Below are 72,089 nucleotides of genomic sequence, written 5' to 3' on the forward strand. Positions count from 1 at the left end.
GTATGATTTAACTCAGTCCAATTCTATGGGACATTACAAATTATCAGACAACAAAGAAGGGAGCTAAACTCTGAGTACCTAAGACACATTTACACTCTTAAAACTAGAATTACAAAAAAAAAGCAAAAACAAATCCTTGCCCTTAATAAGCTTGCATTCTAGTGGGCGAGACAACATATAGATAGATATAAACAAGATACATACAAAATGCTTGGGAGGTAACCTTTTTAGGTGTAATTTAATATTTAATTTTTTCCCAATTACATGTAAAAATGATTTTAACATTCTTTTTTAAAATTTTGAATTCCAAATTCTCTCCCTCTCTCCCCTTCCCCTGCATTGAGAAGAGAAGAAATTTGACGTAGGTTATACATGCATAGTCATGCGAAACATATTTCCACCTAAGTCATGCTGTAAACACAGACAAAAAAAAAAAGAAAAAGTATCTTCAGTCTGCATTCAAGCTCTGTCAGTTCTTTCTCTGGAGATGAACAGCACCTTTCATCATAACTCCAATAGAATTGTCTTGTATCATTGTATTGCTGAGAATAGCTAAGTTATTCATAGTAGATCATCATATAATATTGCTGTTACTGTGTACAGTGTTCTCCTGGTTCTGCTTATTTCACTTTGCATCAGTTCATGTAAGTCTTTCCAGGTTTTTCTGAGAGCATCCAAAAGTAATCTTAGAAGGGAACACAGAAACAACTTAGAAGAATGGGAAAGGTGGAATTTGTGCTGAGTCCTAGTGAAAGCCAAGGTTCTAAGTAGTGGAAGGGAGAAGTGAGAACAGTCCAGGCAAGGGGCAGTGCAACGGCAAGGAGATGAGTTGAAGTGCTGGTGTGTGAGGAACAGAAAATAAGCCAGTATGGCTGCGGGTAGAGTATAGAGAGGGGAATAATGAATAATACCAGAAAGATAAGCAGAGGCCAGATAGATAGTAAGAAGTTTTAAATGACAACTTGTAATTTAATACCAGAGATATTAGGGAGTCACTGGAGATTACTGAGTGGGGGAAGGTGATGTAGTCAGACCTGTACTTTAGGAAATTCTCTTTGGTAGCTATGTTCAGGATAGACTGTAGAGGGGAGGGAAGACTTAGAGCAAATGTAAAAATTACCTGCACTTGTGATTAGTACCAAAAACAAAACAATGAAACCTATTGGAGATTTTTAGACTTTGAGAACTTAGCTTAGCTTTGCTAGAGCTAGTTATAATTGAGTGGGATTTTATCCTGTGTCTCTGACATAGGAAAAAAAAATCCCTAATAGTTCTGAATGGCTTAACTATTTATCTGAATTTGCATAGGGGTCATTGCTTCCTGTATTTTTCCTTGAAAAATCTAGTTTCAAAATATGTTGCAACATTTTTTCCCCTACTATACCTGTAGTTTCATCAGTCTAAGGAGTTATCAGTCAGAATTTCCTTGCCAATAAGGATTAGCTCTTGTTCTGCTGATCAAGAGTACTGTTGTCTTAGCATCCTGGGGTACTGAGACTTGTTCAGTTACACAGCCATCATGTAGAAGAAGGAGGCTGTGAATGCCAACATTCTATCCACTAATCCAGTCTGCCTCTCAGGGCTGGACATAACATATCCTCAGTCTGAATTTCTGATCAGCTCTTGCAGGACAGACAGTGGAAAAGCATAGCATGACGGCAGACTCAGAAACAACGGTGGAATGGGATAGGGTGAGGGAAGGCAGTGTGTAGTGGAAGTGTCTGTGGGTTGGGAGGTAGTATGAGGAAGATTAAATAAGGATAGAAGAGAAAAGAAGATAGAAGAGAATAGGAAGAGGACAAAGAAAGAAGAGAAGGGGACCTAGGCTAGAAAAATAGAAAGGATGGCTGAATGAATATCTGCTCTGCTTGCCTTTGTAAAAAGTTTATGACAACTGGCTTCATTATGCTTGGATCAAATGGTTTGGAGCTGGATATAACTGAAAGATGCAATTGGGTCCTTTATTATTCCAAGTTATTTTTTCTTTCTCGGTGACCCATGAACCACCTGAGAACAAATACTAGCTATGCTAAATTTAAGTGTTACTTTCCTTCTTTCCTAAAAAATAGGTGGTGGTGGTGGTGGTTATTTAGGAAGGTTGGGGGAACTGAGGGTTTGGACCTGTGATTTCATAAGTTTAGGCAGCCCCTAGAATGGAATCTCCTTCCATTAAATGTACATCTACCACTCGCCAGTCATTAAGAATCTTTGAGATTGTCCGAGGCACTGAGAAATTCATAGAGTACTAGATTTAGAGCAGCAAGAGACCTCAGAGAAAATGTAATCCAACCCACTCATTTTACATGTGAGAAAACTGAGGCCTACAGAGGTTAAGTATCTTTTCCAACATCACGTGGTTAAGTGTAGCAAAGGCAGCTTTAAAATCTAGGTCCTCCGATTCCAGATCCAGCACTGCTTCCACCAAATCCTATTGCCTGGTTAGTTAAGTGGCCAGCCAGCTCATCATCACCACAGCTGTGTGTAGGAAAAATGTTATCTGGGAAACAAAAGAGCCCTCTCAAACCAAAAAGTTCTGAAATAGCCCTTTTACCCTTTATTAGTTACAAAATAGGCAATTCTCTCACTCCTTTTGTAAGGCAGGGCTGCTTGTGCAGTATTTAACTGAAGTGGCCATTATAGGGGACTGAAATGTTTCTATAGCCTCAGAGGTCTCAGATAACTTTATATCCACTTTCAGGGACCGTTTCTATAGTATGTTACTAACAAAGAATAGTTGAAAGTGGAGCCAGCAGCCGTCCCCTTCTCTCCACTCACATAGCCATCCATCCCCCTAGCTCAAGGCCTTGTCAACTCTCCACTGGACTATTGCAAAAGCCTTTTCATTAGTTTTCCTGCCTCAAGTGTCTCCCTGCTCAAATCCGTCATGCACTCAGCTGTCAAAGTGATCTTCCTAAGGCCTAGGTCTGGTCATGCCTTCCCTCCCCTCCTTATTCAGTAAACACTAGTTGATTCTATTACCTACAGGATAAAATTTGAACTTCTCTGTTTGGCAGTTTAAGCTCTTCAGTGAGCAACATGACCACTTCCTACCTTTTCATGCTTCTTCTATGCTCTACAATGCAGTTACAATGGTCCATGCCTGTGCCTCTGCACTGGCTGATCCATGTGCCTCGAATGCTCTCCTTCTTCCTTCTCTTAGTTTCTGTGGCTTCCTTTAAGACTCAACTCAAAAAAACTCAACGGAGAAGAAGAAGAAGAAGAAGAAGAGGAGGAGGAGGAGGAGGAAAGCAGCAAATTGTGTGTGTGTGTGTGTGTGTGTGTGTGTTTGTGTGTGTATGTGTGTGTGTATATGGTAACCCCAGGGCTTATCCTAGTGTCTAGTATAAAGCGATCACAAAAGAAATGCTAACTCCTGACAGAGATGATTTAATCTTGGTAGAGTTAGAAGTAAGAGGTGACTAGGACTTAGAGATTTTGTTTTTCTCATAGAAAAAAAAAAATCAAATTCCTTCTTAACGCAGCAAGACCATCAAGAAACACTTTACCAATCCTCCTGCTACAAGCTGATTTCACAAAACAAACAAAAAAAAAGCACATAATATCAAGAAAAAGAAAAAAACCCTCAAAGACCTCATGACTAGGAGACATTAACCAGACAAGAGATAGGTAAGTTAGAAAAAAAAAGTTGAATTACATAAAATATAAAAACATTTAAACATGCAAAATCAATACATATAGAATAATAAGAGACACCACGGAGTGAAAAAAAAATCTTTGTATCTCTTTGATAAAATCTGCAATCCAAAATCTATAGAAAGTTGACGCAAAAGTGCTGGACTATAGCCATCATCCAAGACATTAATGATGAAATAATACAAACTGTTTTCCAAGGATGAAGTACAATGTATAAACAGTCATATAAAAAGCTCTAAATCACTGATAAGAAAAATAAAAATTAAAGAATTCTATGGTTTCACCTTGCCCCATCAAATTGGCAAAGATGATAAAAGAAGGTGTCCTCTGTTAGAGGAATTGGGAGAAGATAGCACACTAAATCACTATTGATGAGGCTGTGATTTGGCCTAATCATTCTGGAAAAAAAATGTATAATTATGTAAGAAAACTAACTAAATTGTTGATAACCTTTGACTCCACAATCCCACTAATGGTCATATGCTCTGAAAAAGTCAATGACAGAAAGATTTATATACACCAAAATATTCCAAGCAAAATTTTTTTATTGTAGCAAAAAATGTGGCACATATATTTGACTTTAGATTAGGGAATGGCTGAACAAATTATATTGTGTGAATATTTGAAATACTGCATCATAAAAGAACAATAAATATGAGGACTTGAGAGAAATACGGACTTTTACAAATTGGTGATGCATGAAGAAAGCAGAGCCAAGAGAGCGATAACTACAATAATGTAAATGAAAACAATGCAAAAAAAAATCCAAACTACAAAAAAACAGAATTTGGTTCAAATGCAATGACCAATTAATTCCAAATGTAATGGGGCAATGGGATGGACAACAATAAAAAGCATTTATTAAGTGGTTACTATGTGCCAGGCATTGTGCTAAGATTTAAGGATAGAAAGAAAGGCAAAAGCCCAATCCCTGACCCCAAGGAGCTCCAGGGGAAAGGCCTCTTGAAGAAGTCCTTACTAATCTGTTCTGGTTAAGGTGCTGAGCCTAAGTCCTGACCTCTTCTTGTGGGCCCCTTAATAAAGGTTTTTTCCTCACCATATGCTTCTATGTCTTCCCTCGCTCTAAGGAACAATGGAGGGGGCAAAGAGCGTCAGTCCCTGAGCAGAAAGAGCCTCAAATTCAGTAGATTTTAAAGGAAGTGACCTAAAGCTCTCCTTCTTCTCCTATAAAGGTATGACTTAGGACCCCAGTAGCTCTCCCTTGGTGTTCATGTGAGGGAGGCTGGGAATGAAATCTTCTATCATTCTCTCATCTGGCAGCAATGACAGCAGCCGCACACAGTCTAAACAACCATATTTCCAGCCTAGACCAGACTGAGATTGGACCTCAAGTCTCTGGCTTCCTCTTCTGCTTGGTGCATCTTTCTTTTAGGACAGGTGACCAAACTGATAATGAGATGGGCATTTCAAGCCTTGCCAGAAATTGTGTGAGTTCAAGAGGTCAGGAGCTCCACTCTCGGTGCTGAGTACCCCATAGTAAGTGATCTCTGATAGCTTCTTAGAAGAGAAGATGACCTCCACTGCTAGGAAGATGAGCTCCAGAAAAGATAAGAAACTTGGTAGCTTGAAAAGCCATGGTGAAGATGAAAAGTCTGTTCAGCAGTCCCACGAAAGTGTTTTGTGTTTTGATGCTTCAAGTATCAATTTCCTAGGAGTATGTAAAAGGATTTAAAGGTTACTATTTCATGCTTTAAAACTCTTTCAATCTGCATTTATTGAGTCCTTTGTGTTTTAAGCATTTGTGATGGGGAAATAAATAGCTGTCCCATATATGATCTACTTTGTATATTAAGTAACTTTCTAGAAGAGACTCTATCAGTCCTTTTGGGGAGAGCCTAAACATGAGTGAAACCTAAGCTTTTAAGAAAATTTCCCCCCTGGACTCTAGGATAAGCATATAATGAAAGAGTCTGAGAAGAGACTGACTTTCTCTTTGCATCCAAGCTCCCAAAGTTCTGAACTCAATCTACAGGAGCTCAGACCTGGGGCCCCTTAGTGGTAAAGGGTACCTTGCCCCCAACTTCCTTGAGCTGAAGACCTTTACAAAGAGAGTTGGTTTAGGAACACTTGTGAGAAAGTATGGTATCTGGAATCCAAGGACCTAGATTCAAATCCCCACTCTATTACTTGCCGCTCATGTGACCCTGAAGAAGTCACTTGTCTTCATTTGGCTTCAGTTTGGACTAGATAACCTTGACGATCTCTTTCCACTTGAAGCCTATGATTGGCTGAAGAAAAAAATGTGTTACAATTGTTTGAAAAATCTTATTCCTACCCCCAAAGTTTCCGAACCAGTCAATGAGAGCCTTCTTTCCCCTCCCCCCTGCCAATCGAGGTTAAGTGACCTCTGTTAAGAAGCCCAGGGTCATATAGCTAGTAAGTGTCTGATGCTGGATTTGAACTGAGGTCCTCTTGACTCCAGGGTTGGTGCTCTACCCACTATACCACCTAGCCACCCTGATAGCCTTTTAAAGAATGGAAGAAATATACCCAGATTTTTTAAAAAGTAAAATTCAAAGAATTCCACATGAATATTACAACTTTAGTTTTTTGAGGGGAACAATTCCTTTTTTTTAATCCTCCATTTCCAGTTTTGGCATCTTCTTAGAGGGAATAAGTTAGAAGCAAGAAGACCCAAGACACCTGGGAGAAGATGAAACCCATGATTCTTCCACTTTTATTCTAGGATATCTGATTCCTTTGATAATATAGATGGCATCCCAATGGGAGATGGGAGCTTTCTTATCATGTGACTCCCTTTCTCAGAAACCTGCTGAAACCCCCAATTACATACTATATAAAATACAAACACTTTACCTGACATTTGAAGGCCTTTCATCTACTTTTCCAGTCTCTAGATTATAGTCAAAGTGGACAACTAGAAGTTCTCCTATATTTATTCCATCCCCCTCCTCTGTACATGTGCATAAGCCATTTGCCAAATTGAGAACTTGTTCTATACAAATTTCTACCTCTTTGAAGCCTTGTCTTCCCTTGAAGGCTCAAGTCACTACCATCTCTTCCATATAGCTTTACCTAATGCTCCCAATGAAGATTGCATACTAGCTCCTTAATTATCTTGCATTATATTTAGTTACATATTCTAGCCTCTCTCAAGTAGAATGTAAATTCCTTGAGGTGAGGGGCTACAGCAGGTTCCCCAACCCTGGGCTAGAGCTTTTCTTTCTTTTCTTTTTCTTTTCTTTTCTTTCACCTTGCATGGTGCCCTGGGCATAATAGGCACCTAAGAAATGTTTGTTGGGTCTAATTGAATTTGAGAATCTATTTCAGTCTCCTTACTGCCCCTGTCAGAGAAAGGGTGCTGCTCTACTTAGAAATTGAACCCATTCTGTGAAAGTCATCTAACTTCCCTGAGTCTCAGTTTTCTCTTCTATAAGATGGAGATAATAATGCCTATTCTAGTACTTCCCTCACAAGATTGTTGTAATGATTTAACTGAGAGAGATACATATACACATATATGTATATGTATGTACATATGTATGTGTATATGTGGATGTATATGTATGTGTGTATATGTATATATATATGTGTGTGTGTGTATATATACATATATATACACACACATATATATACACTATGTAAAGTACTTTGCAAAACTTAAGGGACAACATAAATACTAGCTATTGGTGGAGGCCAAAGAGCCAAATTCTTTTGGGTAGAAGAAACAACACTTTTTTCCAGGATATCCTACCCATATTCATACCTCTCTCCAAGATGAGCAGTCAGGAAGCACCTCAGTTTGAGATGGTCTTTACCAATACATGCAACATCATGGTACCACTGGCTCCTTCTTTGTGTCCCTCCATGCTCTTAGCTGATTGCCCTAATTATGGGAAGTATGCTTTCCCTTCCCAAATGTTCTGCTGTTTACTTATGTTACATTTCTAATAGCATGGAAACTCCTTGAGGGCAGGAGCTCTTTTCACCTTGACTTTGTATGCCAATACGTTGCTTGAAAACAAATTAAGCACTTAATAAATGCTTGTAACATTGAATTAAGTTAGGATGAATTTTTTTTTAGTAAAATGAGCATTTTTCCCTACAGGAGACTATTCTATAGTGAGTACTTTATATCATTCTCCAGGCTTTGTTTCTTCGTTGTTCAGCTTGGGTTTGGTTTGATTTGGGCTTTTTCTTTTTTAAAAAGTAAAGTGTAATGCCATGAATACTTGTTTCTTTACCTGTTTTTTTTTTTTACTTTTGTATTTTAAAAATTGCATTTGTCCTTTTATCTAATTTAACTCAAAATCCTGTCTCGTGGGAACTGTCCAGACACACTACAATCTAGCTTTCAGGGTGCATAGCAGTATCTTACAGCATTTGCTAGCAATCTCAAGGCAAACAGTGAGCTCTTCCTAGATCAAAATATCAATGGACAAAGTCGAACTTCTAAATCTGATCCTGAGAGGGAAAGAGAACACATAGTGAAGTGATTAATGATAGCATTTAGTATTTGTACAGGGCCTTTCACTGCAGGATTTCAGAATGCTTTGCAAACAATGAGGTTACTAACTCCTCTCAGAGTATTTTCATTATCCTTTAACTCTTGTCCAACTTGCTTCATTCAAAGAAGCAGGCCCAGAGCCAGTCACTTAGCCTGAGCAAGTGGAGTCTTTACCAACTGGCCCACTTCATTAAATAAACTCAAAAAATGTTTAGTTAAAGAGGTGGCTTGGCCAAGAAAAGGCTCAATATGGTGTTCATTAACAAGCATTTTGGTCTTTGGTCAAAGAAACTGTAATTGATCTCCTCACTGCAGACTCACAAGTTAATCCACACCCTGATACTAGGCCTCCAAGGCAGTGAAAGAAGGCAATTATCCCTATAAGGGGCTGAAGGTTAAGGAGAATGAAGACAATTTAAAACCTAAATTTTATCATCATTTAAAGGGAGGGAAATGGATATAAGGAAATAAGCATTTATTAAGCACCTACTATATGCTAGGCACTGTGCTAAGCACTTTTACAAATACTTCATTACTTGATAATTTGATATAGTTTGAGGTCAGAATTAATCAGGATAATTGCCTCTCACTTCACTCCAGAATCATCTGATAGAATCATCAATCCTATGAATATAGTAAAAATACTTATAGCAACAAAGCACTGCTTTATGATAGCAAAGAGTAGAAATTGAAAAAGAAATGCCCAGAGAATTGGGGAGCTGGCCAACAAATTATGGTACACATTATTATGCAGTAAGATACAATGAATATGAGGAATTCAGAGAAGTGTAGGAAGATTTGTGTGAACTGATGTACAATGAAGTAAGTAGAATCAGGAAAACATTATACACAATGAACCTAAACAAGCAAATCAAAACAACATCAAAAGCCATTTCTGTATAATTATTATTGAATAAGCTTAGCACTTGAAAAGAAACAAGAAAGTGTACCTCCCACCTATCTCTGCAAAGGTTAGGGACCATAGTTACAGAACATTGCATATATGGTTAGTATTCAGTTGATGTATCGATTAGTTTAGCTGAACTGTTTTTTTTATCCTTTGTTGTTTTATTCTTTATTACAAAGGATGAATTGCTGGGATGGAGAAGCATATATTTTGAAATGAAGATAACATAAAATAGAAAATATCAATAACTATTTTAAAGAACACGAGTGGACAAAATCCTGTTAGCAACTTAGATAGAATAAGTTAAAATTATAAGACTTTGTACCTTGAAATTAATATATACTTAATTACTTACTGTGTTCATTTGACTGTATTGATATTCAATTCCAAGTTTTAATAAAACATTTGATTATAAGTTGCTAGAAAAAAGGAATACAATTATAGAATCTACAAATTATAAGACACTTCTCAATTCAACTTCTCTGATCCTTGCCTAGATCATTAATTTGACCTACAAAAAAACACTGGAAATCAGAGGATAAAGGTTAAAACCACATCATGGCCTCTGGCAAATCATTCAACCATCAGTAATTTCAGTTTCCTCATTTTCAAGATGAAATTAGACAAGATGGCTTCTGGGGTCCTATCAGTTCTAAAACTATGATTTTCTGAGCCTATAATCTTAATATCCCTAAGTAGTGACAATTCATCTTATGCTGGAAGTCACCATCCCAATTCTCCCAGGTAGTCCCAGTTTGCTGATAGAAATCTGCACTGAGGACTGTTATAGCTTGAAGTTGCTGCTATTTCTTTGCAAAAGCTGGGAACTATAGGTATAGGACACTGCATATACTCTCAGTACTCAGTTGATGTATTGATTAGTTTAGCTGAACTGCTTTTTCTTCTTTGCCGGTTATTCTTTATTACAAAGGATGGATTCCTGGGGCAGAGGAGGGATATATTTTGAAATAAAGATGGTGCAAAATAGAAAATATTAATAATTTTTTAAAAAGGAAAACAAATTGACAAAGAATCCTTATGGTAACTTAGATGGGATAAGTAAAAATTGGAATAACCTCAGTTTTGTCATTTTTAATATGGAATTGGAGAAGAGGGCTTCTGAGGTCCTTTCAGTTCTAAAGTTATGATTCCATTTTGATTTAAATAATAAAGATACTCTCCACTAAAGCCTTATTCATATATCTTGGATATGCACCTGACCTTGAGTTCACCAAGCCAGCAGAATACAAACTCAGCAAGTTTATACAACAATGCTAAGGCTTCAAATTTAGGATGAAGAACTTTGGCCTTCGATCTGAAGATCACTCTAATTAAATTCAGAAAAGCCCACCCCTTGCTTGCCTATGGATTGCTGAATCTTTTGGCTAAGGACTCTTTCAAAAGCCATCTTTATGTCCCTCTTCTTCTTCTCTCCCCACCCCAATATTTCTGCTCCCACCAAGGCTTCATTAATTTTATTCTGTTTTTTAAATTTCAAAATTAAATACTTAAAAAAAGAAAGAAAAAATTTAAAAAAATTGAAATAAACCTTTGTTTAGTTGTTACGTCTTTTCCAACTCTTCGTAACCTCATTGGGGATTTTCTTGGCAAAGATACTGAACTGGATTGGCATTTTCTTCTCCAGCTCATTTCACAGGGGAGGAAACTGAGGCAAACAGGGTTAAGTGACTAGCCCTAGGTCACACAGCTAAGGAACATCTGAGGCCAGATTTAAACTCAGGAAGATGAGTCTTTGACTCCAGGCCCAGCATTCTATCCACTGTGCCACCTAACTGTCCTTTTAGCAGTATACAAAAGGAGAACTGTATATGAAACAGTGAATCTTCATTTCATAATTGCTTTTTTGAAAAATATACAATAAACTTGAAAAGCATATAATAAATTCCACATATTTATTCCAAAACTGTTCTGCTTATCTGTGACACCTTCTGAACTTTCTTTTCTGTGCTTTTTTTAAAATTATGTTTAATGGCCGTCTTTTTTTTTTTTTGCATTACTATTGCTAATCTCCCTCTTCCCCAACCCCTCTCCAATTAGAAACTAAGAGAAAAAGGTGAGGAAAATTCCTTGCAACAAATAAGCAAAGTCAAGCAAAATGAATCTACCCAGTGGCATATCCAAAAATGTCTGTCTGTCTCTTTCTGTACCTTGAGTTCATCATTTCTCTGTCAAGAGACAGTAAAGATGCTTTATCCTTGGTCCTCTAGAGAAACCACGGGGCATTGTATTAAGCAAAGTTCTTAGGACTTTCAAAGTTGTTTTTCTTTACAATATTTTTGTGTTCACACCTATTGTTCTCCCTAGTTCTGCTCACTTTGTCATGCATCTCTTCCTATTTCCCAGGATTCTTCAAAATCAATTCTTTATCATTTCTCAGGCACAATATTGCTCCATTACATTTATATATTTCGTTTTGTTCAATCACTCCCTAGTGGGTGAGTACACTTTAGATTCTAGTTTTGTTTTTGTTTTTACTTTTCTTTCCTTCCTCTCCCCTTTTAATCTTCCCTTCAGCATCATGAAATTTGGTTTGCCCATATTTATTTCCTACCCATTATTATCCTTCCTGTTCAATTTGATGTATTTCTATACCAAACTCTTTGTTCTGTGTGTTGAACCCTGCATTGTCCTGTTCAAATAAGAGTGAGTTTCATCTGATGTCCCCTATTCCTGCTAGATCTTTTACCTTCTAGAATATTATATTTTGGGACTATGGTGGCTGAACCTGCTTAGTCTAACCCTAGGTCCCCTAGATTCCAAAACTAACCTCCCCTACTGCTGTATCTCTGAGGTACAGAATGCTGGATCTTCCCAGTATTCTATGACATTTGAGGAGAGAGTGCTAAAAGTATTGGAGCTTCTTGGCACCTGGCCTACGGTTGCCAGGCCACTCTGGTTGCTGCCACTCCTAGAGACTTCAAAGTTGCTACTTCTAGACACAAAGCCTTTCAAGCTGCTTGAAGCTCGGGCCCATTATTAGACTAGAAGTCTGGACTGGTGCTGGAGATGGCTTTGCTGGTGGCCCCCTTTATCATCTGTAGACTTCTGATTGACTTTTTGTGCACTTCTGGGGCAGAAGTCATCTACTGTATTTTCATGGAGTTTTTATTTTTTGGTCATTATTCATTTTGTTGTTGAATGTCTAAACTTAAAAAAATGATGGAAAAAATGTTAATAATGCAGATTAAACTTTAAAATATGTCCTGTGCCACTTTTTTTTTCTTCAGAGAACTGGTTGTAAAACCATTACCAGCAAATTTTTGGTGAGACACATGGAAAACATGAAAATATGAGGAAACATGAGAATATTTAGCCTGGAGAAGAGAAGACTTAGCAGCGACATGGCATCAGTTTTCAAGTATCTGAAGGTCTATCAAGTGAAAGAGAGATTACAGTTATCCCTTCTACATCTCAAGGTTAGGGATGCAGTGCCCCCATGATCTGGAATATTTGCATAAAATTTTTTGGCCCTCCCTTAGTACCAGATAAGAAGTCTGAATTTTTTCTTTTTCTTTTATGGAATGTTTACAGTACCTTATTGTAAACTTTGGGTTGATATTATATAATACTATACATATATTTTATGCATTTCTGAGTTTTTAAACTTTTCTGTGTCATCTGCTGGCCTTTGCATGTCATTTTCAGCTTCCACAAAGCTCCCAAAAAATTACCATTTAATTTCTTATGCTGACCTGTGACATATTGAAACTGTGATACAAAAAGTCCTGATGTGGAAGGAATAACTGTACATTTGTTCTGCTCAGCCCCTGAGGGCAGAACTGAGAACAATGAGTAGAAGATGTGGAGAGATAGATTCAGGCTTGATGCAAGAAACAACTTTCTGCCAATTAGAACTATCCAAAGTGGGATGGTATCTCTTGGGACATAGTGGCTAGTCCTCATTAGAGGTCTTCAAAGTATGTGTGACCATTTTTAAGGAGGTTGTAGAGGGATTTCTTGGTCATGTATTATTTAGACCAGATAGGCTCTGTGATTCCTTCCAATCTAATATGCTATGATTTAAAGAGGGACTTACTGCAGATGTTTCTTCCAGTCATGGCACTTCCCCTGCATCTCAAAAACAGTTCCAACCTCATGGACTGCTGACCTACAGATCCATTTACAAATAATGAGTACCAGTATCAGTTCTATAAAATAAGCAGCATGGTGGGAGAAAAACAAAGAAAAACTGTGTTTGAAATCATACATGTCTAATTCAGAGCTGAAAGGAACTTTAGATGCCAGTTAGATTATATGAACTGATGCTGAGTGAAATGAGCAAAACCTGGAGAACACTGTACACAGTAACAGCAACATTGTGCAATGACCAACATTGATAGACTTGGCTCTTCTCAACAATACCATAATATAAAACAATTCCAAAAGTCTCAAGATGGAATATGCTATCTCCATGCAGAGAAAAATTATGAAATCTGAATGCAGATCTAAGCACACTACTTTCTCTTTTTTTGTTGTTTTTTTCTTTCTCATGGGTCTTCCCTTTTGTTCTGATTTTCCTTTCATAACATGACTAACGTGGAAACATGTTTAACATGATTGTACATGTATAGCCTATATCAGATTGCTTGCTACCTTGGGAAGAAGGGAGGGAAGAGAAAAAATAATTTGGAACTCAAAATCTTATAAAAGTGAATGTTGAAAACTTTGTTTACATGTAATTGGAAAAAATAAAATGCTATTAAGAAGCCACTTGGAATAACCCTCTAATTTAATAAATGCATAAAATGAGGACCTAAGCCATTAAGTGACTTGCCTAAAGTTATAGAGATAGTTATTAACAGAGGTTTGAAGCAAGATCCACTGCTTTTGCCACCATGTCATGGTTTTTCTCCAAAAAAAAAAGACCTCTTTTTGGATCCTGAGTCTGGAACTTATCTGTGACCTCAAACAAGTCACCTTGCCAGACCTTAGTTATATCAACTGTCAGTGAGTCAATAAATGTTTATGAAGAGCCTACTATGTGCCAAGCACTGTGTTAAGTGCTGGGAATACAAAAAAAGGTAAAAGATCATCTTTCTTCTTGGTGAACTCACATTATAATGGATGTATAAAAAAGTCTTATGTAAGATAAATTGGAAATAATCAACAGAAGGAAGGCACTAGAATTGAGAGTATCTAATGATAACCATCTCTAGAGAAGAAAGAAAGAAATGTACATGATAACTTTATTATATATTTAAAAGGAACAACAAGTTGTACATTTTTTCAGTTTCATGTATAATCATCCTTCTATTATTCTGTTATGGAGATGCTTATTTTATTCCATAAATTTTTTAAAAGTCAATTGGTTTTCAATATTAAAAAAAAGGAGGATTGGGAAAGGCTTCCTGTAGAAGGTGGAATTTTAGCTGGGACTTGAAGCCAGGAAAGCCAGGAGGCACGGGTGAAGAGGGAAAGCATTCCACACATGGTGGACAGCCAGTGAAAATGCCTACCATTGGGAGATAGTGTCTTGTTTGAGGAATAGCAAGGAGGCCAGTATAATTGGATCAAAGAGTATACAGTAGAAGAGTATAAGTTGTAAGAAGACTAGAAAAGTGGAGTGGGGAAGATTGGTTATCTTTGGCTTTGAATGTTAAATCAAGAATTTTATATTTGATCCTGGAGGTGATATGGAGACACTGGAGTTTGAGTAAGAGAATGACTTGGTCAAACGTGCACTTTAGAAAGATCACTTTTGATACCTTAATGGAGTTTGGACTGGAATTAGGAGAGACTTATGACAGTAGACCAATCAACATGCTATTTCAATAGTGTAGGCATGAGGGATGATAGCCTATATCAGAATGGAGACAGTATCAGAAAAGAGAAAGGACATTTATGAGAGATATGAAGACAGTAAAATCAACAGCTTTGGCACTAGATTGCATATGAAGGTTGAGAGAGAGTGAGTCAAGGATGACACCTAGGTTGTGAGCCTGGATAACTCTGAGGATAGTGGTACCCTGCACAGTAATAGGAAAGTTTAGAAGGGCAAAGTATGATTTGGGGGAAAAGTTCAGTTTTAGACATGAATTTAAGATGTCTACAACTCATCAAAATCAAGATAACTAATAGCCATTGGAAATGTGAAATGGAAGATCAACAAAAGATTAGGGTTGGCTAAGTAGGAAACCTAAAGAGAATACCAAGTGAAATAGGGAGAAAGAAGAGGTCCCAGGACAGAGCCCAGTGGAACACTGATAGCGATACTTGGATGAAGATCCAACAAAGGAGGCTGAAAAGGAGTGGGAGGTGAACTGATAGGAGGAGAACTAGGAGGGAAGAAAATCTCAAGGAGAGGAGGGTGATCAAGATTGCCAAAGGTTAGTAACTTTGGAGAGAGCAATTTAATTGAATGATGAGGTTAGGAGCCAGACTATAAAGAGTTAAGAAGAGAGTGAGAAGAAAAGAAGTAGAGGAACCTATTGTAGACACCCTTCTCAAGACTTTAGCCACAATAGACAAGGGAGATATGGGATTATAGCTAACAGGGATGGATTGATGAAGTGAGGGATTTGGAAGGATAAAGACATCGACAAGCTTTTAGGCAGTAGGGAAGCAGCCAATAGACAAGGAGAGAGTGAAGATAAGAGAATGGGGATGAGAGATGCAACAGATAGCAGAAGAGGATCATTTGTACTTGTAGAGGGATTAGCTTTGGCAAGAAAGATCACCTCTTCATGTGAGACTAGGGTGAAGGAAGAGATAGTACAAGAATGCGTCCAAGTGATATGAGATGAGGAGGAAAGAAGAGAAAGCCTGGATTAGATAACTTCTAGGGTTCCAACCAGCTCCAAATCCTATGATTTCAAGACATTAGGTGAGAAGTGATGTTGTTCCTTTTCATATAAATATTCAGGAACCTAGTAGTAAAAATCAATCCATGCAGACATGCGTATTGTTGTGCCCGATACTATTTACAGTGATAAGACATTTAACACTTTTGTTTCCCCTATTATCCTAATAATTACAACTCAATTGTCCATTCTGTCCTTACATTATATATGCACAGTCTAAAACTTCTTGGTTTAGGTTACAGTCGATGTAGAATCCTTGCTGAGAAAAATACAGCCAAACAAAGCAGTTTTCCCTTCCCAAAAATTTAAATTGCATCACCCCAACTATTCCAAAGCAAGATTTATTCTAGGCAAAATGTACATTCACATCTGCTATTTTTATTCATTTCATTTTAATACTCCCTTCATCAATTTGTAAACAGTAGGCCAGATGAAAAGATGAACAACTCAAGAGGGTAGATGTTGTCTGACAAAAGGTGCTGAATACTGTTCACCAGGGGAACAATCCAGAAAAAAAATGTATTCTGCCTTCCAAGTTTTCAATGGCATTAAAGTTGCATTCATCCAAGCTTTTCCCCCCTTCTTTACTGTGTATAAACAGAGGACAGGAGACTATTCCCACAAATGTGGCTCATGTATATACATCAAAGAGTTCTGATGACACAGGCATAAAGCTGGGGCAGTTTGTGATGATTTTGGAGTCTCTAGGCATTTGGATTCTGTTTTAAAATGGTAATGAAATAGCTGACGAGCTTATAAAACTCCCTAACCTAACAGAGAGAAGAAGCTTGGTGTTACTGATTTCAACAAGAGTGGATTTCTAAATGCCAAAGTTGTGGAATGAATCCATTTTCATTGAATTAAAAGAAGGGAAAGTCCCATGGGGAAATAGTATAGGGATATCTGTATTAGAGCAACACTGTAGCCTCTTCACTAAATGTGTTCACATAGATAAGGGCCTAGGAGAAGTTGTGGTGTGGTATGTTTGTACATCTTGTTTATATTTGCCTTTACATAAAAGTTAATTATTTTGAAAAATTCTGACACATCAATGGATTTTTGATGAAAGGTTTGCAATCTTTAGCTCCTTTATTATTCCCTCAAGATTGCTGTTACATGATATTTTGTAGAAGAGAGATTTATTGCTGTGCATCTGAAATCCTGTTGCTTTAGTATCAAGGCAACATAGACAAGAGACTCTGGGACACTAGGATTGCCATGTCTGGCAGCTGAGAGCCTAAATAACATGGGGAGAGGGGAGTCTTGCCAAAGAGTAGCACATCTAAGTGAGGCGCAATCCTTCCCATGAGGAGGGGGTGGGGATCCTGACTTTTTCCCCATGCACTATCCAGTATCTTACCTCATCATCCTGTTTATTGACTCTGCCATGGCCAACCCCAGGGTCCCATTACCATGCCATCGTTTTGCTAGGCATACCTTCCCTCAACCCCAATGCTCATGGATACATTAGCCAGATGACTCCCTCTACAAGAATGGTTATAATCATGATCAAGCCTGTCATCTCTGCTGCCATTTCTCTCCCTAAACTATTTTTGCTGAAAATGAAATAATTTCTTGTTATAGTTCTAGGTTGTTGTTTACTGTTCATCCTTCATTTTCATGGCAGACAAATGATATCACAATCTTGGAGTCAGGGCCCAGTGTGTCCAGCTGTGGCCAATTAGTCCAATACCAGTTTGGAAGGCACCACCACAGATTGAGCACAAGTGGTTCATGAGAACATTTAGAGGGGAAGCAGCTCTGCATTTGCACAGCTCATGTCTGCTTTGTGCTTCTAGGATTCTGCTTTGCTCATGGAGTACGGTGCCTTCTTTGATGAGGGCACAAAGTGTAGATCCCATGTAGGCATTTCCCATATCTCTCAGTCAATATTAAAGTTCTTCAGAGATGCCTTGAGAGGGTCCTTATACTACTTCCTCTGACTACCACGTGAGCACTTAAGTAGTATGAGATCTCTGTGAAATAATCTTTTGAGTAAGAGTGAGGTTTTTTATCCATAGGAAAAGAAAATGTGGGAGTCTCTGCTTGCTCCCACTCTAAGGCAAGGCCAGAGGACCAGAGCTTAGAGGCTTGAGTACCTTTATCTGGTTTCAGAATAAGTGACTCAGAATTTTGATGCTGAATATTTAAGTACTACTGTGTCACTTATGCACACACACTTTTCCTTTTCATATAGAGTTGAGGTTAATGACCCTCCATCTTTAGGACATATACTTTAAGGTGTTGGTTTGAGGACCTACTTTAGATCTACTTTCTTTCCTTGTTTGTGGATACATATTTGTGAATCATCTGGCAAAATGGAAGGTTGCAGCCCATAGCTCCAACCCCATGTGAAGACCAAATGTTTTTCTTTTGAGTGAACTTTATGCATGCTAGAACTTTAATATTAGCTCCTCTATGGCTGCCATATTGTACTTAGAGACTGTTAAGGTTGGAAGGGGAAGCTCTAAGTTGTCTAACCCAGCCCAGCACAAAAGGGTGAAGTCCCTACTAAATAGCAAGCTAGTGCAGAACAGGTAGTAGTCAATCAAACAACTAGCATTTTTTAAGCACTTATTATCTGCCAGTTGGGTTGCTAAGTGCTAGGAACATGAAAGAGCTGAGGAAGTGGAGCCAAGATGGCAGAGTAAAAGTAGGAACTTGCTTAAGCTCTCCCCCAAACCCCTCCAAATACCTATAAAAATTACTCTAAACAAATTTTACAGCAGCAGAACCCACAAAATGACAGAGTAAAACAAATTTTCAGTCCAAGACAACCTGGAAAGTAGACAGGAAAGGTCTGTTGCATCTGTTTGAGAGAAGAGTGTAGTCCAGCATGGGCCCCACAGGCACAGACTGGGCCCTCCAGCAAACCCAGAGCAGGCCTTAGGGGACTGAATCACTGGAAGCTGTGGAAGTTGCTAGACTTCTCAACCCACTAATGCCAAATACAACTTAGAAAGTCAGTAGGAAAGGTCTGTCAAACCTGGGTTGAGACAGGAATTCAGTCCAGCCCCAGGCCCAGGGCAGTGGCCACTGCAGCACTGGCTGCTTCAGGAGGTCTTGGCCCATAGATGTTGGGGGGATTGAGCATCTTATCAGAGGGGGATTGCAGGGATCTTTTTGCTGGCTCAGAGGCAGGATTCTCTTGCTTTGCCCATGGTTGGATCTGGGACACAGTCCTGTGTGGTGGTCCTGGGGCAAGGAGGAGCACTGGTGTGGTGAAGCTTGTGGCAGAGGTGGAGAGGGAATCCTCTTCACAGTTCAAAGGCAGAATAGAGTTCCTGTGGTCACTCACAGACCAGAGCATAAGCCAGGAGAGGAGCGAACTCCTGTCCTTTGGTCACACCACCTTGGAAGAACTGAAAACAGCTGCACAAAACTCCTAAAGCTTGGGATACTACACCCTCCACACTGGAAGCAGAGCGCTACCTTAATAAAGAGCTAAAAAGTCAAGTAATTGGCTGGGAAAATGAGCAAACAGCAGGAAAAAAAAATCAAATTAGAGGATCTTACTTTAGTGACAAGGAAGATCAACTAGAAGAAACTACAAAGTCAAAGCTCCTACATCCAAAGCCTCCAAGAAAAATATGAATTAGTCACAAGTCATGAAAGAACTCAAAAAGAATTTTGAAAATCAAATAAGAGAAGTGAGGAAAAATTAGGAAGAAAAATGAGTTATGCAAGAAAATCATGAAAAACAAGTCAATAGCTTGCTAAAGGAGACCCCCAAAAATGCTGAAGAAAATAACACCTTAAAAAATATCTAACCCAAATGGCAAAAGAGGTCCAAAAAGCCAATGAGGAGAAGAATACCTTAAAAAGCAGAATTGGTGAAATGGAAAAAAAAAAAGGTCCAAAAGCTCACTGAAGAAAATAATTCCTTAAAAATTAGAACGGATCAAATGGAAGCTAATGACTTTAAGAGAAATCAAGAAATCATACAACAAAACCAAAAGAATGAAAAAACAGAAAACAATGTGAAATATCTCATTGGAAAAACAACTAACCTGGAAAATAGATCCAGGAGAGATAATTTAAAAATTATTGGACTACCTGAAAGCCATGATCAAAAAAGAGCCTAGGTATCATCTTTCAAGAAATTGTCAAAGAAAACTGCCCTGATTTTCTAGAACCAGAGGGTAAAATAGAAATTGAAAGAATTCAGTCATTGCCTCCTGAAAAAGATCCAAAAAGGAAAACCATTAGGAATATTGTAGCCAAATTCCAGAGTTCCCAGATCAAGGGAAAAATATTGTAAGCAGCCAGAAAGAAACAATTCAAATATGGAGCCACAGTCAGGATAACACAAGAGTTAGCAGCTTTTACATTAAAGGATCAGAGGGGTTGGAATATGATATTCTGGAGGTCAAAGGAGCTAGGATTAAAGCCAAGAATCACCTACCTAGTAAAACTGAGTATAATACTTCGAGGGGAAAATGGTCACTCAATGAAATAGAGGACTTTAAAGCATTTTTGATGAAAAGACCAGAGCTGAATAGGAAATTTGACTTTTAAATACAAGAATCAAGAGAAGCATGAAAAGGTAAACAGGAAAGAGAACTCATAAGGGACTTATTAAAGTTGAATTGTTTGCATTCCTACATGGAAAGATGATAATTATAACTCATGAGAGCTTTTTCAGTATTACAGTAGTTGGAGGGAGTGTGTGTGTGTGTGTGTGTGTGTGTGTGTGTGTGTGTGTGTGTGGATGGCACAGGGTAAGTTGAATATGAAGGGATGATATCTAAAAAATAAAATTAAGGGGTGAGAGAGAGGAATGTACTGGGAGAAGGAGAAAGGGAGAGGTGAATGAGGTAAATTATCTCACATAAAAGAGACAAGAAAAAGCTTTTACAATGGAGGGGAAGAGGAGGTAGATGAGAGGGAATGAGTGAACCTTACTCTCATTAGATTTGGCTTAAGGGGAGAATAATATACATGCTCAAATGGGTATGGAAATCTATCTTATCCTACAAGAAAGTAGGGGGGAAGGGAATAAGAAAGGGGGATGATAGAAAAGAGGGTAAGTGGACGGAGGGGTAATCAGAAAGAAACACTTTTGAGGTGGGACAGGGTCAAAAGAGACAATAGAATAAATGGGGGGCAGGATAGGATAGAGGGAAATATAGTTGTCTTTCACAACATGACTGTTATGGAAGTGTTTTGCATGACTGCACATGCATAACATACATCAAATTGCTAACCTTCTCAATGAGGGTGGGTGGAGAGGGAGGAAGGGAGAGAAAGTGAAACTTAAAGTTTTAAAAATGAATGTTAAAAAATTGCTTTTACATGCAAGTGAGAAATAACGTATACAGGCAATGGGATATAGAAATCTATCTTGCCCTACAGGAAAATAGGAGGGGGGGAGCAATTAGAAGGGAGGGCAGCTTGAGGGAAGGGGTAATCAGAATGGATGCTATCTTGGGGTGGGGGGAGGAAAGAGATGAGGAAAAAATTTGGAACTCAAAATCTTGTGGAAGTGAATGTTGAAAACTAAAAATTAATTAATTAATTTTAAAAAATTAAAAAGTTGAAAGACTGTCTCTTCCCTTAAGGAGCTCACATTCCAAAGGGGGAAGACAGTAATATATAAAAGAAAGTTGAAAAGGTGGGTGGGACTTCACAGTAGAGGAAGTCTGAGTGCAGCCTGGAGAGGGATGAGACATGGCTGGCCTGGGTATCCTCCTTAAATAGAGATTCTGGGAGAATCCATTCAATGGAGAGAGGAAAGTGTTACTTCCAATGTGTGAACTGCATCGGTAGAGTGAAGCTTCAAGATGGAGAGCGGGACCACGATGGAGAAAGGCCCCAGGGCAGCCTAGAGAGAAATGAGGCTTGGTTGACTTTAGCATTCTTCTTAAATGGAGGTTAAATGGGTATGGGTGGGTGGATGGAATTATTTCTGATGTGTGAATTCCAGGGAATGAGGCTCCAGAATAAAGAGCTGAGATTGGTATGGTAGAGTATAAAACTGTACTTGGAGTTAAGAAACCTAAGCTTGAGACTTGGTTCAAACACTAACTATGTGACCTTGGGCAAGAGACTCCATTCTTTGGAATGTCAGTTTCCTTATCTAACAATAATAGCCAGTATTTATATAGTACTTTATGCCTCGCAAAACACTTTATGCATATTACCTCATTTGATCTTCACAACAACCCTGTGAGTTAAGTGCTATTATGATCACCATTGTACAGATGAGGAAACTGAGGCAGGCAATAGGTTAAGTGAGTTGCCCAGGATCACACTGCTGGTAAGTGTCTGGGGGCAAGAGTAGAAACTGGGTCTTCTGGACTCCAGGTCCAGCATCCTCTCATCTAAGCCATCTAGCTGTCTATCAAATCTATAAAACTACTGTTGAGGGGAAAGTGTTGTAAACCTTAAAGCACTACAGATATGTGAGTTGTTCTAGTTGCTATTGGCTGGACCCAGCTCTCCTAAGCCCAATTTAATGCTATTATTACCGATGCTTCCTCGTCTCTCTTCCAACAAGCTGAGCTAGCCATATACATATATCAAGTATTCAAGAATTTCCAAAGAAGTTAAATGTGTGGATGTTTTTTTCTAAATAAGTATGTGCACTTATGCATAACTGCAGAGAAATCAGGCAAGCACATGCTCCCTTTATGAACGTAGAAGTAAGAGCTGTGAGTTAATATTTTAGCTGACAGGATATGTTTTCAATTGAAACACATATATTTTAGTAGAGGACTTGCATTTAGGGAAAATAGATACCCTCAACTTTGCTCTTAAAAAGAAACAAATAGCAAAGCTTTGCCAGTTTGCAGAGAACGCACACTGTTACTCTACTGTTACCACAATCCTGGGAGGAATCAGCCTGTACACCAGTGTTACCTAGAAAAGACACAAATGTTACACTGTTTTGTAGTGTGGGCAACTAGGTGGCAAAGTGGATAGAGTGCCAGGGCTAGAGTCAGGAATATTCCTCTTCCTGAGTTCAAATTTGACTTCAAACACTTACTAGCTGTGTGACCCTGGGCAAGTCATTTAACTCTGTTTACTTCACTTTTCCTCATCTGCAAAATGAGCTGGAGAAGGAAATGGCAATCTACTCCAGTATCTTTGACGAGAAAACCCCAAATGGGGTAATGAAGAGTTGGACACGACTGAACAACAAAAACACTGTTTTGCAACATAAAATGAAACAAGAAGCTTTCTGAGGTGAGTACCTAACACTCCCTGTATTTGCCAGGGATATATTGTAAGATCCACATGATGAGTAGAGAAATAAAATCCTCAAATACTGTACTAAAAAAAAAAAACCTGAGACTTCATCAGAATAGAACTTTAAATGAAGAAACTTCCTCTCGTAAAGCAAATAGGTACCTGCTCTTGAATTTATATCCTTTAAGAGTCGCCTGGGACACTAGAAGGTTAAGCAACTTGTCCAAGGTCACACAATCAGTTTGTAATAAGGGTGGAATTTGAATCCAGATCTTCCTGATTCTTTGACTAGTTCTCTATCACCATGCCATGGCTTCCTCTTTGTACCACACAATAAAATTAATAAAGAGTCTAGGAGAAGGACACCATTTGCTCTTCCTCTTTTTTCCTTTTCATTTTACCCCACATAACAAAGTCATGATTTAATGGGGAGATTTTTAGACTGGATTGGAAATGGTAGAGGAGGGACTAAAGTGGCCTAGACAGAGGCTGAATTGGGGAAGCTTAGGTTTATACCTTCTAAACTCTCAGAGTCACAGAAGTTTAGAGTTGGAAAGTAACATTTATTCCAAACCACAACCCCAAATAAATCCTTTTGACAATGTACCTGACCAAATGGTATTTGGGCCTTTGCCTGAAGACCACTAATAATGAGAGGAGCATTGTACTCCCTGAGGAAGCCTATTTTATTTTTGAATACCTTTAATTGTTAGGAGATTTTCCCTTAAATTCACACTAAAATAGATTTCTTTTAAATTTCCACTTACCGCTTCTAGCTTTGTCTTTTGGGGCCAAGCAGAATAAATCTAATCCTTCTTCATGTCATCTCTTTAAACACAGAAGACAAATGAAGTCCTGACAATAAGATAATAACAGAAATAGATATAGACCTTTGATTTCATTGACATGGAGAACTCCCCCTACCAACGTAGGATGGTAACTTCTTTGTGTCATCTCACAAAATTGCCTAGAACATTGAGAGGTTAAGTGATTTGTCTAGGGTCAGGAAGCCAGGGGTGTGTTAGAGGGAAAACTTGAATGCCGTTCCTCTTCATTCCACACCGGAGTCTCCCATTCTTTCCACTGGAGCAGCCTACTTCAATCAATTAAATTTTGTTGACCAAGGGCACAGTTGCTTCATAGGCAAAGCTGCAAAGTAGACAGAGTTTGTCTTTGTTGCTGCCCCATCCTTTATCAGAAATTCTGACTACACTTGTCTGAATCCTTAAGTATCCAGGACTTTCATGGTTTTCTTCAGCTATCCAGTGTGACCAACTCTAGACTTGCCTTCCAATCCAAAATGTCCCTCCTCAAATTAGACAAACACTTCTTGATTCATTCAAATATCCAACAATAATTTGTTGAGCACCACTTGTGTGCTAAACACAGACCACAACTAGAGTATTATGTTTATTTCTGGGTACCACATTTATGAAGGATATTAATGAGGTAGTACACAGTGGAGGGCAGTCAGAATGGCGAATACCCTTTAATATATGCTATATAATGTCAGTAGAAGGATCTTGTCTTATTTAGCTTGAAGAAGATTTAACAGGGAACATGATAGCCATCTTCAAGTATTTGAAGGTCTGTTATATGGAAGGAAAATTAAATCTGTTTTTCTTGGCCTCAGATAGCAGAACTAGGGGCAATGAGTGAAACTTCCTAATAACTGGAACTATCATTTTTAAAAGACCTCTATTTTGTCCATGCCCAAATCAGTCCCGTCCATTGCTAATAAAATGTGTGCAATGACCTTGTATAAGTTTGGGCTTTCATTCCTATGTCCTATAAGGATATAACACGAGGCTCAAATTCCATTTCCAGGGAAGTGTCCTTATTGGTTGGGATTGATTTACTCAGTTCTCCATAGCTGCATGAGAGACTGGGGTTAGCGAGACCTTGGGAGAATAGAGATCCAAGTCTCCTAGCTTCCAGCTTCCAGAAAGAAGACACATGACTGCAGACCAGGCGTGGGGAACCTGCAGCCTCGAGGCCACATGTGGCCCTCTAGGTCCTCAAGCGTGGCCCTTTGACTGAATCCAAACTTCACAGAACAAATAATAATAATAAATCCCCTTAATAAAGGTTTAGTTCTGTGACGTTTGGATTCAGTCAAAGGGCCACACTTGAGGACCTAGAGGGCCACATGTGGCCTCGAGGCTGCAGGTTCCCCACCCTTGCCCCAGACTCTTTTCAGGTCCTCAAAGGGAGAAAAAGACACTGGAAAGAAGCTGACATATAGAGGAGCCAGAAGTTTGATCCTTACCCCCAGTTTCCTATACTAGAGATTTTGGGAAATTTCCTCTTGAGTGAGAGATGGTACTCTTGGTTGAGCTAAGATCTTGCTCCTAGTGGGAGAGTTCTGTGTATTATTATCTGGTATATTTTCTCATCTGTGTAAGTTCTCTGATTTCTGCTTGCTAGCAGCTTGGATAAATGGATTTGTTTGCGATTTCTTATGGGTGCTCATTATGGAACTGGCATTTGGTGGCAAGGAAGTCAAGTCTTGGATATATATAGCTAATGCCATACCTTCCCTATTTAAGGATTGTGTCAGGAACCTAAAACTCATTTCCCCTAGACTAATGATATTTAAGGGAGGAGGATAGATATCATTCTAGCCCCATACTCCCTCTTTCTAAGGAGAGTTGACTGGCCAGACTTTGGCCCCAACCTCCTTCTCCCTTTCTGGCTATTATCTTTGTTGTTGCATTTGTCCTTCATTTTTGAACAGGACCCTGGCATCAGGGAAATGATGATATGACTTGCAGTTAACTTTGATTTGAGTGAGGGAGGGCTGTGCAAGGTCATCAGCCTCACTTTCTCCTCCAGAATCATCTGGATCCAGTGACCTGATATTCATCAGGATGACTGGAGATAGCCCAGGATGCAATGGGAAACCCTGTCCCTTTTAGGCCAAGACCTTTTCATCAGTGAAGAAATGGCCATTCAGTGAATAGGCCTCTTTAAGAAGTGAGTCAAGGGATGGCCCCTTTAATTAGAAAAAGGAAAAAAAAAATCAAGCTAGGAGGGGAAGACCCTCAGGGTTGCTGCTCCAAAGAGAAACAGTTACCATTGACCTTTACTCTAAGCCAGGAAGGCTCAAAATATAGCCATTAAGTGGAGCCTGCAATCTGTGAGCTTCAGAGTTTAAGGTTTTGGGAAGGAAGGAAGGAAAGAAGGAAAGAAGGAAGGAAGGAAGGGTTAGAAATACATTTAACACTGAAATTCAGGTATCAAGGACAATTTATTATTATTGAGGAATCCAAAGGAATTGGGCTTACCTGGCCAGGAGCTGACTCCACTCTTCTTTAGGAAAAGGGAGTAGGGAATACAGGAGTGAGATCAGCTTTATTCTGTTAGACTGACGCAGATTGATGCAGCATCAGCTCAGTACCTCCTTTCAGAGAACAGATTGGTCTGCTACCTTCTAGGTTACAATCTTCCCTATATGCCCCTCACATGCAACTCCTTGGTATGTTCCCCACCCTCAACATATGTCCCATGTTCAAAAATGGAGGAAAGCTCCTTCCTGTGGGTGTGTAAGGTAATATTCAATTAGCCAATTAAGCACATGTAATAGCAATATGACCCAGTTCTCTGTTCAACACTGACTGTTATCTGGCTGGTTTAGGCCAGTTTTGCCTATATCCAGAGTTTGTAGTTTTCAGAAAGCCACTATCTAGTCTCTCATTGGCTGGGTCCATCTACCTTAGTTGATTTTTATTCCCTTCTTTGTTCAAGCTGACACTTCATTCATTATTCTGTGAAAACTTAACCTTCCCTAACTTTTACTAATCTCTCACAGAAGGAAGGAAGGAAGGAAGGAAGGAAGGAAGGAAGGAAGGAAGGAAGGAAGGAAAGAAAGAACGAAGGAAAGAACGAAGAAGGGAAGGAGGCAATTTCTGGCCAGCAGAATTTACCTTCCCTTCTGAGAGGAGAGGGAGAGGGAAAGGGACAGGATGAGCTGAATTACCCAACTAGCTGGGTCACCATTCAGGCAGCTCAGGCAATAATCTAAGTCTCCCTTGAAAGAGGGTTCGGTGGAGGAAACTGTACTGATAGGTATCCTTTGTTCCCTGTTACTCATATCTAGACAGATCCATTTGGACATACATAACATATATGAGCAAAATTCAGAATACATGATAGCCTTTACATGTGGGAACCTGTCCATAGAAATATAGGTATAACTTCTGGTCACTTATTTTTGTAAAAAATTGTTCTAACTGCTGTATCTTTTTTTTTCTTCTTAAAGTCTTGGATTTTTTTTTTATGCTGTCCTGGTTTTGTAGTTTTTGCCTCAAGTGAGCAGCCCATTGTTTTCTGAATGATTATACACAAGAAGAGCTTTTAATAACCTCAGTCTAAGCAAGCTATTATTTTGAATGGCCACTCAAAACACTTCCAGCCTTCATCTGTAGGAAGCTGGTTATTTTATGTTTTTCTAAGACTGGAATAAGTTTAAATAGGAGTTGTTTTCTCTACAATAGCCAGTCTTATAGTTTAAATTTATTTGCTAGAAGTTTTTTGGAGAGCGACTTTGAAGGCTTTTTTTTTTCAGACTGACTTTTTAATGGTGAATCTTAATGGACATTTTTTTGACTTAGAAAGGAATTTTTGCTGTGATCAATTTTGTCTCAGAAGAGGATTTTGTATTACCGTTCTGAAAAACACATTTTGTATTCATTTTTTTTCTTTTCTTTTCATTAAAAGCAGATTTTCTACAGAGACTCAGATATTTTAAATTCCTCCTTGTATCCTGGAATTTTTTAGATGTAATTTTTATTTTTGCTTTATTGGGGTTTTTTGTAGGTATAACAATCTTATCCAAAGTGGCCTGGCTTCATCCTAAGCTAACATTGTCAGGAAAAAAATAGTTCTATAATTGCTTAATTTATTAATATTTTGTGTTTCTGAAAAGTTTGAATGCATAATTAATTGTTATATATTGATACACTAAAAATCATTGATGCTGTTTTCATTATTTGAATTCATATCTTTTGCTGTGCTATTGTATTGCTTAAATACAGTATGTTAATCCAGTAGTCAATTGTTGCTGTAATATAGTCAATAGTGTGTATTTATTGTTTGCATTAATATTTATGTATTAATATAACACATATGGAACCATCTCTAGAAAAGTTGGACACTAGAGTAGTTGAGTAGTACTTGCTTTTGCAAAGGAAAAGCATAGAGTTCTCTTAATATTAAAAATAGAGCAAACCTTAAGAAATGAGGACATCTTTTAGCTAGTGGGCGAAAATTGAAAGGCTTAGAAAAGCATACAGTTAAAATCACTAATATTAAGGCAGATGAGACAACTCAGCAATTTTTCTAGTCTTGCCTGAGAATTATGACCATGGAAATATGCCTGACAAATTAACAGAAGGCAGTTATTCTGGGAAATTTCATACTGGTCCACCTTCTGATGAAAATGAATTGCTTAAAGATAGGGCAACTCTTCTGATCAAAGGAGGCACTTCTACAGAAACTAAATGTCACAATTAAAATTAGGAATTCTACTCCATCTATGAGTAAAGCTGAGTCCATACTCCTTGTGGCAGACAGATACCATAGGCTTCAAATTAGCATTTTCTCTGGATATAAACTATTTCCCACAGGAGAAAAAGGACTGGGACACTTAGGTTAGACAGGTGAGAGTGTGGCTGGGACACAGAAAAACCCCAAGTCAAAGTGATGAAACCAGCAGAGAACTTAGAGGGGACAGTGCTATGCCAGTGAATAAACTTTTTGAGGTATGGCCAGATATCAGCTGGCATGAATGTATACAAAGTTGGGCTGAGAAGTATGAGGGGTAGCTTAAAAGACCCCTATGCTATGTCTCTAAAACTGTGAAGCACAAAGGAAAAAAGCTCATTGAGTTCCTAATCAGGGTGGAGCATTACCTGCAAAGACATGATACTACTAAAAGGTCCAGTTATCCCAGGAATGCAAGTAAAATTGTATTGCCGAGAATCAGCCAGGGCTTGGTACGTGACCCTTGTGCATCCAATGTTATCACAGCTCTACAGCCATATGGTCCTGGAGTTCTTTTTCTTTGGAAATTCATTTATGGTGTGTTCAATTTCTTCCTCTGAAATTGGGTTGTTTAAATTCTCAACTTCTTATGCTGTTAATCCTGGTGTTTTATATTTTGTAAGTATAGTACAGTATTTATTTCATTTGAATTGTTGGTTTTATTGGCAGATAGTTGGACAAAATAACCTCCAATAATATCCTTTATTTCTTCTTCACTTGAGAATGTAAATGGAAGTTTAAAAAAATCACAAGAGAAATAATGAAAAGAAGTAGAAATGAAGGAGGGCTAGCAGTGCCAGATTTCAAAATATATCACAAAGCAGGAATTCTCAAAAATAGTTTGGTATTGGTTAAACAAGAGAGATCATTGGAAGAAATTAGCTACATAACATAAGTCAAAGTATCTAGTACCAGAGCATTTGATAAACACAAAGACCCAAATTATTGGGATAAAAACTCCCTTTTTGACAATCCATGATTCCAAAGGATCAGTGATGAAATATACTATCCACATCCTGGCAAATGATAGACTTAGGGTGGAGAATGAGATATAGATATTTTTATATACTCCAACAAAGGAATTTGTTTTGCTTGATGATGCATAATTGTTACAAAAATTTTGTTTTTCTTTTTTCCTAATTGGGTAGGGGTAGTGGGATAGAGATAAAATAGATTTTTCTTCATTAAAATTTTTTTTCAAAATAGAAATGTTGGGGGAGGTGGTGCTATTCTTGTGGACTTTTGCATAACCTTTCAGATGATATTACTGTATCATTCATTTTTTAAAATTGTTTCAATTTTTTTACATGAGATCTTTTATAGAGTAGGATTATCATGTAAATGCATGTAGTATAAAAACAAAATATATCAACAAAGCTTTTAAAAAACTATCTAGGTGATACATTAATAATTCTTCTCTAGAAGGTTCTGAGGTCACTCTCAATTATTACTATTTTTAGCTAACACGACCACTGAAGCAAACAAAACTTTGGTGACTTGTCCAAAAGCCCTCAACAATGTTGTGGTTGAGCTAGCACTGAAAATCAGAATTCTAGTCCTTTTCTTACAGCCTACAGAGAGCTTTGTTTTTTCCACACAAAGATCAGTTCAGCACTGTGTAATTTCCTATGCCATCCATTATAATATGATAAATAAAGGATTAAATCAGAGTTTACCTAGAGAAATCTAATTTGTGCATTTGGAGATAATCAAAATATTGTTACATTTCTATTTTGATATTCTGATCACAACATTAAATATGCATAAGGAGATGGTACCAGTGAAAAGTTTATTTACATTTCCTAAGTGTTTTCTCATTCAGTATAAACTACTACGAATGTTGTTGAAGAATATGTGTGTACCTTTTTATGTAACGGATTGAGTGTGAGTCCTCTAAACATTGGGAAACAAACTGTGACTTGTCTTTACTCTGTATGAAGAGTTTATTTTTAATAGAAATTCTTGAATGAATGCACTGGATCCAGAAGGAAAATCTAGCAGAAATGTTAAGTGGAGAAAAGATCCATTTGAGAAAGGGAAGAAGTGGAAAATGGTAGGAAGCTGTCAGTTATCCCTCTCATGTCCTGGAAATTTTTTCAAACTCCATTATGTCTGAGTGGTACTTGAAGGTTTTTGTTGTTGAACACATTCAAATCCTCTACCTAAAGTCTTCAACCAATTGCCTCATTGTGCTATGGAGGTGACCCTGGGTCCTTGAAAACTATGTCTGTAGTGAAAACTCTCACAAGTCCCTCAAACTGGAATGGCTGTGAGTTCACAATGGCAATAGCATTTGCCTAACTAAATGCAGAGAGCCTGTCCCTAAGCTGGCTGTAGGGTAATGAATTTTTGTGCTATGGCAGTCTTTTTTTTTTTTTTAATGACAAAAACTTTCACTTTATTCAAGAGATTTAAACAGAATGGCTGTTTCTTGAAAATAAAAAAAGCAAGTTTTGAACAAATGAAAATATAAACCCACAGGTCACCTCACACATAAGACTGGGCAGGAAAAGAAAACAAATGGCGATAATAATCCGAGCCCCACAGCTTAACAGTTGTGAGTCTTTCTTTAGTCACCCTTGGCACTTCTTCCCTCAACTATATGTTCACTTTGATACAGCTTGTCAAGCTTTTGGGGGCAAAGCTCAGCTGGAGTTACATACTTGGGGACCCTGATTAGGGGCATCTATTAGGTGGAAGTAAGGGTGTCAGTTTTGCATAAGAAGTAAGAGAGTCACCAATACTTTCTAATAGTCTCTTGAACATCCTTTAACTATCTAAGGCAAGATGCTAGATGGTAAGAACAGGTATGTATGGCTTGAAGAATAAGTAGCATGCTACATCATTTCTTAGGTTTCTCGGTCAGTAGCTGCTGGAATAGCAAAAGTATGAGGCTCTGATTCATGGATCATGTAATGGACCCATCCCTGACTGTTGAATCCTGAGGTTCCTCCACTCAGACCTGGACATCCAATGGATCTTAGGGACTATTTTGGAAATGTTCTCGGGCAACATGACTTGCCAGTTCTCCGAATACTCAATTTGTTTATGTGATATATCCACTTTGTGCAGGAGACCCCAAGCCCTGTGTGCCAACTGCCTAACAATAGCTATACTTGTGCACCTTAACCTTACTTGGCCTTCCTATCACACAGCATGGCACTCTCTAAAACCATCTATCCAAGTTGCAGAGGAGTTATGATTTATGTCATAGGAAGGAGTACCCAAATGGTTAAAATTATGGATCTTAGAATTGTAGAAGTAAAACACTGACATATGTTCATATATCTAGAGCAGAAAAGAACCTCAAAGACCATCTACTCAAATCCCCTAATTTTATAAATGAAGAAAATAAGACTAATGGAAGCTAGGTGACCTGCTCACAGACAATCAGAGAATAAGTGTCAGGGGCAGTATTTGGTACCAGGTTCTCTTACCCCAGAACCTGCATTCTTTCCTTGGTACCATGCAGTCTCTACTGTAAACATTGAGATTAAAAATCAAATTAAATGCAAAGCCTTTGTAGTTAAAAGGAATAGCTTTAGTTTTTTGCACTAAAAGAAACTGAATGTAGACAATGTACTTAAAATCTTACAATTAAAACTTTCTTTCATTAGCAGGGATGTGCAAATTGACAATTTCTGTTAACTTTAGCTCTACTTCAATACTTTCATGTCTAGTTGATGTTATCAATGTGGGCATTTAATTGAAAGCTTTTGCTTTTGCATAAATCTTCCACAGGGGTTTACCCAGTGTGAAAAGAGTATAGAGCTCTTGACATTGCATAGTATGAATGGAGCATGGGAAATGTTATACTTCTGTGTTGTCCAGTTATTATCCCCCATTCTCGACTACCTTTTTTTCTCATCATTTGTCTCTGATGAAATATTTTACACTTTTGTTCTGGTGTGTAATTCTTCACTGGTTAAATTATGCATCCTATTTATGCCCATCAGATGGATCTCCATTGCACTGTGAGTGACTTGCAAGTTTAATTATTCCATGATTCACAACCATACAGCATCAGTAAAAGAATATTGATCTTAAAAAGATGGACCTTTATTTCAGGCAGTGGTCGTTAAAAGCACTGCTTAGTTTCCCAAAGGCAATCTAGCCTACTCTTCTTCTCCAATTCCAGGCTGAGTTCATTTCCAGTTTCCAGTGTTTGTCCAAAGTATATGTGTAAATGGGTCAACTCTATTGTAGAATCAGAATATTAGAGTTTCAGATTTATAGGTAAATTAAAATGAAGAGAGGGTTTAATACTTAGCTAAATTGATTAGGCCTCTAACTTTAAGCTAGTAGTTATTAAGACTAATAGCTTATATGTTAAAGCTGGCATATACTAGAAGGTATCAGAAGATTCTTACAATGCTTTGTTACGACCACGTAATAATTGTTTCTGTTTTTCTCATAATAGTTTATTTGAATTTTTGTAATTTGTAACACCATTATCTCATTATGGAGTCCCTGAAGCTACATTTTACTGATTATCATTATCTGACATAACAAATATACCTTTGACTGGTTTCCTGTTTCTGTTTCTGGTAGAAAAACACACTGTTCTTCATTTGTAACTTTAAAACCATGTAGGCTGAGGTCATTTGTAGAACTTTCTAGAAGCCTTTCATAAAAGGTGTTTAAATTTCAGACATGTCAAACAACAACTCTTGCCTGGAACAGAAATGTTTATATCAGACAACTGTTTCCTTTGCATCAACTATTTCTGATAAGGATCTGATATACAAGAGAGAAACCATTCCCCAATAGATAAATAGCCAAAGATATGGATAAACAATTCTTAAAAGAAGGACTTCAAATTATTAATAATCATATGAAAGACTATTACAAATCTGTAATAATAAGAGAAATGCAAATTAAAACAACTCTGAGGTTTGACTTTGTACCCAGCAAATTGGCAAGATGACAAAAGGTGAGAATAATTAATATTTATGCAGTTGCAAAAAGATAGGAATATTAATGCCTGGCTGGTAGAACTGTGAATTATTCTAACAATTCAAGAAAGGAATTTAGAACTATGTTACGAGAGTAATTTTAATGTCCAAACTCTTTGACCCAAAAATAGCACTGCAAAACCTATACTACATGTAGGTCAAAAGGAAGAAGTCAAGGAGAAAAAAAGAAAGGAAGAAAGATAGTCTATATAGGAAAGTATTTATAGCAAGACATTTTTGTAAGATCAAAGAATTTTAAACAAATTAGATACCAATCAATTGTAGAATGACACATATATGTGTGTATATATGCAGTATATAACTTCATTCTAAGAAAAAACAAATGTGATAAATACAGAGATGCATGGGAAGACTTGTAACAATTGCTGCAAAGAGAAGTAAGAAGAACCAGGAAAACAACAGACACAATGAAAAAAATATAATATTCATAGAAAGAACATCAACAAAATGAATGAAACTGAATGCTATGAAAACTTACTCAAACTTGGGTCCATAACAAGTGATATAAAAATGCATTTCCTTGATGGGACCACTTGCCATGATCTTAAATTTTTTAATGTTAAGCTTCAAGCAACCTTTTATACTTTCCTCTTTCACCCTCATTAAAAGGCTTCTTAATTCTTCATTTTCTGGTGGCATGCCTATCTGAGATTATTACTATTTCTCAGGGCAAACTTAATTCTGGCTTTTGATTCATCCAGTCTGGCATTCTGCATGATATACTTTGCATATAAATTAAATAAATAAGGTGACAATATACAGCTTTGTCGTATTCCTTTCCCAATCTTAAGCCAATCGGTTCTTTCATATTTGATTCTAACTGTTGCTTCTTGACCTTCACACAGGTTACTTAGGAGATGCATAAGATGATCTGGTAATCTCATCTCTTTGAGGCCTTGCCACATTTTATTGTGGTCCACACAGTCAAAAATTTTAGTGTAGTCAATGATACAGAAGTAGATGTTTTTCTGTAACTCCCTTGCTTTTTCCATAATCCAGAAAATGTTGGCAATTTCACCTCTAGCTCCTCTGCCTCATTGAAAACCAGCCTGCTCTTCTGGTGATTCTCGGTTCACATAACTTGCAGAATCTTAACTATAACCTTTTTGGTACATGAAATGAGCATAATTGTTCAGTAATTTGAACATTCTTTGGCATTATCCTTCTTTATAATTGGGACATGAACTGATCTTTTCCAATCTGGTGGCCACTGTTGAGTTTTCCAAATTTGATGGCATATTGAGTGCAGAACTTTAACAGCATCATCTTTTAGGATTTTAAATAGAGAACCTAGAATTCTGTCACCTCCACCAGCCTTATTGTTAGCAATGCTTCCTAAGGCCCACTTGACTTCATTCTCCAGACCATCTGGCTCTAGATCAGCAACCATACCATTGTACTTATCAGTGATGTTGACACATTTCTTAAATAGTTTTTTTGTAATATTCTTGCCCTCTCTTCTACTTGTGTTGAGTCCCTACCGCTTTTGTTTTTCATCATTCGTATGAAACATTCCCTTGATATCTCTAATTTTCTTTCTTTTTCCGCCAAAGAAAAAGACAAAACTTGTTAAAGATTCGCCATATTGGGTAGACTCTTAGGGAGCCTGAGCATTTGTGATGCTAATACCAGTGCGCCCGAACAATCTGAGCAGAGCTAGATTGAATCTGATCACCTTTGTGGACGCAAGATGAAACTTATGTACAGAAAGATTGTGGGAGGGATTGAGGGGTGGTCAAGTAGTCTGGGGTGACCAGAGGAGGGGTTTAGGGAGGGTCTTGAGGAGGAGTCTAAGGAGGATCTTGATGGGACTGGGGTAACTAGAGGTCAAGATTCCAGGAACCACGAGAATAAGATTTTGATGGGATCAAGGGTGGGAAAAGCAGCTGGACAATAAAGGGCAAGACTAGATAGAGATTAGGGCCTAGGGACAAGGAAAAGCTTATGACCTTAGGCAAAGGCCAGATCAAGTGGGAAGATTCAAGGAGAATTCAAGGGGGTTCCCAGAGACTGTACCTTATCATTTGCCCTCAAACGGGGCCCAAATTCTTTTGGGGTAAGGGGCGAAATTCTCAACTCCTGAAACTGCTTCCTGCTGGCAAGGTGTGTAGCACTGCCCCTGCCTTGATGGGTCCCATTCTCTAATTTTCTTGAAGAGATTTCTAGTCTTTCCTGTTCTATCATTTTCTTCTATTTCTTTGTATTGTTTATTTAAGAAAGCCATGTCTGTCCTTCCTATTCTCTGGAATTCTGCATTCTGTTAGGTCTATTTTCCTCTTTCTTCTTTCTCTTTCCTTCTTTCCTCAGCTATCTGTAAAGCCTCATCAGACAGCCATTTTGCTTTCTTGCTCTTCTTTTCCTTTGGGATTGTTTTTTGTTGCTGCCTCATGTACAATATTGCAAACCTCTGTCCATAGTTCTTCAGGCACTCTATCTACTAGATCTAATCTTTTAAATCTATTCATCAACTCTACTCCATATTCATAAGGGATGCTATTTAGGTTATATCTATTTGGTCTGATGGTTTTCCCTACTTCAATTTAAGTCTGAATTTTGCAGTAAGCAATTTTGTCTTGTGTTAATTGACTGTATAGAGCTTCTCCACCTTTGATTGCAAATTATATAATCAATCTGATTTTGATATTGACCATCTGGTGATGTCCTGCATAGAGTCACCTTTTGGGTTGTTGAAAAAGAATATTTGCTGTGACCAGCAAGTTATCTTAACAAAACTCTACAGGGCTGGGGAACCTGCTGCCTCAAGGTCACATGTGACCCTCTAGGCCTCAAGTGGGGCCCTTTGACTGAGTCCGAGTTTTACAGAATAAATCCTTTTATTAATGGGTTTTGTTTTGTGAAATTTGGATTCAAAGGCCATACCTGAGGACCTTGAAGGCCACATATAGGCTTGAGGCTTCACGTTCCCCACCCCTGTCTGCCCTACTTCATTTTGTACTCCAAGGCCAAACTTGCCTGTTATTCCAATTATCTTCTGATTTCCTACTTTAGTATTCCAATCTCTTATGATGATTGTGACATATTTTTTTTGGGAGGGGGGGTTATTCTTTTTTCAGGTGGGAAGGCAGGGCAATTGGGATTAAGTGACTCGCCCAAAGTCACACAGCTAATAAGTGTGTCAAGTGTCTGAGGCCAGATTTGAACTCAGGTCCTCCTGACTCCAAGGCCGGTGCTGTACTCACCGCACCACCTTACCTGGGGGTAGTTATTTTTAAAGGATGTTATAGGTCTTTGTAGAATTCAGCAACTTTGGTCTCTTTGACATCAGTGGTTGGAGCATAGACTTGTATCACTGTGATGTTGAATGGTTTACCTTAGATTTTAATAAATATCATTATGTCATTTTTGCAATAATACCCTAGTATTGTTTTTCTCACCATTTAATTTACTATGAGGGCTACTCCATTTCTTCTAAGGGATTCTTATTCCCAGTAGAATATGTAATGATCATTTGAATTAAATTCACCCATTCCCATCCACTTAAGTTCACTGACATATACCAGTGTTTAAACTTTCCACCTCCTGTTCAACCACATCCATCTTACCTTGGTTCATAGATCTTACATTCCTGGTTCCTATACAGCATCTTTGCAGCATCAGAATTTCCTTTTGTCACTAGACACATCCACAGCTGAGCTTCCTTTTGGCTTTAGCCCAACCACTTGATTCTTTCTAGACCTTCTTGTTGCTCTCCACTCTCCCAGTAAAGTCTTGGATACCTTCTGACCTGAGGGGCTCATCTTCTTATGTCAAATCTTTTGTCATTTTAATACCATTCATGGGATTTCTTGGCAAAGATACTGGAGTGTTTTGCCATTCCTTCTCCAGTGGATCACCTTTTGTCTGAACTCTCCACTATGAACAGTTCATCTTAGATAACACTGCATGGCATAGTTCATAGTTTCATTGAGCTATGCAAGCGTGTCCACAACAACAATGCAGTAAATCCAGGAGAAGAATCAGACTTAATGCTATGATAATCCAGCAACCAAGGGGTTACTTTATAGAACTAGATAAAATAATAACACAATTCATCTAGAGGAACAAAAGGTCAAAAATCTCCTGGGAAATAATGAAAACGAATGATGAATGTCATCTACCATTATTAAATATCAGATTATACTATGTCTTGTGAGCAGACCAACTGATGCAATCTCTCCATGTAGAGGATTCTGAGTAGACAGCTTCTGGGAGAATTGTAATTAATTGTAAGAGAAGTGCCTTGGAAATAATGTAGAGAATGTGTAGACACTTTATATCTGGTTCTGGTTGGCTCACTATATAGTTGGGAGGAGCCCTTTCTGACTGGTTGTAAAGCCAGAACTGAAGGAATCCTCACAAAGACCAGTGTGACCAGAACGGCCTTTGTTTTCTTTGAGTGACTCAGTTAATCTCATTGAGCCTTGCTGGGTGCTGGGCCCCTGTTAGGGCTAACTCCAGGGAGGACCTAGTTTACATGTCTGGGACAGCAGAGGCTTTTGGACCACATGGGTTTGGGTCCTCCTCTGTTGGGTGTTGACCTGGTCTGCTGGGTCTGCTGCTTTTCTTCCGGGGCAGGAAGCCCAGAGACCCATGCCTGGGAGCAGAGAACTTCCTGTGTGATGATTCGTGCAGCTGGCTGAGGGGAGGGGCCAACTCAAGAACCAATCGGCCCTGGTCATTCAGGTGGCACTTGATGATGTCAAAAACTCTATAAGAGGGGAGAAGACAACTCGAATATCCCTTTTTCCTTTTTCCAGTAGGCACGGCAGCGGTGGCGAGCGTGACTCTGGGCCAGCCCGAGCTGTCGGGCTGAACCTAGATGTTGGTAACTATGAATTGTATTGGGTCTGTCTGTTGATATTTGTAATTTGTTTGTATTTTGTTCTGAAGTTTGGGGTGCTGGTTGTTTTTCCCCTGAACTAAATGAATGTCCTAAAGTTTAGGGTGCTGGCTGTTTTTCCCCTGAACTAACTGAATGTAGTCTGTATTTGGTTTGTCTGTTGATGCTTGTCTGTATGCTCCCCTGAACTAACTGAATGCTGGATTAAAGTAAGCTGGTCAACCCCTTCACCGTGCTTTCCTTGTTTAAGCAGATAAAAAGAACCTGTGCTTTCCTGGAGTGCTGGCAGCCTCCTGGATGCTGGCTGTGAGAGGATCTTATGCCCCCACAGAAGCTGCTAGCCGGATTGCTAAAACAACCAGAGTCATCTTCAGCCACCTTTTTACTTCATGTACATCTGGAGGAAGTTGATGACTCCTTCTCTCATAGTCCTGAGTAAGAGACTCAGGTAAAGGGGAAAGCATTAGGGCCTTCTTTCCGCTCTGAAGTCATATGCTACCATTCAAGAAACAAGTCTCACTTCTTGGCCTTTTGGTTTGTTCTTTGCTATTCTGTGTGAAGGAAATATAGTCCCCAGTCTTGGGAGTTTCAAAGTTTGGAAGAATAAGCCTTAGGAATCTAGGAATTGGAATTCAGGCCAGGTATTGCAGTCCACCCAGCATAATTGCTCCAGGAGCAAGGAGTGGTCTTTGGGAATGACCCTCAGGATCCAATCCAGTGGGTCCTGGAAGTGACATAGCCTTTCAACTTGAACTTAGAGGGATGGATTCTATGTAGGAACTGAATTAAATTTTGACCTCTCCTAGAGACCAAGGTGTTGTAAGAGAAAGTATGCTTGAAAATATTGGGTAAAATGTTTGTATATTTGTTCTTGCTTTATCTTGCTATATCCCTTTGTAAAAGCTAATTAATGTTAAGTAGCTAAATGGAACTGAGATGCTAATCTTGGGTCCCCCTAACAATGAAAGGAACACAACTAATGGGGGTTCAAGCTGATGGCTATAGAGAAGAGAAACACCCACAATTGTTCAGGGTGAACCCTCCCGAAGATATGTAGTGTGTGTGACCTTGTAAGAGTGGGGCTAGACCACACATGCTGTAACTACAAAGTAGCATTCATTGAAACTATCTGTCATTGGTTAAAAAATAGAACAATTCAATAATAGAACAGATCAGGTATGCAATTCAGATGCAATTCAACATAGTTGCTTAGTGTTTGATAAACTTCATGATATAACTACTATTAGAGTCAGGACTGTTCAAAAACTGTAAAATTAGCAGCAGTTTGGCAGAAAATTAGGTTTAAAAATCTCATAGACAAAAAATCACAATAAACTCCAAATGAATATATGATCTAAACTTAAAAGGTCATGAGAGTTTGAGGAAATTGGAAAGAAATACTTTTCCAACAATTTCTAAGGGGATGATTTTTAACTAAATAAAGGATAGAGGTGATTATGGCCAAATATAATGGAAAAAGTCATATAAATTATGAATAAAAGTCATATAGCTTGACTATGAAGGGAAGAAATTAATTGGGGAAAATCTTTGCAACATATATCCCTTGATAAAGGGACTTATACAACATATACAGGGAATTAATGTAAATAGAGGCTTTCTGTGAAGCTCAAATGAGACAATGGATGCAAAATGCTTTGCAAATCTTAAAGGACTTTATAAATGCCAGTTATTGTTTGTTGTTGTTGTTATTGTTGGCTGACCATCAGCAGGCCTCTAGTTTGGTGATGATTTTATTTCTTTAATCTCCTACTGCACTGCTACTGAGCTCAGTCAATGTTTATACTGAGCTCAGTCAACATTTATAGAACAATACGTGGGTATGCTAGTAAAATGTTTAATAATCTGACTCTATGAAAACTAACAAACAAAATTTATGCACACACTTTTAAGTTCAATTTGCATTATTAGCCTTTTCTGAAATCTAGATTATCAACAAACTAATAAATCATGCCCTAATTTGTAGCAATTGCTTATTTTTGAGGTGTTCATGCTCACACTGAAAATTTAAGAGTTTGTTCTTGAAAGTCTGTTAGAGCTGGCTCCAGTAGGCCCCTACAAATATATAAGGATGAGATCCATTTCTCAACAGATACATAGTCAAATGGAAAGAACAAGCAATTTTTAAAAAGAGAAATATTAGCTATCAAAAACCTCATGGAAAATGATCTAATTCATTAATAATTACAGAAATGAAAATTAAAACAGCTCTGAGAACTCACCTCACATTCGTCATAGAGTTGATGGCAAGATGAAAATGACAAATTATAAGAGGAGCTATAGGAAAACAAACATACTAACACACTATTAATGAAATTGTAAATTGGTCCAATTGGTCTGGAAAATAATTTGGAATTATGTTTAAAAAGTGACTAACTTATACATATCCTTTGATCTAGGGATATGACTACCAGATATATACCAGAGGAGGTCAAATATAGTGGGTAAGATTCCTATGTGCCACTTAAATTTATTAAAAAAAATTCATAGTAGTATTTTTGGGAGTGGCAAAGAACTGAAAGGAAAGAGTATGCCCATTGATTAGGGGAATCACTGAAAAAAATTGTGTTATATGAATATAATGGAATATTAATGTAACATCAGAAATGAAGATGAACAATTCAGAGAAACAAGGGAAGACCTGTATGAATTGATGTGGAGTGAAATTAGTACAATAAGGAGAATAACTTACATGACTATGAAAACGTGAAGCAAAGCAACATGGAAAAGTTTCAGACTTCTGAATGTAGTAACAAATTTTGATTTTAAAGGACTGATGATAAAGCATCCCATCTGCCTCTTGGTGGAAAAGGTGGTGAAGTAAAGATGAAAAAATCAGACACAAATTTTGAGATACAGCCAATGAGCCGATTTATTTCATTTGACTTATATATCATTTGTTGTAAGATAGAGTTACATTTGGGGGAAGGGAAAAGAGTCATTGGGAATAATAGGATTAATAAGGATGCAATAAGAGAAAATATGAAAGGGAAAACATGAAATGACAATAGGATGTGTCAGTGATTGTTCTTGTCGATTTTTCAGCCTCCAACAGCTTCTGTATATTTTATGTGCAGTTGGCTCTTCTTTCATCTCATATTGTTTCATATTCGTTTTGTTGCCGTATTTTCCAGCATATTTACAGCCATCCTGCCAGATGTCCACTTTTGCATTAAAGTCAATGAGTATTCAAGTATAGCTTGACTTAATTGGGTAGGATATATATTACATTCTTCATAGGAATTTTCTCTCAATTCTCTGCAATAAATACTGTCACGTAACTATATTTGTCCTTATACTGGCCTTTTTCAACTGTTCATCATGAGCATTACAATCCAAAATGATTGTGTTGTCGTTGCTTTTGAATACACAATTAAACCAACTTCCCCAACTTCTTTATTTGCAAGGAGAACCTGTGATCTACCCTTTTACTTACTAGCAATGTTCTTTTGTCTTTTTGTCTTATTTGTAGTGAGACTGTCAAGTTTAATATGATTAGGTTTCTCCGGTAGTATTTCAGTTGTTGGTCATTGAATAAGGATCTCATATTTAGAGTACCAATAGCTTAGTTCATTTTACCTATGGTCTAAAAACAGCAGGATTCTTAGCACCTGCTATCCTCTTTCTGCCATTTTGACATCAGTACAGTTATGGAAAGGGGCCATAAAAGCCTGAAGGACATTTTGTACTTATGTTTGTTTCTTGGCTTGCCATACCAACTGATTTACCACAATGACCAATCTACCAGATTTTTTTCAATTTTATTTTTCAATTAACAACCATTTATTTCTTCTCCCTCCCACCCAACCAATTCAGAAGAAAAAGAAAAACAAAGCTCTTGTAATAAGCATGCATAGTGATTTGTGATGACGAATACTACACACTTAAGTCCACCTTTTCAAAGCTTTTTTTCCTGGGACTGTATCTAAATATTTCCTATCAATGGATGCACACGAATAGCCCTGTTATCTACTTCAAAATATTATAATTATTTTCCCCTCTGAGCTCAAGGGTAAGGATGATCATGATTTAAGTAGAGAAAGTGATAACATGAGTTCTGAAGATCTTATTCTCCCTCTCTCACTAGGAGGGATGCCTAATCTGAGGTCTTAATTTAAAAAGAATTTATAACTATTTCAAAATAATTTTTTTCCTTTGTACTTTATGCCTTTAACAACATCCTTCTGAGCAGGAATTCCCTGGTTTCACCAGTCTGCCAGAGGGTCCCAGGACTCTTGGCTGGCAGCTCCCAGCAGGGGAGCAGGTATCTCTTCCTGAGATACGGGGGCCTAGTGTCCCCCTCGCTTCTTCCTTTGTCCCGGGGAGCCACTTCCTTTCAGCATTCCATTGGAAGCAGAGAGTGCAGAGAGAACCACCAAGAAGCCCAGAAGTGTCCAGAGAGGGATGTGGGGGTGGCCCCTGATCATGGCCCTCACTGGGGTCTGCCCCCAGAGCCAGGGCAGGAGAGCAGGGACGCAGCTGGGGGTCAGAGCAGCCGTTGGGGGGCCACGGTGCAGACCGGTGAGTCCGGACCTGGGCAGCCTCTAGAAGCGTCAACAGCACCTTGCGGGGAGGGCCGGGGAATCTGCCATCAGTTCCCCGGCCCGCCCCAGATTCTCCCTTGGATTCTTTCTTTGGCCCTGGTGGTAGGTCCTGGCCACCAGACAAATTTCCTTTGTCACCTTTTCATGACCTCTGATGGAGAGAGATAAGGGACACCTGTTCTGTTTCTCTTCTACTTTCTTCTCAAATAGTGTGGCTGGATAAAATTGAATGCCTGTGCAACATAGATTAAAGGTTCTTTTCTGGAAGTGGGAGCGAGGATGTGAACTTTAAAAAAGTATTTTAACTGTACTTCTGTAATAGTTTCCTTTGAAATATTATGCATTTCATTTTATGAATTTAAAAAACATTATTCTGAGAAGAGCTCCCTAGAAATCACTAGATGTCCAAAGGGATCAAAAACATGAAGAAAGGTTAAGAATTCCTGATATAGAAGGTCAAGACTCTACTAGGAATATTTCCAAAAGTAGGATTGGTGGCCCAATAGCTATAGATGCTCCTGATTTTATGATTTTGAGCAATATTTTCCATCTACTCTTAGGTTAAAACTCAGAATCCTCTCTAGAAGGATTCTTTCTTTGCCTGGATGTTTGAAGTAATGTAGCATATTCAAGGTATTGCATTTATACTCAGTGGGGTTGTCTCGTGCTTGCAATATGTCAGAAAGAGACTTTGATGAGATTTCAAGAGCTTGAGTAGAGCACTGCCTGGTAAGCAAATTATATATTATACTTTCTCAATGTTTAATTGAGCAAAAGATACTGTTTTTTAGCAGGCTTATGAAAGGTAGCAGAGATACCAATACAGGATGATATTGGTAATGCAGCACCCTAAGCATCCCACAGGGTACGCAGTAAATGAACATACATCCTACACCATGGGGGGGAAACCTGTGGTCTCGACGTCACATTTGGCTCTCTAGGTCCTCAAGTGTGGCCCTTTGACTGAATTTAAACTTCACAGAACAATTCCCCTTAATAAAAGGATTTGTTCTGTAAAACTTGGACTCAGTCAAAAGACCGCGCCCAAGGACCTAAAAGGCCATTTGTGTCTTTGAGGCCACAGGTTCCCCACCCCTGTCCTCCACTTTGGTCACTAATATAGCAGAACCTATCAGAGCTTAAATTCTACTGACACATCCTTCCAGAAAGCAGGGCCATCTCCACACCACAATGAGGCATTTGAGTTGACTTGTGGTTTTGCCATACATTTCTCCATAAATAGGACACATTTAAAACGGGTGAAATCAATATAAATCTATACCAAGGAACAAAAATATCTGCCAAGGCAAATTCTGTGATCCTTCTATCTAAAGTGATATTATATATTCATAACTCCATTAGGCTCAGAATATTTCATTAGAAAGTCTCAATAGCACAAACAATGTTTACAATTTCCATAAAGTCTGTGTTCAATTAGATAACTTTAAAAGAATGGAGTATTTTTATGTAGATAACAAAATATGCATTATATATAGAATCAAAAGACTGAGGTAACCATTCAGAAAGCTGGGAAAAAATCAATGGATAGTATTTGATCATACCTAAAGAGCAGCTCATGGTCTGTTCTATTTATCATGATTTTCAGTTACAACTGAGCTTTTCCATGAAGGGAAAAACTCATTTGTTATCAAGAGGAAAAAGATATATAGTCACTAAACTAGGCAATAATAATTGACATTATACTGCCTTTACAACAGATAGTATTTGGTCATCAATTTCAAATGTACAAGAGAAATGATCAAATGTCTTTACTAATGCAATTAACAGACCTCCAAATTATTCAAGCTGATGAGGTTCAGAAACAAAATATATTTTGCAACATCTATCCTTATTAAGACTGGGCATCAAAGTCACCTCCCATACCTATGGAGCCTGGCTGCTGCCATTACTTTCTACCCCTGACCTTTTTCTCTGTTTTGACAAGTGATGAATGTTGGTGACAATAATGATTCATTAGCACAGCCCAGGCTTCCTCAGCTATTGGGATTGTGTAGTAGTGGTTGTGAACTAAGAGGGACAGTGAATATGATATATATTTTTCTCTCCTCTTTGTAATCCCTAACTTTGCATCATTCAAATAGTATTAAACTTCTACATAGTCCCTTATTGCCCTATGCTCAAGGCTGTCTCTACCTTCACTGAGTTCTTATATTGGCTCTCACACTTGTCAACTTCACTTTGGGATTGTTAATCTAATCAAGTGCTAATTGCTTTTTATTGTTGATATAATTTAATGTTTACTAAAGGCTTGGAACAGTTAACCAATATAATCCAGAAAACAACATTTCAAAGATGGAGTCCTACCATTAGAAAGTTCACAAAACAACAACTACAACTGGATTTAATAGCCCTTAAAAGTTTGCAAAACATATAATATACATGATCTCTTTTGAATCTAAATAATTGGAAGGAATGAACAATAGAAACTTTTTTTATTGAACTCTTATGGATAAAAATAGTTACATGCCTTGTTAACAATGTTTGAAACAAGCAAAAGAGCTTAATTTAAGGAAGAGGCATTGTTTTGCCAATAATAATTGTAATATATTCTCAGCTCCATTTCATTGAGATGTGTATTATAAAAAAGGATCTCTTTAACGGGCAGTTGCTTTTTGGCTTTGTTCTTTGGATAATTTTAATTTCCATTTAAGCAGAGCCAGAGTTTCTGAAAGAGATGGGATTTGAAGTGAAAATTGAGCAAAGAGAAGCAGTCTTTGGATATGAGGTAGAAGTGTTTTTACTGGCTGCAACCCATGCCTGAAACATGCTCCTTTCTCCTCTACCTCATTGCTTCCCATGTTTCTTTCAATTCTCAGCTAAAATCATATCTTCTACAAGGAGCCTTTCCTAGTCTTCCTTAATCTGAGTATCCTCCCTCAGAGATTACCCCCAATTTATCATATATTTCTCTATATATCTATCTTGTTCATACATACTTTGCATATCGTTTGCCCCATTAAACTGTGAGCTCTTTGACATCAGGAACTGGTTTTTGCACTTAGCAAGCCTGGCACGTAGTAGGTGCTTAATAAATACTAGTTGACTGACTGAATGATGGTTTCAGAATATGGATTGGTATGGATGAACGCTCGTCGTCTAGAGCAGTTCAAAGAGTGCTGGCCTAGTTGCTTACTGAGATACTTCAGAGAAGTTATAACTCCTCTTTAATTTCATTTCCTTGCCTATAAAAAGTTATAGTGGATGATTTCTTAAGTTCTCTTTAAACTCTAACAACCTGTGATCTTACAAAACGTAAAAATACAGTTTCATTTTTAAAATGATTATTCTTTTAACTAGGCTTATGGATGATCATCATTTCAGAACTCTAGATTTTTCTTGTTGGTAAAGCCTAAGCTCTTTTTGAGACAGGTAGGTGGCACAGTAGATAGAGTGCCAGACCTAAAGTCTCATCTTCCTGAGTTGAAATTTGGCCTCAGACACTTACCAGCTGTGTGACCCTGGGCAAGTAACTTCATCCAGTTTGCCTCAGTTTCCTCATGTGTAAAATAAGCTGGAGAAGGAAACGGCACACCACTCCAGTTCTTTGCCAAGAAAACCCCAAATGGAATTATGGAGAGTTGGACATAACTGAAAGATGACTGAACAACAACAAGAAACAACCAGTGTGAGCAGATTCTCTTACAAATAATCTTTTCTATATATGAGAGCCATAACTAATAATTCAGTACACTGGCAAATAGTACCAAGTGGGGCAAATGACAGAAAATACAAATCAATTTTTGGTTCATGATGGGAAAATAATTCAACACATACTTAAGACAAATTCACTTGATAGTAAAGAAATCTTTGAATAGGCTGCCTCTCGTGCCTGGAATTCACTCTTCTCACCACCTCATAGGATATGTTGCTTTCTTCAAAGCTCAGCTCAAGTGCCATCTCCTATAAGAAGCCTATTCAAATTGCCCCAGCTGTGAGTATACTCTCCTGAGAAATTATTTTTATATACTTTATAATTTTCTGTGTATATCATAGAGATGTACAATAGAATATAAGCTCTTTGAAAGTGGGGGCAGTTTTATTTTTGTCTTTGTATTCTTAGCACCTTGCACAGTACCTGGCACATAGTTAGAACTTAATGAATGTTTGTGGAAGGAATGAATGATTTACCATCAAGGCTTACAATCTTTGAGCTGGAAGTGACTTTATTGGTCATCTAATTTGACCATAGGGTCTGGGGGAGAGGAAGCTTCTTCAAATATAGTATACTGAGGCAAACAGGATTAAGTCCAGGCCCTGTGCTCTATCCAGCCTACCACCTACCTCTATCTACTTAAAGTTAATACTGTAGACTTAAATGACTTGAACATGGTTACAGAACTAGTTCGTCAGAAGCAAGCCTGAAACACACACACACACACCCTCACTCTCTCTCTCTCTCTCTCTCTCTCTCTCTCTCTCTCTCTCTCTCTCTCTCTCTCTCTCTCTCTCTCTCTCTCTCTTTCTGTCTCTCTCCCTGTCTCTCTCTCACTCTTCACTCTGTGTACCATACTACTGCTAAGATTATGGATGCATAAAACTATAATTGAAATGTATGTAATGTTTTACACACTGTATCCCATTTAATCCTCTCAATACCTGCATCAGGTAAGTAATACAGATTTTATTATCTTTGTTTTATTGATGAGGAAACTGAGGCTCAGAGGGTTATGACCCCATGCTTACAAAGCTAGTGACTGTCAGAGGCAGGATTTAATCCCAGATCTCTTCTGATTCCAGAGTCAATATTCTTTCAACTACACTGCACTTTGTCATTTTATTTTCAGTTTCATTTACACTTAACCTGAGGAAAGCCTTATGTATTCTTGTCTTTCATAGCTCAATCAGAATCTTTTTTTGTGACAATATATAAATGTAAACTGTCTCCTTTAACTGACTTCAAAACCAGTCGCCATTATTATCAGTCGCCATTCCACAAAACATAACAAATTATTACTGTGATTTAAGTGTTTCAAAGAAAAAAAATTAGGAGAGACTGATAAAAGTTTTAAAATGTATCAGTTATTTTGACCGTAAAGGAGATTTTTAGAAATAAAAACAGAGCTTAACTTGATTTAAACTCAAAATATTTGAAATAGAAAATAAGTAATATACTAGGATAGAATTATGCAAACTACAAGGGTAAAATTATTGCCTAGGGAAAACTCCACTCTGTTCTTGCAATCCATTAAAAAATATATTGAAGATAACCTTTTAATGATTCTTTAAAATGTTAGCCTTGCTTTTATTTTTTTTCTTGTTGTAGTAAATCCATAAGACACTTACTTTAAAAATACTTTTGCAGAAATGTTGGTGCTGGTAATCAGTACCTTATGTAAATGAAGTGCCACTATTCAGCTCCTAGGAATCAAAGCCTTGAATATTTTTATTACTTTACTCTTTCAGAAGGTACCCTCGAAGGAATTTGGGTACTGTAACATTTTTCACTCTTGGAACATATGGCGTTTCATTAAATAAGTGTGTTCTTTTCTTATACTCTAGCATTTGTTTTAAAGTATGGCACATGTTCAAGGAGTAAATTTGGGACATTAAACCTTTGGTAGGGGCTCATTTTATTCATCTTCATAAAAATCACACTTAAAGAATTAATGTAGACGATCAAGATCCATTTCTACCTTGTCCAATAATCAACCAACAAGCATTTATTAAACACTTTCTGTGTGCCTGGTTTGTAGTAAGAAAAGTAAAACTGGTTCCTGCCCTCAAGGAGCTCACATTCTAATTTGGGAGACAACATGCAAATATAGAATAGGTGGAAGGTAATCTTAGAGGGGAAGGCTCTAGCAGTTGGGGGAATTATGAGAGTTCTCTTGTGGAATGTGCAGTCTGAGCTGAGAAGGGATCTTTGAGGCAGAGGTGAGGAAGGAATGGAGGACAGTCGATGCAAATGCATGAAATTTATTAAAGTAACAATTTTATTAAGTAGAAATATAACATATCCTCTTTTCTGGCTTACTGTCCTTCTTGTTACAGAGGGCTTATCCTTGTCCTTTAACCCCTCAATTTCTCCTTCCTTTCTCCACTTCTTGTCTTACTCTACTTTTATATCTCCTTTTGTTTTCTCAGTAGATAGCTTCAAGCCTTTTAAATTAGCTCTTATATTAAATCCTTGACCATCTTAATAATAACAACTGCATTTATGTAGCACTTTACGGTTTGCTAAGCACTTTACAAATACTATCTGATTTGATTCTAACAACTTATAGGAGGTCGGTGCTGTTATTATTCCCATTTTACAGATACGGAAACTGAGGAGGCAGTGATTAAGTGGGATTATATAGCTAGTAAATGTTCAAATTTAGATCTTCCTAAGTTCAAAACTCTATCCACTGAGCCACCTAGCTCTCTAACCATTTTTTAGTTGGGTAGAAAAATCACTTAAAGTATTAATGCTCCTTTGGGACAGAATAATGTGGCAACCACCAAAGACTTTACGGTAGATATAATTTACATGTTTTCTGAGTACACGCACTGAGATCACATTTAAAATTCCCTCAGCTGATTCTTGATTGCTGTTTAACAATTATTTTATTAACTCTATTATTCTAATTAACTCCCTTTCAAATTCTACATAGCAGTTCTTTCAGATCTTTTCTATTCTAAGTTGCCAACTTTCCCTTCCCCATGCCCCATTAAGGTTTGCACTTTTGCTCTGTCATCACCAGTCTACATCTTCTCTTCACTTGAAGTCCATACAATTCACTTAAACTGCCTTCTTTCCACTCTGGCCACCAATTTGCTGACTGCTTTCCTCTTATCTCATCTCCTTGAGGATCCATGTAGATGACTCTTAATGACTTGGCCTCATGCTTTTTCACTCTCTTCAACTCTGATGACCTTCATCTCTCTACTACACTTCAGTCTACCCACAATCACAGTCATGCCTACAACCTTATATTTTCCTAACAGTTTGCTAACATTCTCTGTCAAGTATTGTGAGTAAATAATGGCTATGATTTAAAAAAAAAATGACTCTTCTAGGTGAATTCATGCCATCACACTCAAAGGGTTTTTTTTGTTTTGAAATTCCATTTTAAGTATGCCTGTCTCCTTTCTGAAATCACTTAAGATATTGGCATTTTTTTTTTTGGCCATCCATTTCATTATTAGGTAGCACTTCAGGAGTTTGTGTTAAGTGTAGATTTTCAGTGTCTTCAGGTTCTTTACTGCTTCATATAGTTTGGAGATTAGGGTTATTTTTTTATGGCTACATTAATTTAAAAAACACTTCTTAATTTTTTTATAGATCAGTGAGAATGGTGGGTTTTGGTGTATCAGTAAGGCAAAATTCATGATATCGATGGTGACAATGAATATGCCTGTGTAGTTCAAAATCGCAAAATATAAGAGACTCTCTATATAGAAGGCAGAAGAAGTAAAACATTTATTCAGGCACCAGAGGATCAAATCCCCAAACCAATAACTCCAATTCAACATAGCAACAACTGTATCCCCAAACCAGTAAGTCCACTTCAATATAACAACAAGGAAATTAAAACACAATATCACAGCAAGGAGCCAAGCCATCCTGTAACCTTCCCCTCTGCTGGGGTTTTCCTGTGAACACTCACTTACTAGCTGTCTGCTTGGCTGCGTCCTCTCATCCCTCAGTTCTGAGGGCTTGCTCTACCTGAGACCTATTAAGGGGATGAATGGGTGGGGAAGATCTTTAATCATGATTAGCACCACATTTGGCTACAACATTTTTAGGAATTTTCCTTTTGTTTTTTTCATGTAGTCCTTGTGGAAAGTTTATTCTTTCCTTCATATCTCTGTTTATAGCAGTTACTCTGCTTGTATATAGTTCCTCAATCTTTTTGGGTGGGGGGAAGAAGGTAGAGGTGGTTTATCTAGATATATAATAATTATTTATACTACTTGGTATTTTCTTTGATATACTATTCTTTTCAGCTTTAGAGTCTGAATTAGGGCTTTCTTCCAAGACGTGGCTCTGCCCTGAGCTGAGTATTGGTTGGGGTAGTTAGCTCTACTTTGTTGCCTTCAGTCCCTGGGTTCCTGCACTGGTTTCTACTTCCTGGGATTATGTTATCTGTAGTTCCCCATGATAATTGATGTGGATCTTCAGGGCTCCCTATGGTATTTCAGAACAGAGTATGAAGGACTTTAGGACACATAGACTATCTGTTTAAGAGCCCTGCTAGGCCACTCTGATGGCTATTGCTTTCTATGGTTTCCAAGAACTCCACCCTGGTTTTCTCAATTCCTGGGGTCTTTCTTGGGGTGGGGAGAGGATTCAACTCTTGCTGCCTCTGGACACAGAGACTTGTAAACTATACGTTTATTTGGCTTGTGGTTGGTTGTGTTGGTGGCACTTGGCTTGTTTCCATAGGTTAGTGCTAGCTTTCCTAGAAGCCCCCATGGATTTCTGGCCAACTTTCTGTGTAGTTCTGGGGTGCAAGTTTCTTGTTTATCACTGGATTTTGTGTCAATTATTCAGTTTGGTGACAATTTCAAGTTTTTGCTGGAATATGAATATGGGAGCTTGGAGATATGTCTCCCATTTAGGTAGCCAGCTTACCTGGAAGTCATCTCCTTTCACTTCTGTAGTAAGGGTGGCAGAGAAGCAGCAATAAAGGGGGAAGAGGCTGCCTTTAAGAATCATGCAGTTTTTAAACTGTTTGTGAACTATGTATGAGCTACAGGTATTTCAAATTGGAGATTCTTGTTTGGTGATTCATAAATGAATGCAGTAGTAGAGGAACTGAATTGTGTCCATCCTGGCATTGTTGTTACAATGAAAATAGGAAACAAAAAGAAGTTTCAGCTACATAGAATTATGGTTTAGAGCTTCTCTTTTTAGGGGCAAATACCATGGTAACAGTTGCAATTTATGGGACAACATCAGTTTCAGAAAATATCAAGGTAGAAAAATTATGCAATGAGATTTTCAAAATTAATTCAACATACATTTGGATGCTTGGTGACACCAATGAAAAAATGGAAATAGGTGAGGAAGAGCAAAAAAAAGTTGGAAAATATGGTTCAGGAATAACTTTTTAAAGTTATTTAAAAGTTTTTAAAAAACTTTTTAAAAATTCTTTGCCACATGACTAATGTGAAAATGTTTAATTTGAATGTATATGTATTCCCCCCTGCAATTTGTTCTTCTCTCTCTCTCTCTCTTTCCCCTGTCCCTCCTCAAAAGTGTTTTTGCTTTTGACTACCACCTCCTCTAATGTACCCTCCCTTTTATCATTATATTAACGCCACCCCCTTTTTTTTATCTCTCTCCCTTCCTACTTTCCTGTGGGGTAAGATAGATTTCTATATCCAACTGAGTGTGTATGTTATCCCCTCTTTGAGCTAATTCTGATGAGAGTAAGGTTCAAGTGCTGTCCTCTACCTGCTTTCTCCCATCTTCTGTTCCCCTGTAAAAGCTCTTCTGTGTCTCTTTTATGTGGGATAATTTACCTCATCCTAGTTCTTCATTCCTCCTTCTCCCAGTGCATCTCTCTCTCTCTCACCCCTCAATTTTACTTTTTAAGATATCATTCCATCATACTCAACTCATAACTGTGCCCTCTGGGTTTGTATATTCCTTCTAACTGCCCTAATAATGAAAAAAATTCTTAGAAATTATAAATATTATCCTCTTTTGTAGGAATGTAAACACTTTAATCTTATTGAATCCCTCATGATTTCTCTTTCCTGTTTATTATGCTTCTCTTGAGTCTTGTATCTGAAAGTCAAATTTTCTATTCATCTCTGGTCTCTTCATCAGGAATGCTTGAAAGTCTCCTATTTCATTAAATATTCATTACTCCCCCACCCCCCACAAAAGATTATACTCAATTTTCCTGGATAGATGATTCCTGGTTGTAATTCTAACTTCTTTGCCATCTGGAATATCATATTCTACACCTTCTGAACCTTTAAAGTAGAGGTTGTCAAATCTTGGATTATCCTGACTACAGCTCAATGATATTAAATTGTTTCTTTCTGATTATTTGCAATATTTCCTCCTTGACCTGGGAACTATGAAATTTAGCTATAATATTCCTGGGAATTTTCATTTTGGGATCTCTTTCAGGAAGTGTGTGGCAGATTCTTTCAATTTCTGTTTTGCCTTGTCATTCTAGTTATCAGGGCATTTTTCCTGGATAATTTCATGAAAGATGATGTCTGGGCTCTTTTTTTGATCATGGCTTTCAGGTAGTCCAACAATTCTTAAATTATCTCTCTTGAAACTATTTTCCAGGTCAGTTGGTTTTCAATGAAATAGTTCACATTATCTTCTATTTCTTCATTATTTTGATTGTTTTATTGTTTTTTGATGTCTCATGCAATCATTAGCATGCACTTGCCCAATTCTAACTTTTAAGGAATTATTTTTTCAGTGTTTTTTACACCTTTTTTTTCCCTTTTGGCCAATTCTGCTTTTTAAGGAATTCTCTTTTGGTGGATTTTTGTGTCTCTTTTAACATTTGGCCTATTTTGTTTTTTAAGGTATTCTCTTCTTTAGTATTTTTTTTTGTGCCTCTTTTACTGAATTGTTGACTTTTTCCCATGATTTTCTTGTATCACTCTCATTTGTTTTCCCAATTTTTTTCCACCTCTCCTAATTGACTTTCAAAATTTTTTTTTAGCTCTTCCAGAAATTTTTTTGTGGGGGCCTGAGACCAATCCACATTTTTCTTTTTTTTTCTTCATTTTATTTTTAATTTATGGAATAAAAAAAGCATTTTCATAACATAGTACAATAAAAAAGATGATTGTACATTAAACTGCTGATCTACTTATGCATAACTTGCTATTCTTTAAAATATACAAAAAAATTATCATGTAAATATCTTTTTTTCTTCCCTCTCCCCCACCCTGTAGATGGCTACCATTAGACACAAATAAATGTGTGTGTATGTATATATGCATACATATGCATGTATATATGTAAAATTATTCTGTACATACTTCTATTTATCAGTTTGTTCTCTGGAGGCAGACAGACCTTTCTCCATATGTCTTTTGTAGTTAATTTGGGTATTTATAAAAAACAAAATAACTTATTTGCTCAAAGTCATTCTTACAACAACATTGCTGTTGCTGTATACAAGGTTCTCTTGGTTCTGTTCATTTTGCTCTTTATTATTTCATGCAAATCTTTCCATGCTTTTCTAAAATCACTGAGATCATCATTTCTTATACCACAGGAGTATTCTATCACAATCATATACCACAGCTTGTTCAGCCATTCCCCAATTGATAGGCAATCCTGCAATTTCCAGTTCTTTGCCACCACAAAGAGAGCTGCTGTAAACATTTTAGAACATATAGATTCTTTTCCTTTTTCCCTAATCATCTTTGGAAATAGACCTAGTAGTGATATTGCCAGGTCAAAGGGTATAGGTAATTTAATAACTCTTTGGATATAATTTCAGATTGCTTTCCAAAATGGCTGGTTCAGTTCACAATTCCACCAACAATGAATTATTTTTTTGGTGGGGGGAGGCTTGCATGTAGCTGTTTTGATGTTGTTGTCTTCTTCTGAGTTTGTGTTTTGATCTTCCATGTCACTATGGTAACTTTCTATGATCAGGTTCTTTTGTTATTGTTGTTGTTTGATCGTTTTCCTAGTCTATTTCTTGACTTAACTTTATGTTAAAGTTGGACTTTGCTCCTGGGGTTGGGGAGGCACTGTCCCAAGGTTCAGGTTTTTTTTTTTTTTTTGCTGCTGTTTTCAGAGCTATTTCTGAGGGTCTGTAAGTTTTCAGTTGTTCCAAGGTGGTATGATCTAGGCAGAGCTGTGGTCACTGCTCTCCTAGCCTGTGCTCTGGTCTATGAGCAATCACAAGCACTCTTTTTGTGCCCTGGAACTATGTTGAGGATCCCTATTTTGACTAGTGCTCCTCCTTGCCTTGGCATCGAGACCCAGGACCTCATATAGGTAATGCAACAGAGTCCTGTTCCCTGTAAACCAAATGGTCCCCTATAATCTACCGACCAGTTGTCCATCTGTGGGCTGAACCCTCTAGAAAATACCACAGCAGATTCAACAGACACCAGGGCCTGCTGCTGGCTTACCAAAGCAAGGCCTGTGCAGGATTGCACTTTACTCTAATCCCCTGTGAGACAGACCTTTCCTGCCAACCTTCTAAGTTGTCTTGGCCTGGAAAATTGTTTCACTCACTCCTTTTGTTGGTTCTGTGCTTCAAAATTCATTTTGAGGGTTTTTCTTTAATGTTGTTTGGATAGGATATTTAGGAGAGCTCAGGCAAGTCCATGCCACCTTGGCTCCATCCTCTCTCCCTGAATACTTTTTTCAAGAAAAGAGTTGGAAGATGTTAGACATGACAAACCTCAAATAACATCACAAAATGTTTAAGATGATTTTATGTTAGACAGAAAAGGACTTATTACAAATGTGTGAGTTATTCTTATGTGACAGGGATTATATTTATAACACAAGTTGATGAGTATGAGCTCTGTGTCTCAGATCTTACCCACTGCAAAAGCCTCTTACTAGTGCCCAGGAAGTAGAAGCACTTTGAAAAGAGCTGAAGAGGGAACAGAAAGGAGATGACAGAGAGCAAAAACCAATGAGGTAGATGCCTACACAGCATCCTAATTGTCTGCTTGTCTGTGTGGCCAACTCCATGTTTCTTGGTGAAAGATGGCAGACCCAAGGAATAGGCAGAAGTTTTCCATTCTGATTGGATCATATGTTTTCACTATCTGAAATGTAGTGCTGGAAGGTACCTCTGAGGCTTCCTGGTACAACCCCCTCATTTTACAGATGAGAAAACCAGAGCCCAAGGGGGTTGTGACATTTTCAATGTCACTCAGGTGATAAAACATTGAAGGTGGAACTTGAACCCAGGTCCCCCAGTGCTCTTTCCACTGTACTACACTGCCTCTACTTTTGACATGAGTGCTCCACTCAGAAAGAGGTAGAACTAGGGCAAAGAAGCATCCGGAGTTCTAGGAATAAGAAAGCTTGGAACTTCTCTAGAGCTCCTTTCTCTGTTGAATGTAGCACACACAACCACCTGGGTAAGCATGAGACATTCTAGTGTCTGGAGCTTACAGAATTAGTAGCTAGCAGGGCAAACTGAGGGTTAAATTTCAGTCAGTTGCATGTGTAGAGACCATTCATGTACTTACAAAAGCAAAGAAAAATTAATAGAAAACAGAAGAATTAAATAATAAAAAGATGTTTGACATAGACTTTAACCTGACCCATGAACATGTGTTGTTGACAAACATCAGAAATAGGAAATAAATGAAGGAAAGGACATCATCATCAAAAATAACAATTTCACACTGAAATTCAACTGATGTAAATCAATTGCTATCACCTGGATACCAAAAGACCATTAAAAAATGCCTTTGTTAGAAAATACACTACTTGTCAAGTGGAAAGATGTGGCAGCCAAAGGCAAAACTTGTTTAGAATACAAACTCATCTTAAAATCTTATAGATACAGCTGATAGATGATTATGAGCAGTATTGCCTCATAAAACGTTTAGAAATAGTGAAAGGAAGACATATTTAAGGAAAGTCTCATGAAAGATCCAACTAGGAAAGTCACCCCCAAGGACGGTTGGGGGGAGGGAAGAAGGACAGAGGAAATATTCATTTATATAGTCCCAACTATGTGCCAAGCATTGTGCTAAGTGATTTAAAAATATTATCTCATTCTATCAATTAAATATGATATTGGAAGTAGGATAACAAACAAATGCAATATGGAAAAGTTATATCAAGAATTTTTTTTTAGCTTATACTTTTTACTGTCAAGGAAAAGTAGGGCCACTACATTGGGACTCTGACAGTGGTCCTCATAATAATCTCATAATCTCATATTTGCTTCTTGAGGAAGTTGAAATGACATTGAAGAAAAGAAAGATAGGAATAGTAACTGGATTAGACTAGGACAAATACATGCATAAGAGAGCTACAGGCAACACAATTTTCAGGTTATTGAGGGAATTGAGGTGTGGAGTAGAGCATATCAAAGACAAGGAAAATATCTTGGTTCCTATTACTAAAAAGGTGACCAAGAAAAACAGAACCAACTACTGACCTATAGTGCCTAAATTCTGACTATATAAAGTTTATATGAGAATAATCTACATACATTAAAGATATTATTCATGAGGATATAAGGAAAGAAATAGGCTTTTATAAGTGGGATTACATAGTAGTCCACATCTTTAATATCATGCAACTGATTGAAAATGAAGAGAAATACAAAATCTCATCCTATTTACTGTTTGTTGACCATTACAAAAAACAGCATTTGACTCAACAGAGCAAAATGCCACCTTAAAAGGCTTTCTTTTAACAAAGTGTCTCTTAAAAATATGCCAAAATTGTGCAGGATTCCTTTAAAATGTATAACAGAGAAAAACTTGTTTGGTGACATCCTGGTTATTAATATTAAAAAGGAACAAAACCAGGAGGTATATGTTTGCCAAGGGTGTTCTCCACCGCTATGAAAGCAATTCAGTACAGAATACAAGTTAAGAAAGATTCTCCAAATATGATAAAGTACTCTTGCTTGTAGATGACATTGCATTGATTACATCAAGCCCCACGACACTGTAGAGTCTCCTAAATGAAATCCATAGTCATTAAACAGTTTGACCAGATAGTAAGGCACATGAAGTATGTCTGTTGGTCAGACTGATATTCCATTCAATAAACAACCCATAAAGCTCATGTTAGCACATGTATCTTGACCAGACACTGCAAATAGACACCTTCATTCTGGATCTGAATCCAGTGCTGAGCTAGATTTCCTTTGGGAAAATGCAGGGTTCTTTTAATGACCCAAGCTTCTGCATGAAACATAGGCCCATATATTTAATACCTATATGCTTTTGTTGTGTGATTGCAAGTCATAGAAACCTAAAGTCTTTGAAGAATTGAGATTGAGGATCATCCAGTGGGTCATGGAGAGATGCAACACACACAAAAAAATTAAAGAGAAGTGGGTCAGGATGTCTTTGTTGAGATTCAGGTATGGACGTCTCATCTGTGTGCTTCATTGTTTTCTCATAATGTCAAGAAAATGTGCAAGGCTCTTAGCATGTTTGGTTGGACCCCTGTGGTGAAATTATGGTGGACAAGGAGGAGAGTTATGTAGGATGGACAGGCGTGGATTGCTTGTGATCTGTATCCTTGGAGAAAATACACAAATTTGATGAGATCACAATTCCTTTGGGTTACTGGAGTGTTCCCAGGACCTAGTATAAAGTCTTGTTTGTTTTTTGGGGGAAGAGAGGTTTCAAAACTGTGACTTTGTGGGCATAGGGAACATTTGGTGTAAATTTTCTTTTTATACCTATATAGATAGACAAGTCACCTATAACTAAAAGTCTAAAGTGACTTGCCTATAGTTATACTACAAGTGTCATTGAGAAGACTTGAACCCAGTTGTGCCTGACTATAAACCTAGACATCTATCCATTTGAACTACTCTGCTGTTGCCTTGCACATGGAATGTGCCTAATCAATGTTTGTTTTTATAGTTGCAACCATATCCATCACCCTGATGTTCATACTTTATCTCTGTTCCTTTTTTGAACTCTGATTGATCACAATAGTACCTTACAAATTTTCATTGAATTAAAGCAAAGTAATATAACACTGGTTATCCCTTCTGGGGAGCATGCCTGGAGTTGGGTCCCTTTGGGGTGCCTAATGTTCCTTTTGTGTCTTCTTGTGCCATGTGTGCTGTCCCTGGAATGATATTGCCCTGGACCCTTCTAGTGGATGCCCTGTTAAAAGACAACCAGAGGTTCTGGTGGGTCCCCATATTATGAGCATAGGACAGAAGGAGCACATGCTCCATATCAAAGAGCCCAATCAGAACACATGAATCATTGGATGTCCTGAGAGTGCATGCCAATTAGCCTCCATACCTTCCCCAGTAGTTTTGCTCCCAACACCTTCTGCTTCTGGTCCCTTAGCAACCTACTTAATCCTTGATAATTAAATGACTCTGATACTGTATGAACAATCTGATACTTCTTGACAGTTCTAGGGTAGTACCCTACTAGTGGCAGTCTTTCCTTGCACCCCAGCTCAGAAGATTTCAGCTTGGTCCACCCTTGACTGTGGCTGGGGAGTATGTGAAAAATACCCAGTAACTCCCATCATCTTTCCCCATCCTGTTCCCAGGTTTTCGAGTATTAATGTTATTGAACCATGCTTATTGAGATCATTAGAAATTCATGTTACCTAAACTCAGCTGAGCCCTCAACTAAACCAGTTTTATTTATTTTCAGTTGTGTATGTGAGGGAAGATCCCTTAAGTCAGTGGACATCATCAACTATGGCAGTTTCCTGGGGTGGGGGGGGGCACTACTCCTTAGAACTGACTTGTTTGTGCTCCAAACCTTTTCTACAGATCTCAAGCCTTTGACCTTACCCTTATACCATTCACTCTCAGAAAATGACCCTGGCTCTTACTTTGCTTAGGAGTTAGAGGCAACCACTAGCAACTCTTGTAATTCTTTTCCTCCATACCTCAAAACTTCTTTGAACTTCACGTCTTCTGTTTTTACTGACCAATTCACAATCCAATTCTGGTCATAAGTTTTCTTTGCTAGAGCCTTTTTCATCTCATTTTACTTTACTCCTAAAATTCAAGAAAAGGATTTCCCTAATTTACTGCAGCTCTTTTATGTTGTCTAGGATTTTTCGAAAACTCTTGATATCTCATTTCTGCCTTCTCATTATACTTTGAAGCAGCCCCCTCTCTTCTAACACTGGACTACTGTTATCTGATTTTTTATATAGGTCAGTTCAGTTTAAGCACTGATATCTTTTAAAAACCAGTATCTATATCTATCTCATTTCTATAAAGCAAGGTGCTAAACATTTCAGAAATAATAATTGGCTTCCTAGTGGTCACTTGTACCTACACATATTATTGTCGTTGTTTTTCCATAGCTTCAAATCATACATGAGCCATAAAAGAAGTTGAAAGATTTAAAAAACGTTGAGATCTTTGCATGCCAGGCCCAGTTCAACCAAAAAGAAATAACATTCACCTTCTGGAGAAAAAATCAGTTCGAAAAGAGATATAACTTTCTTTAGCCTTAAAAACAGTCTATATAATTATGAATGTATTTTACTGTACTTTTCAAGCTAGTTCAGAAAGTAGTAAATCATGTTCTAAAACGGTGAGTGTAGCATCAAATTGTATGTGTGTATATGTATATAAATATATATACATATATACGTGTCTATACATACACACATACAAATTTTTCTTTGCTTTGTTGGCGATCGACTTTTCATATTTTTCTTTCCTCAGAAAAGCCTGGGCTTTTTCTTACAATCCACAGAACAGACAGAGGAATAGTTTTGCTTTTATTTTTTAATTCTTTTACAGATAGTTTTAAATGAGTAGTGAAGGGGGTGTGTTTGCGCATGTTGTGCAGGACGGGGCAGTCTGGAGAGGTCTTCCGTGGGGGGCTGTCGGTGGGCTATGGGGCGAACTGCCTGCTGGGAGGTATAGTCTGTGATTTTTTTGGGGGAGGGGGATGTTCAGGGTGGGAGTTTGGTGAACAAGGGTCTCGCGAGGGTTGGGGGTGGGGTGGGGGCGCTCGGCGCGTCCTTTTGCCGGATTCGTGAGGCACGCACAGATGTGTCTGTGGGCTTGTGAGCGTGAGGGAGTGAATGAACGAGTGTCTCTGGCCGCGCGCGTGAGCGTGTGCGAGTGTGTGTTATGTTCGGTCGCCATTCCCCGTGACGTCAGAGTGTATTGTTGTGAGCCGTGCGAGCATCCTCGGAGCTGTCACAGCCGCCGCCGCCGCCGCTGGTGCTGCTGCTGCTGCTGCTGCCGCCGCTGCGGCCGCGGTGTGCGAGCCCCGGCGCGAGCCAGCCCAGCCCCGGCGCCGGCGCCCCCGCCCTCCCGGCCCTCGCTCACTCACGCGCCTCCCGCTCGCTCGCGCTCTGCCCCCCTCCCTCCCCACCCCGTCCCCTCCCCCCCCGCAGTGTGTGTGCGTGCGTGCGTGTGTGGTGTGTGTCTGTGTGTGTGTGGTGTGCGTGTGCGGGTCACCGGGTCACTGGGTCATTGTCTCCGCGCTCGAGCCCCGAGCACCCCGTGGAATCCCCCACGTCACAATCAGAACCATCAATGAGATGCAAACATGAAAGACAAGAGGAAGAAGAAGGACCGCACCTGGGCCGAAGCTGCCCGCCTGGTACGTACAGACCCCAGTCCGCCGGGTCCCGCCGCCCGGGGCTCCGGCCCCAGCCTCAACCTCAGCTTCAGCCTCTGGGTGGGGGAGTTGGGGGGGAGTCTTTGTTATTCTCCGGGATCAAGATCGATGGGGGGTGGGAGGGTGGTGAGTGTGTAAGGGAGTGTGTAACCGAGTGTGTATGAGAGTGTGAGTGTGCTTGCGCGCGCGTGGAGGGGCCAGTGGTTGATCTCACGGGAGTCCCCCCCCTTCCTGCCCAGCGCCAGCCACCGTCACCCCCGACCACCCCCGCGGCCCGGCCCGGGACACTTCTCCTCTGTGCCCCCCGCTCCGCCGGGGGTTTGCTTTCTATGCTTTGGTGACTGTATCTACTCGCTTATTACTCGCCCCTCTCCACTTCCCCTCTGCCGCTCGCCAGACCTTTGTGTGGCAATTACCACTCCCTCTCCCTCCCCTCCACCCCCTGGAATTTCATCAATAACTCTCTTCGTGTGCACAGTCTGTGTTGAACGTATGTATGTACAGGCTGCGTGTCCATACATCGCACATGCATGCATGGTGTGTGTAGTACCGACACGGACACTTGCGTGCCTTGTGTCCGGTATGTGTACAGTGTATGCATGCGTGTGGGGACATTGAGTGCATGTGTACCGTGTCCTGTGTTATGTCTGCATACTTTGTGTGGAGGTGTACAGTATATGTGTGTTTAGGGCATTGTGCTTCTGTTCCATGCCTTTATGTACATTTTGTGCACGTGTGTACAGTGCAGTGTGTGTGTCCCAAGAAGTTGGGTCAGGGTCAGTTTCGGTGGATAGTTTTAAAGACGATCCAGATAGGTGTGTTTTATAGTTAGGGTTTTGCAGCCGGTGGTTGGCGGTTCTTTTTTTTTTTTTTTTTGGTTGCCCTGTAACCTTTACGATCTTGTGTTTTGATTATTGAAAGAATGTGTCTATAGTAGATGTGTTTGTAGCTGCAGCAGAGACACTATCTTTTGGTTTGGTGCGTTTGTTTTTTTCTTTTAAAGGAAAGCTGTGAAACTCATTCTCTCTTTGAAAGAATATTTCTGTACAGTGTGTGTCTCGTGGGACTTAGCCTTTCTCTAGTTCAACTACATAAATTACATGTCCACAAACTTTAGTTGTTATAAATTGAAGAAAAACCGAAAAAAAATCTTAACACATACCTAGAATATGCTATGGAGTTTTTGTAAAAATGATTTCACTTAGTAGCTTCAGTTAATTTTGAGCTTTTAAATACTTACCTTTTGTGTATGCAGAGCATTTATATAAAGTGTATATATTTTGTGGTTGAAAGGTCCATTATGTAACTCCAATGTATCTAATTCTAGCGAAGACATATAGGAAGAGGCCTTTATTGCTCTCTACCCCACCCCACTCCAGGAGACAGATTGTATGGTTTAAATATAGACCTAATATAGTGGTAATTGTTGTCCCCAGGTCTTTTTTTTCCTCCCTGACTTTATTTTACAATATTGTATTCAGTGCTATTTCTTCCCTCAACTGTAATTGACTTAACTAACATTGTCTGTGGATGGATTTGATAGGAGATGAAACTTAGTCTCTGTAACCAGTAACTTCCAAGTTGATTTTAGATTGTAGATTTTGGGTGATTTTGGGGCTGAGCATAGTATAGTACTCACAGTTCTCTTGGCCATTAAGTCATAGTTTCATATTGTTTAAAGGACCATAGAATTCATTATTTCATTTTCTTGGAATAACAATAAAGTCTTATTGTAAAACCCAGACACATTTTCAAGTAAACAATGATGTGATTGATACATACACTAAAATAATGAGCACGTTAGCTGTATATGAGCGTTCAGAAATATCTCCTGAATAGTAAATAAATTTATTCTTATAAGATCTTATGGTAGACACTAATATACGACGAGTAAATTTTTCCATTTTGGTAACTGTGGTACTTCTATTATTCGATCTAACTGTAGCAGATATCATAATTAAAGTCTTGAAATTAATGTCCAAATCACAGTTCTTTTCCGAGAGTTGAATTTTTTACTCGCAAAGTTCGTTGCTGGGAATAGACACACTGGGAATCAACAACACAAAAGAATTAATGATAGACCAGATGTCTGTATTTTTACCAGACATATTGAACCTAGTAGATATGGCAATTTTTCAATTTGGTACAAGTTTTTCCCCTGATACTTGTGTGAATGTGTGTCCAAAATTTGACATTTGATACAAAATATAGAATAAAACAGCAAGTAATTTTATTCAGGTTTTTTATTTAAAAGTTTTTTAAAAATTGACATGTAAGTTAACAATTATTTTGAGATTAAAAGAGGGAAATTTGGTTATTTGGTAACGTAGCATTTTCTTGTTTCATGGTTACATATGAACTCTACCTCTTCTGGATTTTACATGGTAAATAAACCATTTTGATTGTTAGAAATAAATAGTATAATTTGTAGTTGTGAAGAAAGAATTTCCCCTTTCATTCTTCTGATAGAAGAAATATTTTTGTTACATGTTTTAATTTCCTCTTGTTGACTCTTTTAAAGGAGATTTTATTCTTTCACCCAACTGGATAACTAGTTGTTTGGTTTTAAAAGTAACGTTTCATGACAGGAGAAACACAAGCAACCCAATGATTTGCTTTGGAGAACAGATTATATAAATGAATATATTGAGAATAACTTTTGTGTTAATATCCTTGGGGAGTGGAAGGGAGAAGAAGCAAGCAATTGGGCAAAAAATGAGTAGATTGATAGAAATGTTGTGACCCAGAGCTTGTTGTGAACATTAAAAAACAAAATTGATGAATTTTTTGTCTAAATATATGACTTGCTTTCCATTCTCAAGAAAAACTGTGGAAGAAGTAAAATTCTGGAGTAATTAAAAGCTTGTCAGAAAACTATAGAATTTCTCTTCCTTCTCAAGCAAATTATAATATCTCAGAAGCTACATACTGTGAGCTACCTCTGGGGGTTTTCTTTCCGATACATAGTCAGTTACTCGTTATCAAGTAATAACATTTTACCTCTGTCAGGCTAATAATGTGTTCTCATGATGACTGTATATGTGTATGTGTTATGTGTTTGTGTATGCGTACGTGTGAATTTTAGAGAGAGATACATTTACTCAGCTCAAGGAAGGGAGAAATGATTATAGTTTTTTCATTACAGGCCAATGTAATTTAAGAAATGTATTGGCCATTAGCAATCTGCCATTTTAAAACAGTAACAAAACAGTTTTTATGCTTTGTGCACTAAATCAGTTTGAAAAATTCAGCTTTGTTCATCCCCCTCCCCCACAGCATTCTGCAGTTGCAGTTGTTACTTTGCGCATTTTCATTTAATATGGCAGTCTGCCCCCAAACCAGATGCATTTTCATCTGCTTTATCTGTTCTTCTAAGGCTGGATAGTCTCTGTGGATCACACAATCACATGGAAGTATCTTCTGTCTTAATATTTGTAGACTACAATGGGGATAAAAATCAAAACCATGACTTATGTATAGCTAGGGCTTTGACTTTAATCCTTTTGACTTTTATCTCAAGTCTTCACTCTGTTACTATAAATACAGTTTAAACCATTGTGAAAGGATCTTCATGCTTCTTTGTAAAAAATGGGGATTTGACCGGACTTTGTTTTACTGAACTAAGGGGTTTCTTTGTTATTGGCTTAACATAGACCATACTGTTGTCTCCCTATTTGTTCTAGGTTAATTCTTTTTTAGACATGCAAAAATGTTGTTGCTTTGAGAAGCTGGTTTTAAAAAAAAATAGTTTTTGTCCCTTGGTTAGAACTCCAGTGCTGCTTTGAAGATAATTATTTTATTTATTTATTTGTCAGTAGGGGGTCCCTCCTGTTTGTTTTTGTTCTTAGATGTCTGTGTTTTTGTTTTAATAGGACTGGAAAGATGATTTTACTAAAATGGATTTTCAGTAGCCTTATATTTGGTAGATATGCTTTTATTTTTAGTTTGGATATATTCATTTAAGAAGAGTGAATTTTAGATTTTTATGTTCAAGGTGACCTTTAGATGGTTATCTTTTTTCTGCTTTAAAAAAGTTTCATTTTTATGGATGGGATTCAAGTATGCCTGTCTTTATGCAGTATGCATTGCCGAAAGATGTATATTTATTGAATTTTTTAGACTCAAATCCTATTCAAAATTTCATAAGGGAATTGGCCACTTAAAGGAATTCTATTGTCAAATCTTTTTACAAAGTGAACGTTTTTGTAACCTGAATATAGTTTGTGGTCTTGGAGTAATCCTAATATGAACAAGTCACTGGACCTCTTAGACTTAGTTTACTTATCTTTTAAAGTGCGGATAATATTGCTTAACTTATCTACATTACAAGGGTTTTGTGAGGAGGGCACTGTGTATAAGCTTTAAAATAACATTTAAATGTGAGCTATTAAGAGGATCACTTTCTACATTATCTGTTTTGTGTTTTGCATACTAAATTTTCCTCAAATGAAGCATATTTATATATATTTTGAAATATGCTATGTCGTTTTCTTTCTTCTTTTGAGAATTTGTCTTGGTATGATAGTTTTCTTTTTTGTGTACTTGTGCTTCTCTAACTTATATAGTTGTGCCTTTCACTCATGTTTTTTCATAGTAAAACTAACTTGATAACAGCTTATTATTTTTCTTAAAAACTTAAAAGATATAATCAGTCTGTCCATAAACATTTATTAAGTACCTACTATGTGCCAATTGTTGTGCCTTGACTCAGGATACAAAGAAAGGCAAAAGATAGCCCCTGTCTGGAGTAGTTTGTAAAGGTGGTGGGAATATAGTGGTAATTCACAGCATATATCATTCACTAAAAATTCTTGGAAGAATATCAAATATAATCAAATTAATATTAATTGGATACCTACTAGGTGCTGGTCTCATTGGAAAGAGAAAACAAGTTCACATGAATATTGGCCAAACTAAAAAGCAGTATATAAAAAGTACAAGGACCAGAGGTATAGACAGTAAGTGCCCTAGTAATTTGGAGGCTGGAGAGATTGGTATAGGTTGGGGTAGTGTGCAAGGATTCCCTTTCTGCCCCAGCCACCAACTCCTAGAGGTGCTGCTTGCCTTGAAGGGAGGGAAGTATTCTTTATAGACTAGTTCCTTCACAAATATGTGTTATCCAGTTTTAGGTGGGCCCTCGCTGCTCTGCTGCATGGCAACACTTTTATTCTTGCCTAATTATTATGCTTTATCAGACTTTTCTTTCTTTAAGACCTCACCACTCTCAGCAGATGATCTGATTTCCTGTCTTTTTGAGGAAATAGGTGTTAGCTTTCATGTATTCCTTAATCTTACCCACTCTGTACTCAAAACCCTCTACTACTTCAAATGACTTATTTGCTTCATTTTGTGAGAAAGAGGTGACCTCTCTCCTTTCCAAGGTCAAAACCTCTGCTTGTACCTAGGTGCTATCTTCTACTGTCACCTTTGGGAGTTTGAACCATTGATCATTTCTTCTCTCTCTTTATTCTTTCCCTCTTTGATAGTTTCTTACCCAGTGCCTTTAAACAAACCAAATTCCTTTAAAAAAGAAAAGGAACAAAGCTCCCAAACTTTTCACTTGATCCATCATCTCTAGTTCTTGCCCTAGATCTCTCCTCATTTCCACCACCATATTCCTTGAAAGACTTGTCTACACTTTCTTTATTTTTTCAAAGCCCACTCACTTTTCAAACTTTTGCACTCTGGCTATTCTTTTCTTCTGCTGCTTTTGAGTTCTATTCCTTTCCACTGGATCCTCTTTTTTTACTTTGGTTTCTGAGGTGCTTCTTCCTGGTTCCACTCCCTATCTTAGTGGATCACCATCCATTTCCTACCCTGAGCCTCTGTTTGGAACTAGCTTTCCTTTCCCCATCTCCACTCTCTTTATTTGTGATCTCATTCATTTCTATGAATTCATTTATCTTCTCTATGCAGATGGTTCCCAAATGTATTCAACCTCAGTTCTACATCTCCAGCTGTTGGCTGGGTATCACCTAAATGTCCTGTCAGTTTTCCAGACTTAGCATATCCAAAAACAACTCATTTTTCTTTCTCTCTAAACTGTATCTTCTTCCATATCTACCCTTTTCTGGTGAGGCTATCCTCTAGTCTAGGGGTGAAGTTTGGATTCTGTCTAAGGGCTGCACTTGAGGACATGTGGCCTCAAGGCCACAGGTTCTCCTTTTCTCCCTCTCCTCCCCCCAGTCTCTTAGGTTTACAACCTCCGAGGAGACAGCATCCTATAGACTTGGATGGTTCAAAACCCATTTTCAATAGTTACTGGTTTTGTGATTGTGAGTAAGTCACTTAGTTGATCTGTATCTCAATTTCCTCATCTGTATAGTCAGGATAATAAATAACTCTAGATTATTACATAAGATAATGTATTTAAAACTCTTTGTAAACCTTAAAGAACCATATAAATATTAACTACTGCTATCCCTCCATATTTTTCCCTCCTTCACTATGTCCATTAGTAGTCCAGACTTGTGGATTCTGTCTCCACAATGTTTCTTGCATATGTCACCTCTCCATTTACATCCGCTTTGGTTTAGGCCCTCATCACATCTTACGTGGAGTATTGCAATTGCCTTCTAATTGGTTCCCTACTTCCATTCTCTTCTCCTGTCAACTCTTTCCAAAAAGATGCTAAAAGTTTTCCTGAGGCTTAGATCTAACTGTATTACTCCTGCTCAAACAGTTTTTATGGTTCCCTGTTTACTATCTCTGGGGTAAAACACAAAATCTTCAACTTGGCAGTTGAGGCTCCTCATAGTCTGGTTCCATCTTACTTTTATAGCCTTATTTCCCATTCCTCTCCATGTTCTCTTTCAATCAAACTTGATGACTAGCTTTCCTTTGAGCTCCATGTTGTGTCCCTTGCCTTGGTGTATTCACACAATTTATCTCCTCTATCTGGCGTGTACTTGTTTTTTCATCTTTGCCTCTCAGCATTCTTAGCTCTCTTCAAGATTTAGCTCAAATGGATCCTTCTGGTCTCCCTAATTGTTAGTAGTGCTTTCTCCATCTGTTAGTTGTGTTAAATTCAGTAATTTGTATACTCATTATATTCCTCCAGTAGAATATCACCTCATTAAGGGTAGGAACTCTTATATTTTTGTCTTTGTAGCCTCTATCTGAGCAAAATTCCTGGCTTGTGATAGATACTTAATAAATGCTTCAATCAATGATAAATCAACTAACATTGATTAAGCACCTACTAAGCCAGGTATTGTGCCAGGTAGTTGGGAATAAGCATACAGAATGTAGAGAGTTTGAACTAAACTGAAAGGCTTCATAGATGAGAGAGTGTTCACTGGAATTTGAAGGATGGGTGTAGAATTAGAGAGTTGGAGAGGAGGTGGTTATAATGGAATTCTAAGCAGGGAGTATAGCTTGAGCAGAATGCAGAAGGTATGAGACTAGGATGCAAGTCACGTACAAACTAATCTGCCTAAAGAAGAAAATTTGTTTAGGGATTTAAAAAAGATGATACTGTTTTGATTATTAACTGACATATAGTGTTTTCAGGTTTTCACATTGTTTAATATACATTATCACATTTGAACCTTCACCCTTAGGTACAATACTACAGATCTGTGTTTTACAGATGAAGACACTGAATCACAGGGTGGAATGACTTGCCTTTATTCCTGTAGTTAGTAAATGTTAGAAGAAGGATTTGAACAATCCCAGATGGTTCATCTAGAGTTGGTTCTAGAAAGGTAGGTTTGGTCCAGATTGGTAGAAGACCTTGAGTGATAGGCTAAGGAGTTCAGCCTTTATTCTGTAGGCATGTAAGAGGGATTCAGAAGTTGTTCAAAGCATAAAAGTTATTATCCTTTACTGTATTTTTATGGCTTTTGATAATGATAGGCCCTTTTGGCCATAATGAGTCTATAGTACTCACTAATGTTTTTGAGGGTTCCACTTATTGGATCCTTAAAGGAAATCTTGTGAAAAGAATAATGATTGTATAAAAAAAGAATAATTGAAATCTATGTAGCAGCATTAAATTATATGAAGGGTTGTACATATATTACTTCATTTGATCCTTTTAACACTGTTGTGAAATATAGGTAATATTATCCTCATATTACAAAATAGGAAACTAAGTTTCAGAGGGTCCCAAGGTCATATAGCTATTAAGTATCAGACTTGGGATAACAATCTGAGTCTTTCTTGAGTATAAGAAGTCCAGCACTCTGTTACATGAACAAGATTTTGAGATTAGAAATCTTGGAATAGTTCCTCAATTATTACCTTACAGTGTTCATAGATAAGTATGTACATACATATGTGCGTATATGTTGTAGGAGAGGAAATGTAACATAGGGAATAGAAAATTGGGATGACATAGTGGGTAGGGAGCTGGTCTGGAAGATGGTTCAATCCTGCCTTTGGTACATGCTAGCTGTGTGACCCTGGGCAAGTCACTTCAGTCTCCCAGGCAATACAGTTGCCAGGTTGCATTAGAGGCAGCTAGAGAATTGGGCCTGGAGTTAGGAAGGTCTGAATTCGAATTTGACCTCAGACACTAGTGATATTACCCTGGGCTAGTCATTTCATCTTTGCTTGAGTTTGTTTAGCTGTAAAATGGGAATAATAAGGATACCTACTTTCCAAAGTTGTTGGATCAAATGAAATAATATATATACAAAAAACTTAGCACAGACCTTACCACATATTGGGCACTATATAAATTTTAGCTACTGTGGTGATGATGATATTGTTGATGATGATGATGGTGATGATGAAGAAGAATTGTTGGAGAGTGTTTTTGCTTTGGGAATTCACTATGCCAGTAAAGTCACAGATCTAGAGCAAATGGAAATATTATCATGTTGGGTTAAAGTATGTGATTACTTAGGACCCAAGTTTGTGTGAAGCTTAGGATAAATATCATTTGTTACTGGCAAAAAGTCTGTGTCCAACAATTGTTGAAAGCAGATTTTTCTCTCCTCCACTCTATTGTTCAGATGTAGGTAGGACTAGATGACCTTGGATGTCCTTGCCAATTCTGAGATGTTGTAATTCTGTGATTCTGTGATCCTTGTCTAATAGGGCAGAGCTTGGTACATCTCTGTGGTCATGTCACCATGGTACCCAGCAGTTTTATTGTAGCTCCTTTATTTTCAGTGTTGTCTTTCATGAAATTCTGTTTACTTCTCCCTTGCTTATGTTTTACTATTGAAATAATCGGAAAAGAATTGAGACAACTTCTATATGGGCAGCAATTGGTGGATTATTCTGTGGACTTTTCAGCTTCCACTGCACCTAACCCAGCTCAGGTCTCAGTTGTGAAGGAGGAAAAAGGGGATTGCATTGGGCAAAGGGAGGGGGGAGCCATGCATGACCACTGAAGTATTTTTTACCTCCCCTCTTTGACCTTAGAAAAGATCCTGGGCACATATGCTAAACTTTCTTCTTGAGATTTTTCCGAGTGTCTTTTCAGAACCTTGGTAATTCTAATGTGTCAAAGCCTAGAAACATGATGCTTTTTGTTCTTTAAATTTTTTTCCTTGTTCTGCTTCTCTTTATTTGATTATTATGATTGCTTGTATCTTTCTTCTTTTGACTTCTTTGTCTGTGTTACCCCAGTTCCTGAAATCTCTCAGGTAGTGACTGAAAAGCCCTTGGGAACATATAGGAAATGCCTAAAATTAGCTGTATTGTTTTCAGTATTAAACATATCCTAGTGGTAGAATGGGAATTAACTTTTATAAGCTTGAATTTAGATGCCTACTTGTTCCCTCACCATCCCCACACTAGGAAATAACTGAGCAATTGATGGTTTAATTGTTGCTAATTTTCAGCTAATAAAGTTATTAAGCTACATGACTGAGGAGTTTTTCCACACACTTGGAATACTGACACTTTTTTCCCTCAATTCCCTCTTGAGTTTGACATATTTTATATGTAATTTTAAGGCAAATTCATGCTGTAAGGTTAGAGCCAAAGGGCTTGTAATGCTAAATTTACTAGTGAGAGAGAACCAGAATGGACATCTGAGCCTTTAGTTTTGATAAAACTTCTACAGTTCTACAAAGTTCACCATAGGGCAATACATAGCTTCTTGTCAGGAGGCTCTATTAGAAACATACTTATTTTTCTTTTAAGGGCACTGAGGAATTATTTAATTCTTGGTACCATAAGCTTGATTTGAACTTCATGAAAGAAAATCAGATCAGAATGGACTAAATAAATGACATTTGGTAATGTGGATCTCAACTCATAGTTTATTCAGAAGTGAAGGATTCCCTAAATAAGGATCTGTTCTTGTGCCCACTTTTTGCACTCATTCAGTTGCCAAAGTATCTTCTTTGGCTGTACAATTGTTGATCTAGAGATTTAGGCTAGAAGGGATCTTAGCAAATATCAGGATTTCCCTTTCCTTTACTTCCCTTGTCCCCATTTTAAGGGAAGAGTAACGTTCTGACTTAGAAAAGGGAGGTGGCTTGTTCAAGATCACTCAGAGGCAGAGCTGGGATTTGAATCCCAGTACTCTATTCCAAACCCAGTGGTCTTTCTGCTATCCCATATTGCCTTTTTAAGACAAGGAGGTAGGATGGATTCCTTCTCAACTTGACAAGAAGATAAATATCACCTCCAGTATCACTTACAATTTCTTTTAGCTGAACCTTTCATTACTCCAAGTAAAGTGTATTTTCTAGGTGCTGTAGTACAAGGATGAATCATATATCTGGGCACTCCTTCTGGCTTAGCCATAGCCAGAATGTAACAGTGAAATTCAATTTAGGAAGACTTTATTAAGTGTCTATAAGGTTACAAAGTAGGTGCTTAATAAGTGAAAGCATAGATTGGCTGAAGACTGTGCATATGGAAGGTATACCTACATGAAAGAGATTACAGCTTCATTGGAGTGTAAA

Source organism: Trichosurus vulpecula, chromosome 1, assembly GCF_011100635.1.
Source record: "Trichosurus vulpecula isolate mTriVul1 chromosome 1, mTriVul1.pri, whole genome shotgun sequence".
NCBI classification, from domain to species: domain Eukaryota; kingdom Metazoa; phylum Chordata; class Mammalia; order Diprotodontia; family Phalangeridae; genus Trichosurus; species Trichosurus vulpecula.